Source organism: Saccoglossus kowalevskii, chromosome 22 (genome assembly GCF_978046115.1).
Source record: "Saccoglossus kowalevskii chromosome 22, keSacKowa6.1, whole genome shotgun sequence".
Lineage (NCBI taxonomy): Eukaryota > Metazoa > Hemichordata > Enteropneusta > Harrimaniidae > Saccoglossus > Saccoglossus kowalevskii.
In genome coordinates, this window is record NC_140662.1 from 9,062,558 (window position 1) to 9,134,646 (window position 72,089).

Here is a 72,089-nt window from a genome sequence, read left to right on the forward strand (position 1 = left end):
TTTAGTTTGCGCTTCAGTAAAGTATCTACTAATAAATATTAGTATTTCCTGTCTTCATTTAAGCGCAGTCCCTCTATAGATATGGGCATTGTGATTTTAGCTAGGAAAAGCGCACTGGCAGTCAACAGTTTTTAAAAGGGTGATTGCTCGAAATATGCAAATCAGCGGGCACGACTGTTTACCCATAATGCAGCACCACCGCAGTCACTGACGTCACCATCAGCTGTGGCCAATCAAACCTGCTTTTACAGCTTACATGGCCGCTGCCTGTCGTATGTGAAGACAGAAATGGATGCTTATAAATTTGGTAATAGTCGTGTTGAAATTATGTTGTAAAATGTGAAACGAGCGAACGCTACCTAGTTACAGATAACAAGAAGATTTCGAAGATGCGGTGTTCTGAAAAGCTTGTCAATCGGACAGTGTAATCTTGGTTTTTTCACCGGTTTTTTAATCGTAAACAGTGCAGTGTGTGTCTCATTCGAGCTGTCTCACACATTGCTTGGCTTTGCTCAAAATGGGCAATCATGGATCGTGTTGTCGGTGTACTTCGAAAGCTGACAGAACCAATCGAGAGAACGACTACAAAGTAGCAGACGGTGAACTTTCGCTGAAGGATGAAAATAGTGCAAATTTACAACATATAAGCGATCGAGAGCGAAATGAAGGTAAATTGATATTCCAATCTTGTCAGCCTTGTGTTGCAAATTTCCAATCTTTGGGCGAGGCCCGGTTGTCGATTCCGTTCGCAACTGTTCGTTAACACGTTGTCAGATTTTGTATTCAATTATATAGAGAAGCCAGTGTCACATCTGACTGTAGTCGACACTGTTACCACTGTTGCAAAAAACAGTCTTATCTTAAATGTTCTAACAAAAAAAAAACAGCGTCTGACACCCCCAGGAGGGTTTTCATTTCGAATGATAGCGTTGCATTTTGTACAATTAGTCCCAGTATCAACCATTGAAGTAAGCCGGTAAACAACGGGGGTCGACATTAATGAGTTGCCGGTTACGTATTGCATTATTATATTTCCATATCGTAATATATTAAAATGATTATTAAATACCAGTATATCAATTGTATCTAATATTCCCTTCAATTTGAGCCATAAATATTTGTTATATTTTGCAGCCAACAAATATTAATAAACATTTTGAAAAATAAATATATATTTATTTACTTATATTCACAACTTAAAATGTAAACAATATTGTTAACTGCCTGGACTCTTTTGTTTGGTTTAATTATGGAGCGTATAGTCTGAATGTAGGCATAATATACAGTGCCGGTCTGAGGTCACAAGCACCTTGTTTCAATAAGTCAGGATGCAGGCAATCTACCTGTAATTTCATTGCATTTATATTATGAAAAAACAAAATAAATTATCCTGAAAATTTTATTTACATTGGAATATTATTTTATTACCATTTCAAATGCATTGAATTGAAGGGATACATTTCTCTGCAGAGTAGAGGGGTATATATTGTAATTACATTAATGGGTAGTGGTCCTAGTACAGCGCATGTTCAAATTTAGTGTATTAAACGATGTAATTACACACATTGTGTACATTGATGTGGAACTCGTATCGAGCAGGACATTGTACGACTACCATCGCCCTTTAATTCAAAGTTATTAGTAAAACTTATATGGTGGCTCAAGGGCAATGTACATTTTTTTATATGTGAACAAAATGTAGGTGTATAATTATGATACCAGAATTGATGTAATATGGCTATGACTGCTGTGGTTGGGCATGACTGACTTTATTAGTATTGTGGTTTAAACTTGTATATATTTTTTCATACGTTGATACCGCCTTTGATATATTTAGTAGCACATGCGCTTACAAAATTGACAGAGGAGCGTGGATATTGTAGAAATAAGTCCTATTTTAATTATGCAGCTTACAATTTAATGTAATTTTTAGTGTGTGTGCTTCTATTGGAGATGTGCTGTACTACAAAGAAACCTAACATAAATGAACACTTAGGCAAGCCAAAATGCCCCAGTTTTTCGTGTTCTGGTAACCAGTAGTATAGTAAAACTGTACCTGTCTGATCTTGCAATCTTTATGCCAGTCTGTTTAAACAATATGTATTCGTGATTTATGTACACAAGTACAAGTTCAAAGTTTAATGAGTTTTTAGAAACCAGTTGCAATTCACTGCTGAGAAATGTGGCTATTTTGGCTGAAATTTGTCTCACAAAAGTAAAGTAGGGTAGTTTAGAATGTTGTGAGATCATGTGAGGTACATTTTTGATAATTGTTCCTGTTATATTTCTTTTGACTTCACACCTACACGTCATCCAAATGTTCAAATAGTGACTAATTTGAGTTTAACACTTGTGAAATCCTTTAAGGAAGTTACCGGTACCAGTACATTCCAGTGTAATTGGAGGGAAGGTATGTTTGAGACTTTATTCATGTACTGTAGGTAGTATGCAAATTTAGCGATGAGAAATCTTATAATTTAAAAAAAACAGATGTATTTAAATGCAAACTGCATGTAAGTATAAAATTGTTTCTTCGATAGTCCACTTCCGAGAGAACATTCAGTTCCCCCATTGAGAAAATTTCTTGAACATAAAAGTGTACCGGAACTAACAGTAGTTAGTAGAATATGCAATACTCATTACCATACATGTATAACGCATTTCTCAAATCGAGGTTCAAAAATCATGACTACTGGTGTATTGCATATTTCTCAAGGTTCAAAAATCCTGACGATATTACACATTTCTCAAGTTGAGGTTCCCACAGTTTTGTAGTGCTCAGTACACATGATGATGGACCTCAACACTTAAAGCGAAGGAGGCAGAACTTAAAGTGCTACAGTCGTCGCACAATGTAGTGTTAAATCTTGGCTTCATAGCGATGTATACAACGCATGTGAAATGCATTGTTTATTAACATGAAATTAGAACACATGCATGTTCATCCTCCTGTAGAAATCACTACAGTTTATGGCACACTGTCTAGTGTCACATAAAAAAAAAAACTCGTTATTGTTAAGTGAATGACTTGAGGGTTCTTTGTAGTTTACTTCCTGTTGTTTTCTAGTGTGCATGGAACCGTTATTCAGGATACTGTATGTGTACATCAGCTGGCTTGCATTGTCCTGTAGGGAAATATACACAAGAACATAACATGTAAACAAACGAAACCAATAAGCATGTATTATAAAAGACAGAGGTGTATCTATGGTCAAAATAAATCATACTGTAGAATACTTTATTTTTGCTTGGAATTTATTTTCGCTATTTTTGCTGAAGGGATAATTTCGTGAAAATAAAATCCAGCGAATATACTTTTTTTTCCCTATATTTCACATTCAACTCATCAAAAATCAGTGAAAATAAATTCTATACCGAACGCCCAAAAAGCCTTTTCAGCGAAAATTAATTCCAGCAAAAATAACGTATTCCACAGTATACTGTAATTCTCTGTAGGATGGTCATGGCTCACACACTTTTGGGAAAGGAATTTTCTGAAATTTTGATACATTATTCATTGAATTTTGAGTCTCAATGGTATGTATTTTGCCCCCTTTCCAATTCATAATAGTCACCAAAGTAGGATTTAATATTGTTGGAAAATCACAAAGTCATTGTTTTCATGCATCACGTTTAGGTACTCCCCTTTTTTTTTATTTGCTCTTTGTAAGAATATAATGAAGTGAACTTTTGTGTGTGATAAGTACATGTACTTCTATACCATTTCCTCCATTAATGGCATCTGTGCATTACATACTTGAACACGCGGAGTTCTTCACCCCGGGGTATTGTCGGTAACCATATTGTAGGTCAAATTATGGCACACTATGTAGTCATCCCTGTGGAAATTTTTGTTGATAAACAGGAAGTGCCAACAGGGTAGTTTTATATTTCCATCTTATACATTATAAAATACTAAGCAGAATTACCTGACAAATCTACCTTATATTTTATATTAGAATTCAATAAAATTTTTCTCGGATAATTAATTTTAGATTGATGATCAGTATGAATGGTGTTATACAGTACATTTTGAAAAATTTACATTTTTCATATCTAGTGAATAGTGCAGAAATATAATAAAACTTTCAGGGGAATTTTTACATAAATCATTTATTTTAAGAAATGAGCTTTCTTTGGATATAATACCTTGACTGTAGATGTTTTTTTTGTTATAATTTGTGACTTGTGTAGTTTGGTCGTTATCAGTCAATGCCAGAATAACTATTCTTAGCGTTCATTGCTGACGTATTTGTGGATTGATGACGTGTTGGTGAACCACAACTCACTGATCAAAATACATTTTTTTTCTGTTGAAAGATTATTTATTTTGTAGATGGCCAAGTAGCTGTTCTATTTAGATGCATGCCACATGACATTTTAACATACTCATCTTTTAACGTCCCCACAACTTTTACACGATTTGTATATTCGAAGAACAACTCCTAAAAATTGTGTATGACAAAATAATGCCAGTCGCGTCAAAAATATAAAAATGTTTGTATAATATTTGTGTGTTTTTTAGGGGGGGAGGGGGTGAATAATCACATTACAATTATCAAATGTTCTAATTGGTGTTCCACAAATCATTTCATTTATTGAACCAATCGCAATGCAACAGTCCTCTTTGGGTGAATGATATCCTGATTGGACGTAAAGCTGACTGTACCATGTGTTGTCCCTATAAGTGCGCAGTGTGTTCAGGGGCGATATGCTAGTAAATGTTACCTGAGTTCCTCAAACTTTTGCCAGTGTCCGCGAAATGAATAGGTTCAATATATTGTGCATTCTGCAATGCCACAACTTTTTGTGTGTGTGTGCCTCAAGTCATCATATGTATACAGTCGCATAACATTTATTTTTTCGCTTTCTTGAAGACTGATCTCCCCCAGCAGTCAACAAGCTGACTCAACTTAATTTGGTGGGATTTCATTTTGACTTCCAACAAAATCAGTCCTGTTAGAAGGTGCTGCAATGAATGTTTACCGTACTTACTCCATTGCGCTCTCTAGTCCTAGTAAAAACAAAATAACCCAAATTTATATTGAATTAGTAATGGGAATTGCTCCTGTTGGTCTTTTAAATAAATCAATAAATCATTTTTGTTTCCAAAAAATCAATCTTTAGTGAAGTTGTGCGACTGCTGCAGCAATACTGCCAAGCGTTATGATGCAATCGTGGACATAGCCAACCACTTATCAATAATGGGTCGTTGTAGTCATTATGGCTATGATGGATAGATCTGATCAAAGACAAAAGTCACTCGTTGTATTGGGATAAAGAATATAATAATAAAAAATAAAATGTACATGTCACTCAGGCTTTGGGGTTTTTGTATGGATTTTCAAACCTTGGTATTTTAAAGTATGTTCACCCCACACAACGAGAATTCAAAATACATTCAAAATAAATGGTAGTCTTGGGCTATTCTAGTTTATATACTGTAAATGTACTGAAAATGCGCTAAATTAAAACCCAGTGAATATGTAAAATTTAGCATAGAACACATTATCTGAATGATAAAACCGTGAATTTAAAACCCACTGAATGTGCCTGAAATGGCAAATCAGTGAAATTTAAACCAGGTGAAAATTAGTCATTTTACAGTAAACATTTTTTATGTTTAACCTTTTTACTACTAGTTGCCTCTTTTCATCACAAGTTTACAAAATAGTCCTGTTCATAGTTTGCTCTTTCCTTCAGAAGTTTGGGACAAAAATAGCCCAAAAAAACCCCCTGCAAATTGACTCAAAATTACTTGATTACTTGAAATCAATACCAGGAGGGGGGGGGGGGAAGTTATATAACATTTTATTATTTAATAATTTATTAAAATATATAAGTTTGTCCAACTCTCTGTGGTTCTGATGCTGTTTTTCCATATCTGTTGAGCTTTGCATGCAGAAGATGTAGTAACGCAATCTCTGCTTATGTGTATTCATATTTAGGGATCCAGAATGCAATACAATGTAAATGCAATTTTTTTGATTATCTGTGCTTTACATAATTTACTCTACATATGCGATAACAAACTTTTCCCGAATAGAAAAGGCAAATACCAAAACACAAAAAAAACACAAGTAAATAATAATTATGCGTGTATTAACAAAGATAAAAGATCTATATTTATGATATACTATATTTCTTATTTCCTGTAAAATATAATGTACTAGTACATGTATGTTGAGTTTACTGGGCCTCATCGTATCTGCTCCAATCTAGTTTTATTTTTGGTTTTTTATCTATAACCCTGGAATCGAAAATCCATTTTTAGCTCAGACATAAAGAATATTGACTGTTGCTTACTGAAAATTGAATTTGTTGGCAGTGTTTACCCGGTATATGAAAAAAGCTAATCTAGGTCACAGCTGAGAAGGTTGACAGACTTTGTCGAGATTATAGCTACATTTCCTGTATACTAGTAGTATATCATGAAAACACCTCCAATTTCGGGTTTCTGCTCAAAATAGTACTGTAAAATCAGTATTAGAAACTATGGTTTCTATTAAAATGATACAATGCAACAAAGAGGATGCGGCTTCTATTACAGCATCTACACATATGAGAAATGATGAATTTCTGTTCTCAATTGTTCAAAAAGAATGTCTCTTAGGGATACAGCTTCTAATAGAGACTTAACGGTACTAGTGCGTTGTGCTGTATCACAGTTTCTTGGCTGTTGGTGTTCTCCTGACACAAAGGCTAAACTTTATTTTACAATGTGCAAATAAAAATCGAGGAATTACAACAGTGACATTCGTTGTCAAAAACCATTGCCGTGCATCATAATATTTCAAAGCCACTGATTTGACGTAGCTTTTAAACCAATCATATCCTGACACAATGAAACACATTTGGTGACCAACAATAGAGCAGTCCAGTGCTTACATGTACATCATACCGGTGCATGCTGTTACATTTTTATCTGCTTAACAGATTTTATTAGGTTCAAAAACTGTGATCTATCCATTTAACCATTCCACCACTAGTTGCCTCTTTTCATCACAAATTCATAAAATAGTCCTGTTTATAGACTACACTTTCCTTCGAAAGACAAAAATAGCCAAATGTATTGAGTAAAAACTGAAAATTTACTAAAATTTTGTCTGTTGGCGCCAAAATTAGTGTTCATTTTCAGAATTATTGAAGATTATGAGGGAAAAAAAAGCAGAACAATTTGGCTAGAAATAAATGAAGAAAACCTACCATCAAAGCTGATCTATCAGTGCCCTTGCTCAATAAGCATTGCTTCGCGTTATATACCAATAGCAGAATTTTACCTTGGTAACGTCCACATCAACTTTTGCCATTATCTCGAAAACAAGACTATCTGGAAAGTTATTCGAAACACTTTCCTTTATTAATTTCAAGAGTGACACGCATATATAAAAACAAAAGAGATGCATAAGATGTTTTATGTGCTAGTTTATTGGGTATTTCTCTAACTCTGAACTAATATTGAAAAGAACAAGTGAACAAATTTTGTTTTCAACGTTTGAAGGGTACAATGGGTTTGATCACATTTTAATCTAAAAGCCACATTTAAGTGATTATTTCAAAATTGAGAAAAAGAATTCTGCAAATTTATATCGAGGAATAGCGTTTAATACAAATTATGTCACGATGATTTATGTCATGTGATAATTATTCATGAAGCTGAGGATGTAAAACTGATTTATTTGGACAAATAAATGAGTAAACAAAGTAAAAATAATGACAACTATATTTCTAACTGTTGAAATACTTTCTTAGATTCTCAACAAATCGCTAAAAAGTCACCTCGAAATAACGCATTTACGAGTTAAAAATGGCTTTATCATCTGCGCATGTTGTCCTCAATTGACCTATTTTACATGCTGTACCACATTTTATGATTATATAAGTTCTATTTACCAAACGCTTCAGCGTGGTATTAAGAGTTTGTTTTCAGGGGTGGGTAATACCAAGGTGGGAAATGGATGCACATATGGGGTTAATTCCTTGAATCGCAATATAGAGGGTTCAGGCTGAAATACAATATATAGTGTTTTCATGTTTCGTCTGATATTTCTGTGGTATTCTGCTGCTGTAAGTAATGCACGATTTGTTCCGAAATTCAGTATATTGTGTGTATTCCAGGGTTATTCGTTTTTTGCTGAAAACACCCCTATTTTTTAGTGGCAGAGTCGAATAGTCTCACTCCTACTGGGAAATCTGCATTGTTGCTTGAATGTGAGCTAATTAAACACATTTTCCAGACCGGCAAAAGAGTATGCAACAGCCAATTTTAACAGCCTGTCACATGATTTTACTCTGAATGTCAACATGAAAAGAGGCTAGTCCATTTTCCGCAGGAGCAATTGGGAGTAGAATATGTGAGGGATAGTATCAACAGAGATGTGTATAGTGAAAAGTAATATCTATCCTTCATTTGCATCTCTGAGCATTTCTGTTTTAGTATATTGGTTTGAAAATGTTGAACTTGCATGATTTGCAATGTGTTTTTTTTACTGGGACTCCCCTATTGATCGAATCCCGGGTTTGAACGAGAACGGCACACCACGTGATTCGTTTGAATACAATGCTGATGGCAAACATGTCGTGTTACTGCGGTACTCCACTGACGGGATGACTTACTAGTACTGCATGCTACAACTTCGCTTGTGATGTTGCTTGTTAGCCATGGATTACATGAATCTTGATTACCAGTCAAATGTTGCTCATTTGACGTTGGTAATTTTTATTTGGAACTGAGTAACTTCCTGGTACTTCGTACTATGATAAAAATCAGTCAACATACATCAAGTTCTCACAATCGTAGTATTCAATGTGATGTACACCTAATATGCCAAAAATGTTGCTGAACGATTTGAACTGAATAAAAATAGCAGATGAAAATTTGTTTACAAAATAAAAATACTTCGGTTGCCAATGAAAACCGGTAAAAAACAAGCAATATGTTTTCGGCTGTTATCATGGAAGAACATGAACCTGAAGCTAACGTCTGTTTATAACTAAAACCGGGCACCTTATACGAGGTTCGCAAAATAACATGGCAGTCATTAGAAGTCACTTTATTTTATTGATAGGACGTATTCAGCCGTTAAATGTATTATTTCCAACCGTTTTGCGATAGTATTTTCTAGATTGGAGGTAGCATTTACATTTTATTCAAAGTTCAAAGCTGCGTTGGGATTACGTTGACAGTGGTAACAATGTCGGCGCCGGTGATCTCTTTACCAGTGTGCAACGTAGCCAGAATAAAAGGCATGATCATTTAGACACTGCTATTACAAGACTGGTAGGAGGCAATAAATTTGGCGAAAGTATTCAAAAAACAGATTTTGGCTGTTGCCATGGTAGCGGTGGGTCAGGATTGTTTTTCCAATTAGCGATGGTACGACCTGCCTGTCAAGTATGAACAAAATCAGCCAAGCCCAAAAAAATCACAGAAGAGTTAAAAAGCCATTCCTGCTGAACAGTTACTCTAACTTCGGGTCAACTTTCTCATTAATAAAAAAAGATATCAAAAATTCAAATAGTTACTTTTTGCCCACACTCAACCCGAGTACAATGAGCTATGTCTGAAGTGTTGTATCACAGGGAGGTGGACAAACTTATGTATTTTAATAAATTATTGAATAATAAAATGTTATATAACTTTTCTTTTACCCCCCTCCCCTTCCTGGTATCTATTTCAAGTATTTTTGTCAGGTTCAAATCGTTCACCAGCATTTTTGGCATGTTAGATGTACATCACATAGAATACTAGGAAACTGGAAACTGAGTTTTATAAATCTTGAAGGGCTCTCGGAAGATCCACTCGCTGCCTGGACCCGCAGTAAAATCTCCAATTAATATGGAGCCGCAACCATCAACATCGATGTACCATAAGGTTTCTGCTGGCGGCGTTACTCAGTTCCAAATAAAGATTACCAACGCCAAATTAGCAAAATTTAACCGGTAACCAAGACTCAGTCTATCCACGACCAGCAAGCAACATCACAAACAAGGTTGTAGCGTGCAGCTCACGAGTCAGCGACGACCGATTTCAACGAAAGTCATTCCGTCAGTAGAGTACCGCAGTTGCACGGCATGTTTGCCAATGCACAGATCTGTGGAGGAACTTTTAACTTCAACATCAACCGTGTATCGTAGTCGCCCAGTTTAAGTTCTGGTTCTGTCGTGGTCCCAACTAAAGGGCGACAGTCGTCGTGTCGCGTCCTGTTCGATATGGGACTCATAGCGACGTATACAACGCGTGTAAAATACATTGTTTATTTACATGATATTCGAACACGCGCTGCGCTACAACCACCGCGCTTAAACATCCACGAGTTATTTATTCGGACAATGACTCAAATTAGACGTCTGATTATTTTATTTTCACACGTACCGCGACACGCGTTCTACACTGACTAGGTCGCAGCACTGTCTTGAAGCATAATAATGGGCAATTGGGTTCCCCGATCTAAATTTCTATTCCGGTTTGTTGCACGATCTTTTTTTAATATGAAATAATCAAATATGGGACATATGTATAATAACAGAACCCCACACCCTCCCCGTGGCTTTGCTCGTGAAAGTACGGCAGCAGGATACACTGCATCACTCGTGAAAATAACTTTCATACGCAATGAAAGCCACGGGGAGGGTATCTGTCATAATACTTCATTATCACTGAAAACATTTTTCCCCTGAAATAAATTCCAGTGAATATGCCATTTCCCTCATACTCTATTGAGACACAGCGCAGTGAAAATTGGATTCACATGTAATGCTTGAAAACATGTCAGCAAAAATAAATTAAGTGAAATTCTACGTGACTTCATAATAGTTGGAAAAGAACACATTACCCTACCACTCCATATACAATGTAAACTACACCCCAAAACATCCTTTCACCCACAGTTACTACCATGTTTCACCAGTGTATTCTATTTGACGTCAGGAGAAATTGAAATAAATTAATTATAATTTCAGCCTCTAGTTGACCACTGATTAAATAAACTACCTCGTCTTTATGTCAACTTGCAGTTATTCGTTGCCTACATCAGTGACTTCAATCCCTGGAATTTCACTCGCTGCTAATTGCACGGGAGTGCCAGTCTTTAATGAATTTCTATTGTCATGTCAATTTCTTGCGATTACTCGAAACATTAAGCTGTAACCACATACCGCCTAGGTGCTGTAATTAAATCCTGGTGTAAGCACCATATGAACTATGAACAATGCATATGAAGCCAGCTGTGGGGTATATTCAATCCTATAGATTTCTCATTGTTTGGTAACTATTTGCTGCAAATGCAACAAAAATCAATATAAAAAATATTACCCACACAGTATTCTACAGGTTATTCTATTAAGATTTCAGGAACGAGACAAACTGTATTGGACGGTCACGCTGTTGCAAACAAACATTATTCGACCATCAAAAAAAAAATTTAAATGCCGAGTCGTAGCCAGGAAATAAAAAGTACCTGTTTAAAATCTATAAAAATAAAAATTACAAGTTCCTAGTTTGTGACTACAAACTTACATTTGATTTAGACTTGCAAAATTGCACAAATTTTGTAGAAATTGTGCCTGTCAGATGATACTTTGTATCTGTGGTTGTGGTTGACAGGTAAATACATGTGGGTGGACTGCCTCGAATGGCTGGCTATATTCAGATTAGCTGTGTGCTATATTTATCAGCCAATCAAGTCATGGTCAGCCATTGATAAAAAATTAGCATATTCAGATTAGCAGTGTGCTATATTTATCAGCCAATCATGTCATGGTCAGCCACTGATCAAAAATTAGCATATTCAGATTAGCAGTGTGCTATATTTATCAGCCAATCAAGTCATGGTCAGCCATTGATCAAAAATTAGCATATTCAGATTAGCAGTGTGCTATATTTATCAGCCAATCAAGTCATGGTCAGCCATTGATCAAAAATTAGCATATTCAGATTAGCAGTGTGCTATATTTATCAACCAATCAAGTCATGGTCAGCCATTGATCAAAAATTAGCATATTCAGATTAGCAGTGTGCTATATTTATCAGCCAATCAAGTCATGGTCAGCCATTGATCAAAAATTAGCATATTCAGATTAGCAGTGTGCTATATTTATCAGCCAATCAAGTCATGGTCAGCCATTGATCAAAAATTAGCATATTCAGATTAGCAGTGTGCTATATTTATCAACCAATCAAGTCATGGTCAGCCATTGATCAAAAATTAGCATATTCAGATTAGCAGTGTGCTATATTTATCAGCCAATCAAGTCATGGTCAGCCATTGATCAAAAATTAGCATATTCAGATTAGCAGTGTGCTGTATTTATCAGCCAATCAAGTCACGGTCAGCCATTGATCAAAAATTAGAATATTCAGATTAGCAGTGTGCTATATTTATCAGCCAATCAACAATTGTGCACTGATTGAGAAGGAGAAATTTAAGCAGTACTTCTAGATACAAGTTGAAGTAGGTAACCACCAACAGCTGTCAGGTTTCCAGGCTAAAAGCACATAATATGCCAATGATATTTAAATATCTGGCATAAGATACCCTAAGTTGATTTTTGTGCAAATCCATGCATACTAATTAATTTAATTTGCATATCATTGATCAGTTCCAGCACTTTGCTCTTTACAATTGTTATTTACACTTTTAATACAATAAAAAGGTGCATCATGGGAGCAACTACATTGTAAGTGGCTACTAACGATGATATAGAAGTTCTGTATCCACAGGAAAAAATATTTTTATGTTATTTTAAAATTATTTCTTGCAGATGATGATCAGGATCCCTCCTTACATCCCACAACAAGTACAATGTTTTTAACCAGATCCCAAACTATAGGTATGTACATTTCCCTACCTTTTATGTTTGTATGTAATATTAAATTAACAGGGTGATGGACAATACACATACAATGTCCAGGGCCACACAGAAAAATGTTGCATGCTAATGAGCCAAATATTATAGTTATGAACAAGCATAGTGTATACTATGCTGACAATATTCTATCAATTTGTGGTGTCCTTCTGAATTCAATATTAATCATTATTTTCAGCTTCACTTTTGGAATGAAAAATCTATCAAAGCATTTGGTTTTTTCAAGCATGTAAAATGTATAAAATAAGTAAATAAACCATTTTTTCTCTGAAAAAGACAACAGGTAACAGTAATATGTTCATAAATGGTTGCTTTGCTGAGAACAAATATCGTTGGACTATATAACAGTTATCATAGTTGACTTTGAATAGATTAATAATCCAGTCAGGTAGTTCTTCACATATTCTGTGACAGGACTGATTTTGCAGGCTGTCTCTGATTGGCTTCTTACAGTTGGATGCGGATTTCAGTTTTATATACCACAGTAGACAGCTCTAGGTTCCTAATGTATGAGGTATTTGTATGCAAGGGATTTTTCCATGCAAAAACGCTGAATGTAGTTAAATTTTGTTAGTGTTAGATTAATGTTACCTCAACGGTTGTTTAGTTGGGTCGAAGCATACATATATACCATACTGCGTTAGCGCCCAGGGTCCTCAACTCAGAAAATCATGATTTTTCGAGCTCCCCCCCTTGGAAAAGAGTGCAAATGACAATTTTGATTTGCCATATTTGAGGAAATATGAAATTACAAAATTAGTTGCATCGTTATTGTCTTTTACAATGAAAAAACAGAAATGGTCACCAAAATATGCACATTTTATTACGATACTAATTACATACCACACAAATTTACGAGATTTATGTTGGAAAATTTATTTGGAAAACACAAACACAAATTTATGTTGGAACACACTCGTAGTCATAATCTTCCATCATTATCTCCACTGACGAATGTGTTGTACCGACGCAATTCTACGGGAATTCCCGAAGACTTTCTGGTAACGCAATACTGAAATGAATTATCGATGTCGGAGTTTGATCTGTTGGAATTGACTTCGGCGAATAAATGACGTGTTTTTTTTTCGAAAAAAATGGTAACTAACAATTTTTGATGAGTAAACTGATTATGGCATGAAATATTTACCGCATTTTACTTTCATTAACAGGTCATTGTCGAAGCATAGTTTACGCACGGTCACCGTGGTCTACGTATTCACATTCACGGCGGTCGATATCCACGCTGTATCATAAAAAAATGATTACCAGTAAACTGATTATGGCATGAAATATTTACCGCATTTTACTTTCATTAACAGGTCATTGTCGAAGCATAGTTTACGCACGGTTACCGTGGTCTACGTATTCACATTCACGGCGGTCGATATCCACGCTGTATCATAAAAAAATGATTACCAGTAAACTGATTATGGCATGAAATATTTACCGCATTTTACTTTCATTAACAGGTCATTGTCGAAGCATAGTTTACGCACGGTTACCGTGGTCTACGTATTCACATTCACGGCGGTCGATATCCACGCTGTATCATAAAAAAATGATTACCAGTAAACTGATTATGGCATGAAATATTTACCGCATTTTACTTTCATTAACAGGTCATTGTCGAAGCATAGTTTATGCACGGTTACCGTGGTCTACGTATTCGCATTCACGGCGATCCATATCCACGCTGTATCATAAAAAAATGATTACCAGTAATGATCAAAGACCAAATTTTAAATTAGTGGCATTTTGAAGTGGTGGGCCCTGAATGTGACCCCAAATATAACAATTGTGCAGAAGTGGGGGGTGGGTGCTTGACTGGGTATGGGCGCTCACGCGGTCAAGTACGGTATATATAAAAGGCATGATTGGTCATGGTGATTCATAATAGGGTTGGGTTGCCAATCAGTAACAATCTTAAGTGGCTTCACATTGACTCTGGATGTTTGGCTGTGAAAGTATGGTATTTTTTCCATGAATTGTAGGAATCTGAAAAAGACATTTCTCAACTTGTCTCTTTCTTATAGATTCAAGCCGTATTCGAGATGGCGGCCACCATATAGTAAATATCGGTAAATTAATCACATTTATTTTATTATCACTTGTACTCCAGCTGAGTGTGGATAAGTGATATAGATAACAGACTTCATCATTCTCTTTCTCTCCTTTGACTTCTAAGTATCTCTGAACCTTTTCTTAGTTTATTGCAAATATTAGATGTTGGACTTTTCAAAGTTCATGTTCGTTCTCAATGATTATTGTTATGCTGCTTAGCTTTTGCATTATTCAACTTGGTTGTCTCTTTTGTGGTAGCATTCTGAGTAACTTTCTGTGATGTGATTCTGTGCGACCTTATGGTGGGATTCTGTGCGACCTTATGGTGGGATTCTGTGCGACCTTGTGGTGGGATTCTGTGTGACCTCATGGTGGGATTCTGTCCGACCTCATGGTGGGATTCTGTGTGACTTATGGTGGGATTCTGTGTGACCTTGTGGAGGGATTCTATGTGACCTTGTGGAGGTATTCTATGTGATCTTGTGGGGGGGGGGGTTCTGTGTGACCTCATAGTGGGATTTTGTGTGACCTCATAGTGGGATTCTGTGTGACTTTATGGTGGGATTCTGTGTGACCTTGTGGGATTCTGTGTGACCTCATAGTGGGATTCTGTGTGACCTCATAGTGGGATTCTGTGTGATCTCATAGTGGGATTTTGTGTGACCTCATAGTGGGATTTTGTGTGACCTCATAGTGGGATTCTGTGTGATCTTATGGTGGGATTCTGTGTGACCTTGTGGGATTCTGTATGACCTCATAGTGGGATTCTGTGTGACCTCATAGTGGGATTCTGTGTGACCTTATGGTGGGATTCTGTGTGACCTCATAGTGAGATTCTGTGTGACCTCATATTGGGATTCTGTGTGACCTTATAGTGGGATTCTGTGTGACCTTGTGGAGGGATTCTATGTGACCTTGTGGAGGGATTCTATGTGACCTTGTGGAGGGATTCTATGTGACCTTGTGGGGGGTTCTGTGTGACCTCATAGTGGGATTCTGTGTGACCTTGTGGAGGATTCTGTGAGACCTCATGGTGGGATTCTGTGCGACCTTGTGGTGGGATTCTGTGTGACCTTATGGCGGGATTCTGTGTGATCTCATGGTGGGATTCTGTGTGACCTCATGGTGGGATTCTGTGTGACCTCATGGTGGGATTCTGTGTGACCTTGTGGAGGGATTCTGTGTGACCTTGTGGAGGGATTCTATGTGACTTTGTGGTGGGATTCTGTGTGACTCATATTGGGATTCTGTGTGACCTTGTGGAGGGATTCTGTGTGACCTTGTGGAGGGCTTCTATGTGACCTTTGTGGAGGGGTTCTGTGTGACTTTGCAATGGGATTATGTGTGACCTCATGGCGGCATTCTGTGCGACCTTATTGTGGGATTCTGTGTGACATTGTGGAGGGATTATATGTGACCTTATGGTGGGATTCTGTGTGACCTCATAGTGGGATTCTGTGTGATCTCATAGTGGGATTCTGTGTGACCTCATAGTGGGATTTTGTGTGACCTCATAGTGGGATTCTGTGTGACCTTATGGTGGGATTCTGTGTGACCTTATGGTGGGATTCTGTGTGACCTTATGGTGGGATTCTGTGTGACCTCATAGTGGGATTCTGTGTGACCTCATGGTGGGATTCTGTGTGACCTCATGGTGGGGTTCTGTGTGACCTCATAGTGGGATTCTGTGTGACCTCATAGTGGGATTCTGTGTGACCTTGTGGAGGGATTCTATGTGACCTTGTGGAGGTATTCTTAGTTTCTATGTGACCTTGTGGGGGGGGGGGTTCTGTGTGACCTCATAGTGGGATTATATGTGACCTTGTGGAGGATTCTGTGTGACCTCATGGTGGGATTCTGTGTGACCTCATGGTGGGATTCTGTGTGACCTCATGGTGGGATTCTGTGTGGCCTCATGGTGGGATTCTGTGTGACCTTGTGGAGGGATTCTGTGTGACCTTGTGGAGGGATTCTATGTGACTTTGTGGTGGGATTCTGTGTGACTCATATTGGGATTCTGTGTGACCTTGTGGAGGGATTCTGTGTGACCTTGTGGAGGGATTCTGTGTGACCTTGTGGAGGGATTCTGTGTGACTTTGCGATGGGATTATGTGTGACCTCATGGCGGCGCTCTGTGTGACCTTATTGTGGGATTCTGTGTGACCTTGTGGAGGGATTCTATGTGACCGTATGGTGGGATTCTGTGTGACCTCATAGTGGGATTCTGTGTGATCTCATAGTGGGATTCTGTGTGACCTCATAGTGGGATTTTGTGTGACCTTATGGTGGGATTCTGTGTGACCTTGTGGGATTCTGTGTGACCTCATAGTGGGATTCTGTGTGACCTCATAGTGGGATTCTGTGTGACCTCATAGTGGGATTCTGTGTGACCTTGTGGAGGGATTCTATGTGACCTTGTGGAGGTATTCTATGTGACCTTGTGGGTGGGGGGTTTCTGTGTGACCTCATAGTGGGATTCTATGTGACCTTGTGGAGGATTCTGTGTACGGCCTCATGGTGGGATTCTGTGCGTCCTTGTGGTGGGATTTTGTGTGACCTTATGGCGGGATTCTGTGTGACCTTATGGCGGGATTCTGTGTGACCTCATGGTGGGATTCAGTGTGACCTCATGGTGGGATTCTGTGTGACCTCATGGTGGGATTCTGTGTGACGTCATGGCGGGATTCTGTGTGACCTTGTGGAGGGATTCTGTGTGACCTTGTGGAGGGATTCTATGTGACTTTGTGGAGGGATTCTATTTGACCTTGTGGAGGGATTCTGTGTGACTTTGCGATGGGATTATGTGTGACTTTGCGATGGGATTATGTGTGACCTCATGGCGGTGTTTGTGTGACCTTATTGTGGGATTCTGTGTGACATTGTGGAGGGATTATATGTGACCTTATGGCGGGATTCTGTGTGACCTCATGGTGGGATTCAGTGTGACCTCATGGTGGGATTCAGTGTGACCTCATGGTGGGATTCTGTGTGACCTCATGGTGGGATTCTGTGTGACCTTGTGGAGGGATTCTGTGTGACCTTGTGGAGGGGTTCTGTGTGACCTTGTGGAGGGATTCTATGTGACTTTGTGGAGGGATTCTATGTGACTTTGTGGAGGGATTCTATGTGACCTTGTGGAGGGATTCTGTGTGACATTGTGGAGGGATTTTATGTGACCTTGTGGAGGGATTCTATGTGACCTTATGGTGGGATTCTGTGTGACCTCATAGTGGGATTCTGTGTGATCTCATAGTGGGATTCTGTGTGACCTCATAGTGGGATTCTGTGTGACCTCATAGTGGGATTCTGTGTGACCTTATGGTGGGATTCTGTGTGACCTTGTGGGATTCTGTGTGACCTCATAGTGGGATTCTGAGTGACCTCATAGTGGGATTCTGTGTGACCTCATAGTGGGATTCTGTGTGACCTCATAGTGGGATTCTGTGTGACCTCATGGTGGGATTCTGTGTGACCTTGTGGTGGGATTCAGTGTGACCTTATGGTGGGATTCAGTATGACCTCATAGTGGGAAACTTAGGTTGGATTCTGTGATTTTAATAATTTTTCAGAATCTGATCTTGTAAGTTAATGCCTTACAGTAATGCATTACTGTGAAAAACTTTATTTTAGCTGGAATAAATTTTTACTGAAAAGACTTTTAGGCTGTTTCGTATGGAATTAGTTTTCAATGATAAGTTAAATGTAAAATGTAGAAAAAAAGGTATATTCGCTGGATTTTATTCATTTTACTGCTTTGTACACATTCCTACAAGTAATATTGTGTATACTGATAAATTTATTCCTGCATTTTATTATAAAACCAAAGAATAAAAAAAATTGTTCTAAAAAACCTTTTCTATATAAACTTTATTGCTTCCCCCAAACTTGTTTAAAAACATAAAAAAATTGTGCACAATCTGATACAATTTCAATAAAACTTGATTGGATGATTCTATGATCCAAAGTAGGTTAATTCTGACAAATGTTATAAATTTTATAATGATATATTAGTTTAATTCAATAACTGTATATCAATGTAAGTCTCCTAAACATGTTTATTTTATGATAATTATTTCAATTTCATGTATTTCATTTTAACTCCTTCAACTTTATCTGCATCATTTTCTCTGTCACCAGTTTATATTTTAAATGGTCGATATTAGTAACTTCTTTAACACTAATTCGGTGACCAATGGTACAGGACAAGACTGATTTGGTAGGGATATTGAGTCACAATAGAATCTGTAAAAATCAAGTTGGGTCACCATGGAGACTGCTGGGAGGAGAAAAAAAATGAATCTTCTATGTGATTTTAGAAAGCAAGACAGACACTGAACTATTATGTTACCTGATTCCCTTCATTTTTATACATATTTTGTTTATAAAATGTGAATTATACTACAAAATTACAAATTCGCAGACTTACTATAGTAAGATGTTAAGACTATATCAATGTACGATGTTCTGTTGAATCATTGGTGCAACACTGTATTAGCATAATTAGTTTGGTTATGAAAAATCACTACGCGTCAATGGCACATTATATCCGCTTAAAGAGTTCACTGTCAGTTACACATTTGTGTTTTAAACTTTTCACCACCAGTTCCCTCTTTTCATCACAAATTCACAAAATAGTCCAGTTTATAGTCTGCCCTTTCCTTCAGAAGATTGGGACAAATATAGCCAAATATTTTGAGTAAAAACTGAAAATTGACTAAAATTTTATCTGTTGGCTCAAAAAATTAGGTTTCGTTTCCAGAAATTTGTAAGGATATGAGAAAAAAAGTACAGAGAATTTTGGGTGAGAAAGTCTGGTGGTGAAAAGGTTGAAAAACACAAATAAATTTACACCTCCTTCACATGAAAATCAGAGTGAGCATTTTCTGAAGGAGAACGCTGAATTTGCATAAAAAATTCAACAAAAAATATATAAAGGTTAAGTAGATGTACCAATGAGAACAAACAGACGCAATTATTGCGACACCGCAGATCAGAGATGACGCTTCAAAGTCGGTAATTTGAACCGTACTAACCTAATTGGCTTCATCATTATTCTGATGACATCACCATGGTAACAAATTAAAGTCAGTTGACCTGTGAAGCATGATACAAAGATGAAAATTACAAAATGCATTGTGGATATTTTTGTTTTTATCTTCCGCCTTGTTATACATCAGTCTTGATACATCAATTATTCTTTACAAACTAAAATGTGAAAAATGATTTATTTATTATTCACTTGTATGTATAAAGTTGTTCACCTTAAGAAGTTGTGTGTGATACGTGGAGAAGCTATCTAAATTATGGATGGTCATTAATAATTGTTCTTGTTGTTTAAACCAATTAAATTTTGTCTCTAACTGGCTATCAATTTTTGTATTTTGATGATTTGAGGGTATTCATGGCGACAAAATTTTGCTGACGTCTCAGTGACTTGCTGTCTTCAAAGCTAATTATTGGATATATTTTCTTCATAGAATTTGACGTATGAAGTTATTATTATACATCTGACATAGAAAACAATAGAATTTACTCGTCTGTAATCATATTATGGATGAGTTCAAACTCCTTTCTTATTTAGAGATTGTGCGTCACTTTTGCGTCACAGTCGAACATATTTCTTTGCCATCAGCACATGATAAAAATATAATCCTGTCCCTAAACGCAAACATTCGCACAGCACGAAAACGTTTACAACACAGCTGATCATTGCCACGCAGTCATACATGTAGACGTGTAATAGCCGATTCCAATTCATAACTCATTTTATGTTGAGTTAGTTTAAACAACTTTAAAGACCTCAAATAAAATTTTCACTGCTACAAAATGTTGTGTTTTCCCATACTTGCGAAATTCACGAACATTTCTCTTGAAAAATAAAATTGGATTACAGTATGTTCGCTACTCGTCTGGTATGCTACCTCACTACCCCCCCCCCCCTCTATGTATGAAAATCTCTAGTACTGTTCTGTGTTCTGTATTCATAACAATTTAGCTAGATGCACCATATACTTTCTGTAAAATACTTTATTTTAGCTGGAATTAATTTTCGCTAAAAATACTTATTGGGTGTTTTGTATGGAATTTATTTTCACTGATTTCTGACGAGTTGAATGTAAAATATAAGAAAAAAGGTATATTCCCTTGATTTTATTTTCACTGAATCATTCTTTCAGCAAAAATAGCGAAAATAAATTAATTTAGAGTATCACTGAGCCTAGTATTCACTGTACAAGATTTTATGGGTTTTTTTTTACCTGTGAGCACCAGAGTTAACTTTCACCATTCAGAAAATAAAAAACTCACATATACTTGTACATTTATTTTGTATGACTCGTCAAAACAATTATAATTTCACACTTACTGCATTTTCAATGTAGAACAAATTCCATTGTAGCCATCTATCAGTACATGAACCTATTCAGCAATATTAAAAATAAAAACTCTATTGTTGTTGCATGTCAATTTCAGAAAATTGAATCTTTTGGGGTTACTTTGCGTTGACATAAGGCTGTAAACAGTAAATTGTATCACCTAGTGCTAACATAACTATTAAGATTTCCAGCTGCGTAATTTGAACCTTTTGCATTTATATACAGATGAAATGCTTATTTTATTTTATTTTTATGAAATGGTTTAACAGAAACTAATATTGAAGAGCAAAACGCCCCTGTTAAATAACTAAAAAAAAAAACTTTTTTTTTTTTTACAGATTATTACTAAGCTTTTAGAAAATATATCAGTTTTGAATATTTTATTTTCAAACAATGGTTTAACAAAAACTGACATTGAAGAACGAAATGCCCCTGTTAAAAATAAAAAAAAAAATAATGTTTTTTTTCTGATTAATAATGGGTTATAAGAAAAATATACCTTGCAGATTGATAATAAGCTTTCAGAATATATATCAGTTTCTTAAGAATTAATTATAAGCTTTAAGAAAATATATTAGCTACCTACAGATTAAAAATAAATTTTAGAAAAATCTATCAGTGTCTTACAGATTAATAATATTTAGATATTAAGAAGAAAGTATATTAATGTCTGGCAGATTCAATAAGTTTTTAGAAAATATATAGATTTCTACAAAGTTTGTCAGTTAGAATATATGACAGCAGTTAGTGTGTAACCCATTTCTGGATTGTCCTATCACCGACCTTGCTTAAAAACAGTTGTTTTCATTGGTTAAGGATCAGTCACATGTCTAGGTGTACTCCAATTAAAATGCATTTTACAAACTGTTGTTTCCTCAAACTTTCCTGCACCTTGTTTTAAATCGGTTACTCTAATTGGCTAATCATTAGTCACATGTCTGCGTGCACTCCAATTAAAATGTATTTTACAAACTGTTGTTCCCTCAAACTTTCCTACACCGTTATGTGTATTAATTGGTTGTTTTCCATTCCAGGGCAAAGCATTACATATGTGTCTTACTCAGGTTGGCTATTATTATAATTGTTTGTGCATGCAGTTCCCCCTCATGGTTTAGTATGTGGCGTAGTATAAACTAACAACACATTTCGTTTAGTCGTTTGTAGAAAGTTAGTCAACGATCAGTGAATCAGTCCAATTTTGTAATGCATGGTCAGTTAACTTTTAAAACTAATTATGTATTGTCGCTCCGCTCCGTAGTCGTGATTCTAATTTTGTGGAAAAGTCGATGTTTTTGTCAAATTTATTTAATTGGAATATATATTAAATTACATTATCGATTGTCTTGATATCAGCAACTCTGGCTGTACTCCTTAGGTTACAGGTTAAATGTAGTTGTAATCCCTAGCTTATCATAAATTGTGACTCTGCTGAGTCCAATAACAATCTAATTGATCTGGTTGGTATGAAATCAGAGCCCAATAACTGACTGGTCATGTGACTGTTTTTGACCAATAACATTGACTGGCTCATACTTGAACGAGAATAATAGACAAAACATTATTGAATATTTACTATTCATGTTAGTTATCTGTGATGGCTAGACACATTTAGGGTGTCAGTCACAGGAAGTATTGTTCAAATTTTGTGTTACTGTAAAGTACTTTATTTTCGATTGGAATTAATTTTCGCTATTTTCATTGAAGGAATTATTCAGTGAAAATAAAATCCAGCTAATATACCTTTTTTTCCTATATTTTACATTCAACCCGTCAAAAATCAGTGAAAATAAATTCTATACAAAACACTCAAAAAGTCTTTTTAGCAAAAATTAATTCCAGCTAAAATAAAGTATTCTACAGTATTAACATCAGACATGGTGATGATGAGAAAACATTTTTAGTCCCCGTTCGGACGCAGTCCGAAAACGGGGACTTATGTTTTGCCCTGTGTGCGTCCGTGCGTCCGTGCGTCCGTGATCACCTGTATCTCGAACATGCATGGACCGATTAAGTTCAAACTTCACTCATACATCACACATTATATGGGACATATGCACATGCATTTTTTTCATGATCCGATTAACGATAGCCGAATAGCGGCCATTTTAAGGCCGAAAATGCATCAAAATCACACATTTTCACCATTCCGGACCCGGATCTCAGTTATGCATGGACGGATTTTGTTCAAATTTGGTACATACATTAAACATAATAGGACCTTGATGCACGTCATTTTTTTTTTTGGATCGGGTTCGAAATGGCCGACTGGAGGCCATTTTGTTTTAAAGAATTCAGTTCTGGATCCGTATCTGAGACATGCTTGGATTGATCGAGTTCAAACTTCACACACACAAGGTACATCATGTCACAAATATGTATGTGCATTTGTTTCATGATCTCATTAACGATAGCCAAATGGCGGCCACTTTAAGGCCGAAAATGCATTGAAATCGTACATTTTCACCATTCCGGACCCGGATCTCAGTTATGCATGGACGGATTTCATTTAAATTTGGTACATACATTAAACATAATAGGACCTTGATGCACGTCATTTTTTTTTTCGGATCAAGTTCGAAATAGCCGACTGGCGGCCATTTTGTTTTAAAGAATTCAGTTCTGGATCCGTATCTGAGACATGTCTGGATTGATCAAGTTCAAACTTTACACACACAAGGTACATCATGTCACAAATATGTATGTGCATTTGTTTCATGATCTCATTAACGATAGCCAAATGGGGGCCGCTTTAAGGCCGAAAATGCATTGAAATCGCACATTTTCACCATTCCGGACCCAGATCTCAGTTATGCATGGACGGATTTCATTCAAATTTGGTACATACATTAAACATAATAGGACCTTGATGCACGTCATTTTTTTTTTCTGATCAAGTTCGAAATAGCCGACTGGCGGCCATTTTGTTTTAAAGAATTCAGTTCTGGATCCGTATCCGAGACATGTCTAGATTGATCAAGTTCAAACTTCACACACACAAGGTACATCATGTCACAAATATGTATGTGCATTTGTTTCATGATCTCATTAACGATAGCCAAATGGGGGCCGCTTTAAGGCCGAAAATGCATTGAAATCGCACATTTTCACCATTCCGGACCCGTATCTCAGTTATGCATGGATGGATTTTGTTCAAATTTGGTACATACATTAAACATAATAGGACCTTGATGCACGTCTTTTTTTTCGGATCAAGTTCGAAATGGCCGACTGGCGGCCATTTTGTTAAAGAATTCAGTTCTGGATCCGTATCCAAGACATGTCTGGATTGATCAAGTTCAAACTTCACACACACATGGTACATCATGTCACAATTAGATATGTGCATTTGTTTCATGATCTGCTTAACAATAGCGGAATGATGGCCATTTTAAGGCCGAAAATGCATCAAAATCACGTATTTTCACAATTCCAGAACCGGATCTCAGTCATGCATGGATGGATTTTGTTCAGATTTAGCACAATGTGTTGTACATATGCAGGTGCATTTCGGTCATGATCTGCTTTGAATGTATATGTCACTCAAATATGAACGGAACGGGGACGTGTCATTGACAATGACTTGTCTGTTTTTGGCAGTCTCATTTTATTCATCAACCATAGCTACAAAGTATAGTAACAAAACTGAATAGAAATGATGAAATTGATAAAAAACACTTAGACGAATAGATTAGTAATATGATGATGATTTATCTCTTGGGAGAATAAAGCAGTTTACATCAGACTCAAAAGTGAATCAAGGTTGTCAGTTTTTCTTTCTTTCAATTTAATTATATGGTGATATATTAAGGTGTTAGTATAACTATATAAACTATTTAAACAAATATTAAGGTGTTAGTAAAACTATATAAACAAAACAGCTTGGTTATATTGTATTTGCTTTATTTGAAGTGCACATAACCAAAAAGTGCATTTATGGTTTGCCCTGTCATTAAATATGAATTGTTGAACATAAACACATCACGGTCGTTTACATATGTGCATGTACTACTAATAGAGACAATATGGTATACTGTTTTTGTTCTTTTAGTAGTGTATATGCTTACGTAAATTGGAGGTGTTTCTGTTGTAAAAATGTGATTATTGGTTTATATGCGCTTATATTGGAGACCTCCTAATAGAGTAAATACAGTATAAATACAAATCTATAAACTGAACAGTTTTATTGAGTTATGAATCAGTGAGTCTAAATGGTTCAGCGTTAGTTTGATAAACTGAATTTCATTTAAAACACAATTCTGTGCTACTAATTGAGAAAATACGCCCTACGACTTTATGAATATTAATTCCCTTCATGAAGTCGCACTATAGAGGGTGCTAATTATGTGTACCTTGTCAATATTCCAATCTATCATGGTATTGACTTGTGTGTATATAATACAGAAACACAAGCATGTAAAATGGTTAAGACCTTAAAATTGAAGTTTTCCAGAATATGGTAACATATTACATTACTATAATTTTCAAGAGACAAATGTTTAATGAGTGATTTTCTTGGAAAATATATATTCTGTCTGGATTTTTCAAAGAATGTGAGACGCTAAATGATTCTTTTGATTAAATTACCAAATTGCTTAAAACATTGCTTTTAAAAAATGTTATTACACAAAGTAAAAAAAAGTGAAAGATTTTCTATATTGATAGCATGGGGGCGCTGTCATCACATGAGGGCATGTTTTGGATGTCAGATAGACATGACACAGTTGCACTCAAGTTAAATAATATAAGGGATTGTCTTTATCAGTTACTTTATTTAATAGTTTAATTTATCTTCTTTGTATTATTCTTCAGATAAAAAGCATCGCCACCAAGCCATTAACCATGTTAGCTCTACAGGCTCACTTCAAAAGTATAGTTCCTGTTCTACAATTTTTATAGACGATAGTACTGTTAGTCAGCCGAATCTTAAGTCCACCATAAAATGGTAAGCTTCATTGGATTTTACGGGGTATTCAATGGTAAATGTTTTTGTGTTTGTTCTATTAGATACACATCCTTAATAGAAGCACACTTATTCTTTTCGCCACCAGTTCCCTCACAAAATAGTCCCATTTATAGTCTGCACTTTCCTTCAGAAGATGGGAACAAAAATAGCCACATTTTTTGAGTAAAAACTGAAAATTGAATGAAATCTTGTCTGTTGGCTTCAAAATTAGGGTTCATTTCCAGAAATATTAACAAAATACAAGAAAAAAGTGCAGACAAATTTGGGTGGGAAAGTCTGTTAGTGAAAAGGTTGAAACCAATTGTATACTATATCATTAAAATATGACTTGTTTTGATCATATGACATGTTCTAATAGTGTAAATATGGTTTGTATACTGGATTTGTTGTTTTAACTATAAGGTAATGTTCTTTTCTCTCTGCAGCGTGGCACTTGCCATTTATTTTCATATCAAAAACAGAGAATCAGAATTAAGATTATTAGACATTTTTGACGAGAGGTTACATCCGTTAACAGTAAGTCCAATTCACTATCAGAAACTTGTTTGTTCAGTGTACCAGGCAGTACAATAAGGCAACCACGTAGTGACCAAATGCTAACCAGACTTCAATAGATTTCGTAGGATTGTCGGACAAATATGATTCTGAATTCTGAATTTGTTGTGATGACCGAATACAGATAGTTACCCTGCTGAATAGTTCCGAAGAGCCTTACTGTACAGTACATTTGTTTTATGACATCGCATTAATTTACCAAGAGGTTGTTTTAAATAAATGTATCTATATACTAACTGTCTCAGGCTTGCAGTTGCAATAACTAATTTTTTTCTGGTTACAGCGTGACAGTGTTACAGATGACTATGATAGACACGATCCGGAACATAAGCATATCTATAAATTTTTAAGAACCTTATTTAATGCGGCTCAGCTTACGGCAGAATGTGCGATTGTTACTTTAGTAAGTTTATCATCCCTTCTTTCGTAGTCGATGGTATGTTATATTGTCAAAAATAATGTAAAAGGTTAATGTCTCTCGTATACAAAAATAATCGCGTGAAGTACCACATTTTACATGACCTCAAATATATTAACTGAACAAGGACATGTACAAATAAAAAAAGAGTGCAGTAGATTTGGTATAGCTTACGGTACGATAACTGGTGACGTAATTTTTAAATGCAATTGAACCTTAAGTACTTTATACTGAAACTGACTGCACGGCTATGCTGTCAGCTCGGGTATGTTGATCAAAGTTTAACCCGCGGTCACACACTAAACAGTTCATTACCATAGCAACCCTCTTTTTTCATGCTTTGAGTGTTGATTTTGTAATTATTATTATATCCGATTGTACTGTAATTATGCAAACTTGTATACAATATTGTATTACGCTGAATATTTCAACATCATCGACTTTATACTGTGTAAAAGACATTTCAACACAATGTTCTACTCTGAAAGAAAGACATTTCAACATTAAGGTAGAAGCCTACTCATAAATTAAAATATCCAGAATTTGCATTAAACTGTACTCCAAGGCAATATAAGAATATTGACTTAAAAAAATTTGGGGTCACCAGAGAAATTGATGGTTGTAATTTAGTGGAAAGTCGCCATTTTGACACTATTATAATGCTTTTACCATAGATTCCTATGGCAGAGATATTATGCAATATCTCAAAATCTAGCCTGGTGACACAAGGTGATAAAATTATATATTGTTAATGAATGAGTATTTTTTGTAGTTCCAAATTATTTAAAAAATCTGGGTTTTAAAAAGTGTAAAAAAATGCAATTTTTCTTTAACATTATGTTCCATAGAATTGTTCTAAAAATAACAATTTTCAAATTTCTCAAAAAACTCAACTGTAACACACAATAATGCTATTTCATTGTACCATGGCACATTAGCTTCATGATTGTACATAATAAACAAATTAACATTGTCATGGGTTTTATGACCAATTTTGTCAATTTAGTAGGCTTCCACCTTAAGCTATATATAAAAAAAAACACACTTTAAAATCAAACCATTTAATTTTTGCGGCTGATTTTCTTCACACGCTCTTCACGCGTTACCCAGGAAATGACTAATTTATGTGATGTTGTATTTCTACAGGTGTATTTAGAAAGACTTCTAACTTATGCAGAAATTGACATATGTCCAGCAAACTGGAAGCGAATAGTCTTGGGTGCGGTATTGCTAGCGTCTAAAGTCTGGGATGACCAGGCGGTCTGGAACGTGGACTATTGTCAGATACTAAAAGATATTACTGTAGAAGACATGTAAGTATAAAGGCGATTTACTACAACGATTTTAATACTGTAAACCGCTTTAATATCGCGAGAGACCGCTTTTTGTGAATTTCGTAATTCAGGTGGAAATTGTAAAATTTTGTCCTAGTGAAAGTCAATGACTTTTGCAAAACATTGTCTTATGCGTTAAAATCTTGAAATCATGAAAGATGATTACCTTGTTCTTGACCGAGATACTTGTCCTGTTCATAAGAAAGACCATTATTTTCTGTATGTACAATTGTGATCATTACAAACTTGATTCCTTCTATTCTGTGAGTCTGCTTTCAACTATTACATTTCATATGGTGATCAGCCTAATTTATCGTAGTGGGACTACAAATCATGTTTACCCAATGAATGTTTTCTACTTTTGAATTGAATCTGCTTGATTGTAATGACAGGGTCCACAGCGTTGGGAAAATCCTTTGAAAGTCTTCGGATTTTTTTAAGGTCTGGAGAGTCTTTAAGTTGTTTTTAAATTACAGGAAAAATAAAAAAAATCTTTGAAAAGTCTTTAAATTTCTTCATAGTTATTAATTCATTTTAGAAAGGTTTTCTCCAGGGAACTACTATATCATCAGAACTTTGATGAGCTTTGGTGATGATGTTGGCCTGAATTAAAGGCCCAATTCACTTGCCCCGGGCAAGTGTGAATTGGAGGTGTGGCTATGCTAATGAGTGTTGTTAATCACTTGCATAGCCTATGACGCACCCTGTTTCAGCGGTCCAACATCACGTGACTTTGATTGACAGTAGTAATTATTCAAGATTAGTCGCGCATCCCTTTCCCTGGTTCATGTTTTTTACTTTTATCCGCCAAAATCTCAGCTCGTACACTATTTATTGTCATAAATACTACACACAGTCACTGCTGTGATATTCATAGTCACATGCATCCACTTTGGCGCGACATAATAGACATGTAAGTTCGAGAAAACACGTTTTTACTGGAGCTTGGCTGGAGCTGTTTACTACAGCGTAACAAGCAAGGAAATAATCCCTATTGTTTAGGAGCGTATTTATAGTATACCTGGGCCTTTAAGGGTCAAAATGTCTTGGGGGGGGGGAATACAAGAAAGTTTGGGAAAAGGTCTGGAAAAGTCTTGGAAATCATTTGGCTCTAGGTGCTATGGACTCTGACACCTGGCATGTAAATACATCTTGCTGTGTAAATATGATGTGAATTTCTTTTCATTTTTCACAGGAATGAGTTAGAACGAAAGTTCTTGGAGATGTTACAGTTCAACATAAATGTGCCGTCTAGTGTATACGCCAAGTACTATTTTGATCTCAGGTCCTTAGCAGACGCTCATGATCTAACCTTTCCTAGTGAACCACTCAGCAAAGAACGGGCGCAGAAGTTAGAGGTGAGTACTTTGAAGAAGAAGGTAAACAGATGCGGCAGGGGAATAAAATTATGTTTAGCTCTGTTATGGTACAGGACGTCAAACCTGTTCACATTATGTGTGCGTGTGGATACACAGTGACTTGTTGCCCATTTGGTCAAAATTATTGAATCAAACTAGAAATTACACAGAAAATGTTGGTGCTCAAAGAATTAAAGTGAGCTTATTCAGATTTGTTTATTTTGTGACAATTATCTTTATTAGTCCCCGTTCGGACACAGTCCGAAAACAGGGACTTATGTTTTGACCTTCGTGTGTCCGTGCGTGCGTGCGTCTGTGCGTGCATCCGGACCTGTATCTTAGAAATGCCTGGACCAATCACAATCAAACTTCACACATACATCATACATGATATTATACATATGCATGACAATTTGTTTCTTGATCTGATTCAAGATGGCCGAATGGCGGCCATTTTTGTGCTAAAAATCATCAAAATAAAGCATTTCTCGGCTGTTTACAGATAGATTTTGTTCAAACTTGGTATATACATTAGACATTATAGGACCTTGATCCACATTATTTTGTTTTATGATCTGATTCAAGATGGCCGAATGGCGGCCATTTTTGTGCTAAAAATCATCAAAATCAAGCATTTCTCATCTGTTTACAGATGGATTTTGTTCAAACTTGGTATATACATTAGACATTATAGGACCTTGATGCACACCATTTTTTTTTACGATCTGATTAAAGATGGCCGAATGGCGGCCATTTTTGTGCTAAAAAATCAAGCATTTCTCGGCTGTTTACAGATGGTTTTTGTTCAAACTTGGTATATACATTAGACATTATGGGACCTTGATGCGAATAATTTTGTTTTTAAAATAAGATTAAAAATGGCCGACTGGCGGCCATTTTGTTTTAATGAATATGGTTCTCGTGCCATATCTCTGACTTGCTTTCACTGATTATGTTCAAATTTTAAATATTCATTATACATCATGTCATAGATAGACAGATATATTGGTTTGACGATCCTATTCAAAATGGCCAAATGGTGGCCATTTTTGTGCTAAAAAATCATCAAATATCAAGCATTTATGGATGGATTTCGTTCAAACTTGGTACATATATTAGACATTACAGGTTCCTGATGCACATCATTTATTTTTCAGATCGGATTTAAAATGGCTGTCTGGCGGCCATTTTGTTTTAATGAATGGGCTTCTAGACCCATATCTCCGACTTGTTTTGACTGATTATATTCAAATTTTAAATATTCATTATACATCATGTCATAGATAAACAGATATATTGGTTTGATGATCCTATTCAAAATGACCGAATGGTGGTCATTTTTGTGCTAAAAAATCATCAAATATCAAGCATTTCTGGCATTTTGGATGGATTTCGTTCAAACTTGGTAGATACATTAGACATTACAGGTTCCTGACGCACGTCATTTTATTTTTCAGATTGGATTCAAAATGGTTGACTGGCGACCATTTTGTTTAAATGATTGGGTTTCTAGAGCCATATCTCTTAAATGCTTTGACTGATTATATTCAAATTTTATATATTCGATATACATCATGTTATATATATATATACATGTATTCAAAATGACTGATTTTGAATGCTGTTCCAGAGCAATATCTCTCAATATGGACAAGTACTTGTTTGACGATCAGATACAAATGTCAATCATTTTAATGTAAAAAATCATATTCCTGACATGGTTATATTCCAGCTATATTACTTTAAACAACACTATATATCTTAAATTTGATAACTAACGGGGACTGTGCCCATGCATGGCTTGTTAAACTCATATTTTAGTGATTTTTGTTTGATGTCTTTCGAAAACTGCTATTCAGATTGCTTTGACATGTGGTGCCTTGTAGTCACATTTGTTCATTTCAGGTCTGCGTCTACAGTTCTTTATATATGCATTGTCGATAATGGTCATGAAGGCAATATGTATTGAATACCTTGTCTGTCTGGCATTGATCTTGTCGTTAACAATTTCTTCTGTCAAATGGTGTCAAATCTTTCCCAATCTTTCCCAAACTTCGTTATATTATCAATCATTTTTACCTTGCCCGTACCATCAAAGATGGAAGGGAAAGGTATAATAAGGGAAAGATTTTGTCCGGCGTTGTCGTCGTTGTCGTCGTTAATAATTGTTATTGTGTGCATGATAACTTTACTAATTCTATTCCAAACTTCATCAAACTTGGTCACCTTGTTCATCAGTATAAAGTCTTCCCTGAGTTTGAACAACAGGTGTCCTGTATGAAAATATCATGCAAAAATTGAGAAAAACTGATAAAATATTTCGACTGTTTCTACTTGGCTGATCACTGGTGATACACATCAAAGGTCACTGATCTCAGTGGAAATATGCATTGTTGTATGTGTTCAATGAAGCAAATGATTTATCTTGTAATAATATCCTTGGTAATGTATCTCAGAATCCCTTACTGGGTTTCAAAACCAACTCATGGAGAGATTGCACAGTCTGATACACATTTGCAAACCTACCAATAAATCTTTACAGAAAACAAGATGTCAGAAAATCAATATATGCACTCCTATGAACTGGGTGCCAAACTTTGATCAAGATCTGAAGCTAATAGAAAATCTGTTTAGTTCAAAGTTATCAAATCAAAAACAATACATAAAAAATACATAAAAGCAAAACATTTCATCCACATTTTAAAAAGAAAATTGTTCTAAAATATATGTATTCTGTATTTGACAAACAGTTCATTCGACAAATGAAAACTCGCAGGAATATGTTTCAGCTATTAGAACAGAATGATAGAGTTTTTATAATACTAGTTTAAAAACTCACTTCAAACAAAGATTGCAGTGTTTGAAGATGTAGCTTCTCAGGAGGCAACAGTACTGTTGACTTCTCCCTCCACTGGACACCAACTAACTATTTAAAGCAGAGCTTGCAACATGATAGCTATTCATAAAGGGTGTTTTTTTTTTTTACTTTTCATATAATACAGTAGTCACACAATGAGGCAGTTCATATTTTTGACAGACACCTGTACAAAATACTTGGACAAAAGCCAGCTAAGATTTTCTGTTATCTTGCATGTTTTATGAATCTATTCACGTCTAAATGCAGCACAGTCTAAATGAGGCATTTGTTTTTATACTAAAATATCTGAATTACTTTGAATAAAGCTGGAAATTATGTCCCTTAAAATAATTAAACAAATAAGGCACCAATGTTTTTGTAAGATATTTACATCTTTAAAGGACATTCGGTAGACTGATTCCCCACTGTTAGTTCAACCCCAAAACTTTTTTGTATTCAAAATTAATTATGAAAATGTATATTTATATTGAAACAAACTATGATAAAGGGAATTATATTATATAACAAAGGGCAAGGTCACCAGAGTTCAACTATGATATAATCTTAGTGTTTGCCACGTATATTTTTGAAGATTTTGGTAAAAATGTGTCTTTTAAAATTTACATTGACTTAACATAGGCTGTAGTTGGTATGTCAAGAATGTCACTTAATGGCTTCACATTGATACAACTTCCAAATATGTTTATAAAAGACTATGTGGTGTTATGATGTTGCTGTTTTTCAGATAGTGCACCACTGTGGCCATGAATTTGTTTCCTATACCTACAGTTTGTATAAAGCGAAATCGTCAGCTGATTGGCTGTTTGCTTCAGGAAACCAACACTGTTGTATTGTCAGCCAATCAGTTGACAATAACGCTTGATAGGTGTAGGAAATCAATTCACGGTGCAAATCAACTTTGGCATTCAGACCGAGGTTTGAATATTTTTTTTTTTTTTTCAAATTTGCAGGCAATGTCAAGAATATCAGAAGACAAGTTCAAAGACATTGTCAAGGCCACTCTCAAACGATCAGCCAGCCTAGATGGGATTGTCCCACGGCGAAGTGCCGCAATATTGTCATGACAACAACTTGAGACCACTGTCCAAGCACATCTTTGTCAAGTGAATGTTATGTTATCTTGTCTGTTGTCAGCTGTATCTCTACTCACCAAGAATCCTGGAACATTCCATTTTATTGTAGGTGGGCCTTTGAGACTTGTCCCTCGTTTTAGTGCACCTTTCTGTCATTTTTAAAAAAAAATCAGATACCAAAGAAACGTGTCTTGAGGGTATTAGCAAATCATCACTAAGATGACATTTTACAAGACATCTGTCTCCATCATGAGACTGCACTAACCCTACCTGGATGAACAAAGTTATTTGTCAATATATAATTATGGAGCTATAAAGTCATGTGACATGTATTGACCAATAGAAGGGCATGTACTATAAGTCTAGCTTGTGATTGGATAATCTTTTAATATTCAGACAGATTTGATAATTTTGTTAAAATATTTTTGCTTAAATGTTGATTTGAAACTGTAAAAAATGATGAATTTTACCAAAAAAGTAAAAAGATTTCCCAGATTGATAATATCATGGCTGAAGAGTTACATCAATGTGCACAGTACGGTAGTGAACAATTATCAGACAGATTTGATAACTTTGTTGAAATATTTTGCTTGATTCGAAAGTGTAAAAAATGATGAATTTTACCAAAAAAGAAAGAGTTTACACCATTGTGCACAGTAGTGAACAATTATGAGAGTTTAATCGTGATACAATATACACTGGAATGTATTGTGAAAATGTGACCAAAACTTTTAAATGAAAAAATTAAATTTTTTTTTAATTTCTTTTAAAAAGAAATCATGTACTTGCTTGCAAATATAGAAAATATTTGCGATGACAGTGTTTTTGTTTTTTTTGTGTGGAAAGATTGACAATGATGTTGGAGAGATTTGGTGCTGAAACTGACAATGACAAATTTACATATTTTTTCCCTCTTTAGTTGTATGTTTTAAATTAAGTGTTTTTTTTAAAAACATTATTATGTGAGTGTAGTAGCGTCAATGTAACAGGTAGGTAGGTAGGTAGAGTTTAGTTATTTCATGATCATCTTTTGTTGTAAAACTGAAATTTTTATACTGATGCTTACATATCTTTTTTTTTAGTAATGAAAGCGGCTACTTTCGGCTACTTGTGATTTTTCAAAGCATCACAGTTGCCATGGCATTATGTTTGATGTGTTTCCCGTGCAACATGAACAATGCTTGTTAAATACATTATATGTTTATTCAAAAATGTGAAAGCGCCATGTATGCGCATACTGTGGCATATCAATTGTGTTTGACAACTTTTTGTTTTGCCTTTTGCCAAGTACCTCCTCTACCGTTATACACTTGTAAGTGCAAAAGCCCATGATGCAATATTCTTGGATAAATGTTGTGTGTCTATTTCATGTTTTCGTTTGACAAGCATTTTATTTATACCGTATATTTGATCATGCTACTCGAATTCTCGTGGATGGCGGGACAGCAGCTCAGTAACATCACTTGACGCAGTTTTTGGATATCTAAGATCTTGGATATGTACTCAGTAATTACAATTTAATACGAGGCTGCATGAACAAAAATAAAATAAAACAATTACGACAATTTAAGAATTGAAAATGTTTTGCAGACGGAAAGTTCAATGTGTAATCGTGGGGATTAATGTGAAAGTCTAAGTATGTGAATGTCATGATTTATGTGAAATTTCGTGTCGTCACAACTACTGATCAATATTGTGGTTGCTTAAAGCGAGAAGGACGTCACCTGCGCACGTGCGGGAATTGAGTTCCAAGCGAAGATAACAACGCACACTAAAAACGCAAAGACTCATGGGTAGACGCTTTCTTGTAAACAGTGACACGCTATGCCCATCTGATGCATGCGCAGGTCACGACTCACTCGCTTTAAGTTACAGTAACTTGTCTTTGTATCACTTTGTCTCGTGTTGAAACCAGCACTGGATTCTATTGAAAACATGTTTATACATTAGCTCTCATCGAACTTATTTTGATGGAGAGCGGCTTGTATATTACGACAAGGATAATTGATCGCCATATGCAGATTTTGAGTGAAAACAAAAAAATAAACAATTTCCCTTACTAGTTTCTATGGAAACAAATATGAATCCACAGATTTTGTATCAATCAGTATATCTTCATGATAACAGTGTGACAGTTTTTTGTAATCGGTGATCAACTGTGAAGATTCACAAGATAATAAAAGTAAATTGCTGGATTGGTGAATTAATTGGAACATGTTCTACGACTATGCAATGCACATGGTTCATTACTTTTGGTGCCGCTCAGTCTGGAAGGGCTTAGTTGTTTTCGTTGAAATTTTGAAATTATCGACATGAATATTTGATAAAGTGATCAATGCTGTTAGTCGCTTGCATTTGTTTAAAATACTTTATTTTAGCTGGAATTAATTTTCACTGAAAGGACTTTTTGGGTATTTTGTATGGGATTTATTTCACTTATGTTTGATGAGTTGAATGTAAAATATAGGGAAAAAGGTATATTTGCTGGATTTTATTTTCACTCGATAATTCCAAGCGAAAATAAAGTATTTTACAGTACATCTAAATTGATTAATCTGAAATATTATTTTTCATGTGTCACATTTCACAAAAATGAAGAAAATAAAATCTCAAAATCCTCTTTTGGAAGCATGTTTAGCTACAAGTATGGCACCATATGTTGCCTCTAAATCACTCAGCCGGGAGGCGAATGACCTGGTGATAGATTGAACTGAAAATTGATGAAGCTTGACAGTGATAATGTTTTTTTCTTAGGTTTGATAATTGTGACTTAACAATTAAACTTGTCATGTATCCATGATTTGACAGTGTTATTTGATATAACAGCATTGATTTGACAAGTTTAATAATGATTATAATTTAACAAAGCTTGACAATGATTATAATTTAACTAAGCTTGACAATGATTATAATTCAACAAAGCTTGACAATGATTATAATTTAACAAAGCTTGACAATGATTATAATTTAACAAAGCTTGACAATGATATAATTTAACAAAACTTGACAATGATTATAATTCAACAATGCTTGACAATGATTATAATTTAACAAAGCTTGACAATGATTATAATTCAACAAAGCTTGACAATGATTATAATTTAACAAAGCTTGACAATGATTATAATTTAACAAAGCTTGACAATGATATAATTTAACAAAACTTGACAATGATTATAATTCAACAATGCTTGACAATGATTATAATTTAACAAAGCTTGACAATGATTATAATTCAACAAAGCTTGACAATGATTATAATTTAACAAAGCTTGACAATGATTATAATTTAACAAAGCTTGACAATGATATGATTTAACAAAACTTGACAATGATTATAATTTAACTAAGCTTGACAATGATTATAATTCAACAATGCTTGACAATGATTATAATTTAACAAAGCTTGACAATGATATAATTTAACAAAGCTTGACAATGATTATAATTTAACTAAGCTTGACAATGATTATAATTGAACAAAGCTTGACAATGATTATAATTGAACAAAGCTTGACAATGATTATAATTTAACAAAGCTTGACAATGATTATAATTTAACTAAGCTTGACAATGATTATAATTTAACAAAGCTTGACAATGATTATAATTTAACAAAGCTTGACAATGATTATAATTTAACAAAGCTTGACAATGATTATAATTTAACAAAGCTTGACAATGATTATAATTTAACTAAGCTTGACAATGATTATAATTTAACAAAGCTTGACATTGATTATAATTTAACAAAGCTTGACAATGATTATAATTTAACAAAGCTTGACAATGATTATAATTTAACAAAGCTTGACAATGGCGAACTTTTCCCCGAGCTGCCGTTTGAGCTGTGTGTGTATTTTAAGGTTAAGATGGAAAATACACAGTATAAACTCAAATCATGAATTGATGTGTGATGTTGAATTTGCTCAATTCAAACTAATGTGAGAAGAAATTGCCTCAACAAAATCAGTACTCTTTAGCTTTTCCAATCCGTCATTGACGTTGACTGAACAGACTCGTTCATAAAGGTGATTGTCCATCAGCATTTGTTCCATATCAAATTTGTTTTAAATGACTTCTTGAAAACCGCTAGCCAGATAATATTGATGCCTGATGTTTGTTTATGTTTTACACTTACCAGAACAATTTTAATTAAAATTCATTATAACAAAATTTCAAAGAAAACTGATATTGCCTTAGAATTTTTTAAGCTGTATCAAGAAATCTGTATATCTCTGAAGAAAGTAGCAAACTTGTACTTACTGAATTTTTAGAAATGATGTCTTATTACATCGTCGTAGAATTTCTGAATGATATTTTTGTTTAAAAGCATGTAGATTGCATCGGTTTATTTACATAGACATGCTTGACTGAAATGGACACTGAGCAAAATTGTAAATTTTTGCTATTAAAACGTTTCTTAGTATGAGAACTTTAAGAACATTTACAAGAACAAAATTTCAAGAATGTGACCGACTATGAAATATTTAGTTATACAATCTTTGGTAATATAATTAGATCAAAGTGTGTCACTGCATTGATTGGTCAATGAAATATGCATATAAGCAACTCGTTAACATAATCAGATCAGAGTGTCACTGCATTGATTGGTCAATGAAATATGCATATAAGCAACTCATTAACATGACCAGAACAGAGTGTCACTGCATTGATTGGTCAATGAAATATGCATATAAGCAACTCATTAACATAACCAGATCAGAGTGTCACTGCATTGATTGGTCAATGAAATATGCATATAAGCAACTCATTAACATAACCAGATCAGAGTGTCACTGCATTGATTGGTCAATGAAATATGCATATAAGCAACTCATTAATATAACCAGATCAGTGTCAATGCATTGATTGGTCAATGTCATATGCATATAAGCAACTCATTAACATAACCAGATCAGAGTGTCACTGCATTGATTGGTCAATGAAATGTGCATATAAGCAACTCGTTAACATAACCAGATCAGTGTGTCACTGCATTGATTGGTTAATGAAATATGCATATAAGCAACTCATTAACATAACCAGATCAGAGTGTCACTGCATTGATTGGTCAATGAAATATGCATATATGGAAATCATTAATATAATCAGATCAGAGTGTGTCCCTGCATTGATTGGTCAATAAAGTATGCATATAAGGAATTCATTAACATAATCAGATCAGTGTGTCACTGCATTGATTGGTCAATGAAGTGTGCATATAAGGAATCATTAACATAACCAGATCAGAGTGTCACTGCATTGATTGGTCAATGAAATATGCATATAAGCAACTCATTAATATAACTAGATCAGTGTCAATGCATTGATTGGTCAATGAAGTATGCATATAAGGAAATCATTAACATAACCAGATCAGAGTGTCACTGCATTGATTGGTCAATGAAGTATGCATATAAGCAACTCATTAACATAACCAGATCAGAGTGTCACTGCATTGATTGGTCAATGAAGTATGCATATAAGCAACTCATTAACATAACCAGATCAGAGTGTCACTGCATTGATTGGTCAATGAAGTATGCATATAAAGAAATCATTAACATAATCAGATCAGAGTGTCACTGCATTGATTGGTCAATGAAGTATGCATATAAGGAAATCATTAACATAACCAGATCAGAGTGTCACTGCATTGATTGGTCAATGAAGTATGCATATAAGGAAATCATTAACATAACCAGATCAGAGTGTCACTGCATTGATTGGTTAATGAAGTATGCATATAAGGAATTCAGTAACATATTCAGATCAGAGTGTCACTGCATTGATTGGTCAATGAAGTATGCATATAAGGAATTCATTAACATAATCAGATCAGAGTGTCACTGCATTGATTGGGCAATGAAGTATGCATATAAGGAATTCATTAACATAATCAGATCAGAGTGTTTTCATGTATATTTCTACATATAAAGCAATACTCTGTAACACAATCAAATTGTGTCATGGCACTGATTGGCCAATGATTTGTGCCACATGAAAAATTAATGATTATGTCAAGTAAACTGTCACTGATTGGTCAATATAAACATGCAGTTTTTTTCTCTATGATACTGTGATGAAATTAAAATAATTTAATTTTTGTAATTGAAATACTTCTCCATGTGAGCTTTCTCATGATGATCACAGTGATGCAAAAAAACATGGGTGAAGAAATTGTTGATACGCAACCTCATTGGTGTTCATCACCTTCTTGCAAATGAGTTATTTGATTATGCAAATTTATGCAGCAAATAAGTTTTGGTTTTGCGGGCAGTAATTGTGCGATATACCATTTTATATAACATTTTTTTTTTAAATGTTCGTGTGATGATAATATTTTTGTGTGCCAACTGTGTACTTTATTTGAAAAGTGGTCAGTGTTGAAACCCAATGTGGATCCAACGCTACGCATAGCAACAGTTGCATATCGGTCTAATATGTTGCTTAGTAACACATTTAAAAATGCTCTGTCGTCATGACCACCACCGTTTCTAGCATCACTTTCGGCAGAACTAATACTACTCTGCTGTTCTATTTCTTCTATTCTCTGATTGGTCTTCACTACTTCTACCCTCAATCGAAACATAAGAATTGCTCTTGGTTTTAACTGTAGTAATTTATCGTCACAAAACACTGATTGTGCCCAAGCATGGCACATACTTTCAACAATTGATTAAATTTACCATCTTGCCCACATATGTGCAACTGGCTTTTAGAAGATCTTTGAAAACTGACTACTACCAATATGTTATATGTATGTATATTAATTTTTCTGCAAGTCCCTTCTTAAAACAAATTGGAACTACTTAGTTCATCGACCTTTTAGCACTATATTCTCCCACAACTTGATTTCAATTTGTGAGAAATTTTATGTAAATAACTTTATTCCAAAATTTAGAATAAAGTGACGCCTTCTCCGGTAACGACCCTTCTCATGGATGCCCAAATGGCATTGAGTTGATTTAGAGATCAATTTCTCTTTGTCATTGTAAAACTCATTTCAAACTAAAAAAGACTAGAATAATTGTATTTCTGATTAATTTTTGTATTTATATTCACTCTTTATTAGTTATTTTTAATCATTCATTATGTAATTTTAGAATTTTGTATTACTTTACTGTGTAGATTTCCTTTTACTCTTTGGTTTCTTTGAATACTTGTCAAATAATTTGATTGGTTATTCGGTGCCCTCCTTCTTTGCGGTGTTTGGTCGATTACTACTGACAACCCTTTCTACCAATTTATAGAAATAAGAATAAAAAGTAGGTGAAATTCACCTTTAAAAGTTATTATTAGATGTTCGGTTGTATATTGATGCTTAGCGAGTTTTGATACAGATATTTGTGCAGTTAAGGAGATGTGTCATGTGGCCAGTCTAGGGAGTCTTTTTTTTCCCCCAGAATGCAACTGACCAGTGAATCCTTAATTTATCAACAGCTGGTGGTTTTAATAAAAAGACCTAGTTCATGTAGAACTCCAAATAAGGTCAAAATTAATGATTGTTATTTTAATTTATTGTACAATTTATTGCGGTATATTAAAAAAAACAAAAAAACAATGCTATCTCTTGTATTGAGTTTTTTTTCTGATCTGGTCGAAGAAGACTTTTTCTATGTGGTTTATGTGTGCATGCATGCTTGGACCATTACAAGGTGGTACATAGACAAGGTATAAAAGACTACATCTTATCACCTGATGCTCGCCCAGTGATTTGCAATTTCATTCAAAATGGCTGTCAGGTGGTCATTTTACTTGTTATATGTCCCCAATAGTTTGGTAAATACTTAGTTTAAATTTGGTACACAGGCATACAAAATGGTTTGTATTTAGGGGATTTGTTTAAGTTTTGCTAGCAGTCATTCTTTTTAAATATACTCAAATTTCAAACATATCATCAACCAATTCTCGAGTGTGTTTGGGCTGATTTATTACAAACATAAACTTCAGACATAGTGGGTTACTGATGCATTCAACATTGTTTTTGACTTGTTTCAAATGGCCCTTTTGCCTTATTTTTCAAGTGTCTTTGTCCACTATTCAGATTTGGTGCTGAATGGTATACATATGTACATGGATTTGTTTTTGGAATCATTGAAGTTTTAACTGACAGCAAGTCAAGTTTTGCCCTCCCCCTCCCCCGCAAATAAAACACAACCAAAACCATTTCACAGGCATGCCTGGTACGATTTCGTTCAAACTACTGGGAGTAGAATTAACGCCCAACCAGTCACATATTATAGAAACAGCAGTGTTTGGAAAGCAACTTTTTTATTTCAGAATCAAATTTAAATTGCACAGTATGTTCATTTGATTATAATACTGTCGAATGCTTTATTTTCGCTGGAATTAACTTTCGCTGAATAGGCTTTTTAGGCATTCTTTATGGAATTTATTTTCACTGATTTTTGATGAGTTGAATGTGAAATATAGAAAAAAAAAGTATATTCACTGGATTTTACTTTCACGGAATCATCCCTTCAGCGAAAATAGCGAAAATAAATTCCAAGCGAAAATAAAGTATTCTACAGTGATTAAAAACAATCGTGATGATTCAACTTTTTAGTCTTTGAAATTTCAGATCAGTGATATTTTGACAATTGTCACTTAGTGAGACAGAAAATACAAGATCCATTTCTGGTCAATACACATTGGGATGAAAGGTTCATTTCACACTTGGAATAATGCAGGTTTATTTTGTAACCTTTTTACCACAAATTCGTCAAAAATTCGTCCCATTTGTAGTCTGCACTTTCCTTCAGAAGATTGGGACAAAAATCGACAAAATGTTTTCGGAAAAACCAAAAATTGACTCAAATTTTTACTGTTGGCTTCAAAATTATGGTTCATTTCCAAAAATATTGAGGAATATGAGAAAAAAGTGGAGACAAATTTGGGCAAGAAAGTCTGGTGGTGAAAAGGTTAGGAGTTAACAGGGATAATATTTTAGGAAAGTAATATTTGGATGTAGTCTGCACAAGTGTATCAGTGTTATTAAAAATGCTGACATTAGGTAGGACAAGATCATAAATGAAAAACTTAAAGAAAACAATCTACACAGAAATAGAAATAAAGTTTGCTTGAAAAGAAATATATACCTTAACCCCGCCATTATTATAATTAGTAGTTCTGAAACTAAAACAATTTTCTAGTGTTTCTATAGTTAAAGGAAAAGTCAAGGCTAACAACATAATACTCCCAGATGAAAGAGCTCGGCAAATGTAAGGACATGTAATTTACAATTTATTTATATCACGTTTCATTCTCTAGATATTCAACTTTTCATCAGTATTATGTAGTCCACCATCTTGGTTTTTCAGCAAAGGATTGTGGGTAAAGTATGACATCATATCCACTGTTGAAAGCATTTTCTTAATTTTCACAACAGCGGTTATGATGTCACACTTTATCCACAATCCTTTGCTGGAAAATCAAGTTGGCGGACTACTTAATAATGGTGAAAAGTCGAATATGTAGAGAAAGAAAAGTGATATACAAAAACTGTAAATTGCATTCTCCTACATTTGTGGAGCTCTTTCCTTGGGGAGCATTATGTTGTTTGGCTTGACTTCCCCTTTAACAGCTATTTAGCTGTCAATCACATCTTAATGAAACCCCTAAAAGTGATGAATATTTAGCAATTACCAGCAACACACTCTAGTTATATTATCTGATAACATATTCAAAATGATAAATATTCTACTGTATTTAGATCTCAAGTTCAACTGTCCTTAGATGTATTTCTTTAGAAATATTCACAAAAATTCAGAAAAAAAACCAGATAAATACATCAGCTGCTGTCTAGGTTTTTATTGCTAGTTTAATCACTATAGTTTCCATAGCAACCTAACTGTTGGAAATAACAAAATATTAGAAATTCTTACTGTTGATTTATAATTCAGTGTAAATGTGGCAAAAACGAAGAGCCATTTTTGAATCATCTTGCAATATCGAAACCTTACCTGCAATATCAAAATTTGTCAGGAAAGATTTAGTATAAGTTGATTTTGTGCTTTATGCTACTCAGTAATCAATTTAATATAGCGCCCTCTCAGTTTAGAATTGCACCCTCTATGTGAAATGAGTGTACATGTTTTGAAAAAAAAATTGATGGGAAAAATATTACATTTGTGCATCTCAATTGTAATATTGTTAGGTATTCAGTTTTGCATATAAGTTTTTATTACAGTTATGAAAAATATGGTTTTCATTCTATCACTATTTATAGATACATAAACAAAACAGCGACAATAGAGAAGAGACAATGGTAGTGAAGTTGTTTTGGGCAAAACAAAATTGTTTCCAGTCCATTTTTTTTTTCTTGCCACGATATTTATTACAATATTTTGGCAAAAAACAAAATATGGTGTCATGCCACAACTTTTTTGTTGGCCTGAAGATCAGAGCTAAAATTGAAATGTAAATATTTATATCCTGAAAAAAAAAAGATACTAAAATTTTCCATAGTGACGCAAGAGAAACGTAGTTTATAATTAAGACACTTGTACATATTTTCTGTCTTTATTTGCTAAAACTCTTTTCAGGAGCATAGCTATAGATCATTCTGTGGAAACGTCAAAAACCTAACAATACCTAGAAATGTGCATTCCTTGTTCCACCTGTATCACAACTTTCTGAAAATGCCTACATTGCTATAGTTACATGTACAGTAAGTTATAAAGAATGCGCTAATTAAAATTAAAATATATGCGTGTTATAATATTTTACATGTTGTGGATAACTGCTGAGTTAAGGGGTCTTCTCAATCACCACTTGACAGTGTAAACATGTTGTACATCTTGTAAATTACTGCTGAGTTAAGGGGTTGTCTCAACTTGCTTGACAATGTAAACATAATGTACATCTTGTGAATTACTTGTAAGTTAAGGAGTCTTTTCAATCATTGCTTGACAATGTAAACATATGGAACATCTTGCGAATTATTTCTGAGTTAAAAGGTCTTCTAAGTCACAGATATGGAATCTTGTTAGTCGTGTTTGTCGTGGAGGTTATAGTAAGCATCAAACCATAGTTCACCTGAGTGCCTGAGAGAACTGTGAAAAAAAAAATCCAGACATTGCATTGTTTATATCCGTAAATCATACTCATGTAAAACTGGTTAATGGCTAAGCTCCCAAAAAAGTCAGTTGCTAGAACAACAAAATTGGTTTCTAGGGCAGTTAAATTTAATTATATAACAGTATATTTATTGCAATTAAATTAAATCTTCACTGGGTTTCAATTTCCCTATTTTCCATGACAACCCTTAACTTGAATCTATGTTTACAAATACAATAAATTGTTTTGTTTATTGTAAAATACTGGAATTAATTTTCGCTGAAGAGTTTTGGGGTGTTTTGTATTTATTTTCACTGATTTTTAGTTGAATGTAAAATATAGGAAAAAGATATATTTGCTAGATTCCTTCAGCGAAAAATAGCGAAAATTAAGTCCAAGCAAAAATGAAGTATTTTATAGAATGCTGATTCTACAACAACCATGAGTCAAAGATGAAACAGCAATTAATTTCATATTTGTGAAAAGCCATTCCCATCAAATTCATCATAGAGTAGGGAGTATAGTCATGGTTTGTCAAGTCAAATTTTGTTTTAATATTTGCTACAATGCAAGGCTTCAATAGTTCTGAAAATAACTCTCATTCACCTCAAAATTTCAAACCTTGACACCTGGCCAAGCTATAAGTTCAGAAATATCGGACACTAACAAGTGTCTGAATTACTAATCTGCATATGCACTACCAATATGCAAATGAAAAAGAAATGTGACGATTACAAAATCTACAGTCTCAGATAGTCGCCGATCCACAGCAGCGTGTCAGAGTAAGGTGGAACAAAATGAGGTGGTTGTGAAGCAAATTGAAATGTACATTGTTTTGCATAAAAATAGATAAGCCATAACTGCCAGAACCTCAATTTATATGTGAAAATTACATTTTGAATTTTGTGCAATTTGGTTATAATATTGTGTGAGGGGAATTGAAGTTCGGCTATTGCTTGTGTATGGATGTACATTTCATGCATTCATCACATTTTGCTATAGCAGATTCCGTGAAGATGTTGAGTGGGCAGCTGACACCCGATTATATATGTATACTCTAACAACGCTGTGGATCCGACGTGGCTAAATCTCAGACAAAAGTCCAAGTGTGAATTCACAGAAATAAACACATGGTCAGAACAATGGATCACATGGTCAAGAGTGGTATGAGGAGACGAAGCTCATTGGGTTTCATGTCAAATACGCCCTCAATGTTTAATTAGGAAATTCATTTGTTTTTATCAAAGAGTTATCTGGTAACATTTCTTACCTTAGAATGTCCTTGAAAGCCCTTGACAAGGAAACTTCTTGGTAATCTATACCATGTTTTAGGCACAGCTCTTTCACATATGGCTTTATCTTATATAAATTATGACGTGGCATTGTAGGAAACAAACTGCAAACAAATAAATCATTGTTATTTATGCCAACTCCTTAACATACTGATTCTCAATCAAGTTCTGAGTTCTTGTGAACAATACACATACATACTGTGGAATACTTTATTTTCGCTGGAATTAATTTTCGCTGAAAAGGCTTTTTGGGCGTTTTGTATGGAACTTATTTTCACTGATTTTTGATGAATTTAATGTGAAATAGAGGAAAAAAAGTATATTCGCTGGATTTTATTTTCACGGAATCATCCATTCAGCGAAAATAGCGAAAATAAATTCCAAGCGAAAATAAAGTATTCTACAGTACAAGAAGTTCTTTTGAATTACTTTCCAATTGTTCAAACATACCCCTTAACTCGTTGAATTTTTTTGCAAACCCCCTAACTTACTGATGTTCAATCTGAAAGTTCAGATGTCCTGTGAACCAATCATTAAAAGGTGATTTCTGAAGATTTCTTGTTGCATGCATTTGTAGAGGAACCCATGGTCTTTCCAGGTCTTGGTCAATTGTCATTGGAATGTGGTTGGACTGGGCCACCCATGTAAACCATGAACTTTCAATCACCCTGTCAAAAAAAAATATATTCACCTGTTGAATTATTCATACAAAAAAATGAAAAATATTATTGTGAGATTTTTGCATTTTCAAATAATTATGGAAATGCACACTGCTACAAATTCTAAAAAAAAATTATGTAAATGTATTTAAAGGGGCACTTCCAGTTGAGCCTAATCTCACAACAAATTTACTTTCTGGATTAAAATTACAATGGATAACAAAGGATAGATTAACATTGTAAACAACATAAACAATAGTGTCCCATGATTCTTTGGTGCAATCCCTGGGCTTGGAAGGTTCCCCTTTACATTTAAAGTTAATACTGTGCCACTCACTGAAATATGAGGCTTTTGTTTTCATTGAAGTTACGTTTGTTTAAGGGATAAAACCCTTCAAAACTCTCATAATGAAATGAGTGGAAAATTAGGTCAGAATGTCTACTTTTAACATACTGTAAAATACATTATTTTCACTTGAAATTAATTTTCGCTATTTTTGCTGGAGGAATGATTCAGTGAAAATAAAATCCCGCGAATATACATTTTTTCCTGTATTTTACATTCAACTTGTCAAAAATCAGTGAAAATAAATTCCATACAAAACACCCAAAATGTCTTTACAGCGAAAATTAATTTCAGCTAAATTAAAGTATTTTACAGTATCATATTTTTAGCTAATAACTATTTTTAAACTTTTCTTGTTTTTTTGGCCCGAAATGGTTACAATGTGTGTGATATACCTTGTGTGTTCACTATACTGTGGCTCTTTAATTAAAATAAATTAAAAAAGAAATAAAAAAAAACTTACCGAGTGAGTTCATAGAAAAGCAGCGTTCCTAGGATTCCAATAATTGGAACAAAAATGTAACAAAGGCTGATGTAATACAGCGAGAAAAGAAAAATCTCCTGCAATATACAAAACAATATTTTATTTGTTTGTTTATTTGTTTAATTTATTTATTTATTTATTGATTGATTGATTGATTGATTGATTGATTGATTGATTGATTGATTGATTGAATTTGAACTAAATTTCTTAATTGCTTTGGACCATAACGACAGTTTCAGATATATTTTTTATTTTTGTTAAAAAAATTTGTTTTTATCAATATTTGATGCAGACTGTATAAAATAATTTTGTAGATGTCAAAAGCTAACAATGGTGCTCAAAGGGTTGAAACTGAAAATTTTTTTACTATAAGTTTTTCTTTCTCTTTGTATCAACAGCTTTCTCCCTCATCGAAGAACATCAAGATCTAAATTCCATGCTACACTGCCCTCTGTTGGCTATAAGTTGATACTTTTGTTTTTAATAAGTGTCAACTCTTAGAAATTTCAAATTTACAGGCAACACATCATGAGAAAGCTGAAATAAATAATGTACACTTCAGAAAAATTTAGCCGTTTATTTATGTATGAAGTTCCATTTTGAATATTTGCATATTAAAACCAGTAAATAAAGTATCACATACATACAGTATGACCTAATAAAGGACAGATCGAAAATGCATAACACAGATGTTGCATACTGAAAAACTATTTTTCAATGTATACACTACTAGAAAATCCATCTGCAACTATGGATTACGGTAATAATTGCTCATTTTAGCAAACTTATGTGTTTATTTTCAGTCTTATTATTCAGTTGCTCAAAAAAATTTATTGAAATAAAACAAATTTAGAAAATATAAGCAAATGAAAAACATCACCACAAGTAAAATAATAAAACTCTCATTCAACAATAATTAGCATACCAGGCGACACAATAATATATTAATATTTGGCGTTATTTCAGCAATTGTTTTGGACCATGGAAATTGATTTCTATTATTATTTCACGATACGATACTTAATTTACGTTGATTTCACCAGACATCACTAGGTAGCATTAATTATTGCCAATTATTATTAATTATTATCAGATTAATTACAAAACTCTGGTGATATTCTTTTGTTTCTGCTGATGTTAATTTGAGAGAAACTATCTTGAAATTATACATAATAATTTAAATCGATGTGAGCTACACCATATATCACCATTCAATGCAGTTCCACACTTTTGTATAGACACTGAATTGAGTCTTTCATTACTTACCACTTTCATAGTATTCTTTCTCTGCCAGAAATAACGGGCTATAGTTAGTTGGAAGTACACTGGAAACAGCAGTGGAGGTCCAACTGAAAAATAAACAAAATCACAATGAAATCACACTGTAGGGGGCGCACTTTAACTAATTTCAAATATACAGTATGCTGTAAACCATTTAATTTTCACTACTAACCTTCTTGAAGACAAAATTATTTGACACTCATTATAGGACCCATTTGAAATGTGGAAATTTAAAAAAATACACTACAAGCTCTTGATAACTTGCTGAGCGAAAGGGTCAAATGGGTGACTTAAACTCGTTTCTATAGAAATGAGGATTTTGCAATTTCCTCATAGCATATAAACCCATCTTTGGTTGACAAAATACATACAATTCCCGAATTACTGTCAGACGCAATGTAATTCTATTTGCGCATGCGTAACCTACAAAGCAACCGGCGAGGGTAGGACAAAAATATAAATCAAAAGAGCACCTGTAGACATGCAACCCAGGAGGAGTCAGCAGCATATTTTAAAAAAATTTCAGCGATAGCAGAGTGAGTGTGGGTGGGTACAAAAAAGGGCAGCTAGAAGAACTATTTAAGACAGCGTAGAAACATGGATTTCCAGTTGAAAAAGATGAAAATGGTCTGAAATAGAGATGGTACGTGTGTATTTCACGGAGTAAAATATGACTGTAACATGATTGTTTTTCAACTTCCAAAATACCCACAAAAAATATGAAAATATTACATTATAGCCAAAGATAATTTGCATACTCGTTATTCTTGCTTAGGCAGAATAGTATGCAAATTTTCTGAGGCTGCTACAAGTATAATTTAGTTATACTGATTATACTGATACTGATATTTAAAAAAGCAAATCGCAAAAAATAATTTAGCAAATTTTCAAAAATTCTTCACCAAAAAGTGTTGTAAGCTGCAATCTTCCTTAAATGTGAGTGTTGTTTATTTTTTTCCCACAGCTACAGTAGGAAAACAATACACAAGTATTAAAATCAAATATAAATGTTGTCATTGTTACTCATATACATATAACTGTTGATATGAGACAATGGAAGACACTTTACGAGTTAACACACACTCGCCCGATTTCCATTATCTCAACGTTATCTATAAGCGATCAGGTGAGCCCAAATTACAATGGCAGAATGCAAATATAGAAATTAGTTTCCATGGTAATGGAGAATTTTTCCATGATATCAAACACGACGGTACTATCAATGCCAAAACTGATAAAATTTATGGCTATACTGTACTTTGAATGCAATCATGAGGTCACGAAGGTTGTTGACACTTGATACAACAATCTCAGTGAAAAGGTCGTTGCTACAAAATTTTCCAGAAGAGCATTCGTCTTTTGCAGAATTATACAGTATTTAGTTAAAGGGCAAGTGATGTCACTGTGCATGTTCAATATGGGTTTCATACGAAGAATACTAATGTAAAATAATTTTTGTTTGTTCACGCGATATTCGAATGCACGTTGCATGGCAAACATCACCCTTTTATCATATCAACACCAGAGAGAGAGAGAGATGAACGACTCATTTGGGAGGTGTAAATTACTTTTAATTTTAAAGCGAGAGGGTCGTCACTTGCGTACACTCAGGAATTGAGTCCCAAACGACGATAACAACACATGCTAAAAACGCAAAGGCTCATGGGTATGGCCATCTGACGCATGCACAGGTGACGACTCCCTCGCTTTAAGTGAGGGTGTATGCAACAGATAGACATAGTGTCATTGTTTACAAACATCTTCCCATGAGCCTTTGCATATTTTGCGTTGTTATCACCGCTTGGTGACAAGCTTTCCACTTTAAATAGAGAAATGAATTTGCACAAAATATTGTTAATGCACTGTAAAAAACTCATGTCCAATGATCTACGTAACCGTGGTATTGGAAGTGTAAACATTATGAAAAAAAAAAACACAGTTGTGGCTCTTATTCTTAACACAATCTCAGTGACCATTTGCATCTATGGTCTATTCAGATGCTGTGAAACTAATACAAGTATTATTACTGTAAAATACTTTATTTTAGCTGGAATTAATTTTCACTGAAAATACATTTTGGGTGTTTTGTATTGAGTTTATTTTCACTGATTTTTGATGACTTGAAAATATAGAAAAAACGTTATATTCACTAGATTTTATTTGAACTGAATCATGCCTTCAGTGAAAATAGTGAAAATAAATTTCAAATAAAATTAAAATATTTGACAGTAAATCAGTTTGAAAAGTGTTGCTTCTGATTGTTTGTAAAAGCTGGTCACTGGTATATGCAGCAAAGCTGTAAGACACCTACTGTTTTGAATAGTTATTGAATTGTACTTACTTAGAGGAAAATACTTGTGTTGCCAGTTGTATGGTAGGATATAGGACTTTTTCTCTGCTACCTTCAACGGCATCTTATCACCGACTACAAAAAGCATTTCAATTCTAACATCAGGATCTTTATCCATCTAAAAACGAAGTTGATCACAAAATTTTTTTATTTTAAGATTCAGGAAAAAAATTATGGTTAAGTTATTTTCCAAAATTGATGTGCACAAGTGATATTTTATTTCAATTTAAAAACTGTCATTATATTAAGATTTCTTCATAAAAGCTCTGATATGCATATTTTCAACTGATGTGCTGGATCACCAGTAAATTTTTTTTTTTTGCACAACTGGATTAAATGTAAACTAATTTCATTTCTTTTTTAATATATAAGTGTAGTTCTATAAAATACTATATAAATATTAAAATATGTGTTGTCATGGTTACTACTATACATAACTTTTTTTAGTCTTATCTTTGTTTTTCCTATTTTCCATGTCACATCAAAGTTAGCCAATTCCATGTCAAAAAGTGGTTTTGTTGCTATGGTAACAATTTTCTCAATAGTGACTTACCACATTGGGTTTTGCATGGTGTTGATTGTGCATGTGATTCCACCAAAGTCCAGAACCTCCCTGAAATGACAAAGAATACAAACTCAATGACTGAAATATTATAGTGTTATTGACGATCGTGAGTCATATTATAGGCTTTGTGAGAAGATAAAATATACTTTATTATACAGGCAGATGTGTTGGCATTCAAAATCCCACGATCTTGGACACCATATCTGATCTGGCAAATGAGGACAAATGAATAATCAAATTTGACCAATGACAAAATTGTGAAATTCTCACTCAAAATCAGATTTTGTCTGAATGTTGGTTCGCAATTGTTGAAAATAATGGATGCACTTTCCAATACAGATTTCAAGGTATGTGTTTTTAAGATCATGGTAAGGGTTTCACTGCAACAAAATTATTATAAAATATAAAAGCAGTTGATATTATATTTAAAAATACATGAATTATAAAAAATACACAAAAAATATTTGCACGCAGACATGACATGTAGACGTGAGTGCCGCCTTCGCCGACCGAACGGCTTCAGACCTCACTAACGCCTGACAGAATAGTATATGTCTCGTTGGCAAGATCAATACTGCGAATTCGCAAAGTTCACGCCTTCTTGCAATTAGTTTCAGTGAATATTCATTTTGGTGGCCATGGTAACAAAGCCGTGTTTGCATTGTCGGCAAAAATCAGACTGTTTTCACATGATGATAAACATTGGGCAGTAATAAACTCTGCCGTGAATGGTTACACTTTAATAGCTGTCACTATCTGACGTTCCTGCAATTTGATTGGTACCAACAACAAATCGTCGGGGGAAGTGAAAAACTACATCGTTCTGTCAGGCATGTGTTGGGTTTGAAGCACTGCAGAGGGCGCAACTCACACAAACTTGTCAGGCTAGCAGACAACCAGCGTGAACTGATAGGTCACCTAAACTGACCAATCAGCCGATGACATACAGATCAACAATTCCAGAAAATATTGGAAGAATCAGTTTATAAGACTTACCTTGAATGCTCCTGTAAAAATGCGTTGTACCCAGCGATTCAAATTCGTATTATCGAATACCGAAATGTGACCGAAGTCATGCTGTAACCAACCACCTTGAGCCTAAAATTTAAAGAACAGAGGTAATTTTATTTCACACTTTATATAAAGTTGGTTTGAAGGACAGTGGTTGTCATGCAACACAAGTTCTAATTTCATGTAAACAAACAATATATTTAACATGTGTTGTATACGATGCTATGAGTCCCATATCGAACAGGGCATGACGTGACAACCACCGCCCTTTAAAGCTTTGAGCTTCGAAGTCATCTTTCACAAAATAAACCCGCAACTTTATTGGTGTTTTTTTAATTCAGTATTTGCTATATTAGTAGTGTATGTGCGCTTATATAAATAAAAAAAAATAAAAAAATCATAAAAAAATCTAAATCAAAGCACAATTTTTAAGATAATTTAAAAATAAAAACATTGTTCTGGTCAAAATGTTTTTCAAAAATGAAGAAATATTTTTGTTGTTGCTAAAATGCTGACAGGCGCAAAAATGTTGCAGATTTAAATAATTCATCAACAAAAGATAAAATAAGTGAATTTTGTTTAGGCTTAATCATTTGCAGTTTAAATTATATGAGTGAAGGCGCTATAAACACATACCTGCGCTGTTCCCCAGAGAAGAGTCGTTACAATAAACGTATACCAGTGAACTCCATTGTAAATGAAATTAAGATACGCTATGGTCTGGAGTGCCATGATCATCGCAAACTGCATGAAGAAGAAAAAGTAACTGGGCTTGAATAAATTCTGTAAAAGAAAAAAAAAAATTAGTCAAGCTAAAAAGAAGGCATTGAAAATTTATTAAAAAACAAATTTGGGAGCTTCCATTATTTTTGATAGGGGAGTGGGTTCAATAAAAGGGAGTCAACAGCTAGGGCAGATTAATAGATACTTGACATGCAGGTAATATTATTTTTGTCTTAGTATATCATACTTTCAGTTGTCTCGTTTGTAAAGAAACATGCAATAATCACAAATATTATCTTTCAAATATCCAAGTAAATTTTAGATTTGACATCGTAAATCTTGAAAAATTTTCGTAAAGATTTGGCTGATTGTTAATGTCCACGAGACATGCCTGCACAACAAACTCCCTTCAATGGAATGATTTCGGTTTTTTGTGCAGGCTTATGTTTTTAATTCATGAATAATTATAATTCAGTGAAAATATGTGAGAGAAAGTTTTTGTAAATGTTGCAAGTTGGAAAAAAAACACTTTTGTCACATTTCATTGGGAAGGAATGACAGTGAGCTCTAGTTATTTTCACAAAATTTCATGCCCTGGAAGTCTTGAACTTCAAAATTGATAGCGACAAAAATTAAACAGTTTAATGACTATCACAACATACTAGGAACCCAAAATAGTTAAAATCCTCAAAGTTGTTTATCGACCGAAACGCTACAAATAATGATGCAAGTCAATTGTTACCATTTTCACTGCACGCTGTTTAAGTTCTTTAAAATCTTTGTCGATATCTGCAATATTCATCTGATCCGGCGCCACTCGACCAATAAGAATTGGCTTCATATATTTCCGAACTTTCTGCAAGTCTTGTGGCTTATGAAATGCTCCAAAGACGTTCTAAATTGGGAAGAAAAAAAAACATAGATAAATTAACAAAGCTTATGAAATGCTCCAAAGACGTTCTAAATTGGGAAGAAAAAAAAACATAGAAAAATTAACAAAGCCTTGCCAATATAAAAATAATATGCAAAAGTAATGGAAAGTTCGTGGTCAATATACTATTACATAAAAATAATATATGGTTGCATAATAAATATAGTACTTCCTGGTTTTCTTAAGATCACCATACATCAGTGAAACAACTTATGATGAATTTTCACAACTGTATTTGCATAATGTATAGATGACATTAAGCCATATTTAAGTTCCAAATTCCATACGTGGTACACTTCCCTTTTAAACAAAATCCCCCAAAAATATAATGATATGAGTTACACTAGCACGTTGACAAGAGACCTTAATACAGTACAGATGCTTTAGCATGTGTTCAAATTTCATGTAAATAAACAATGTATTTTACACATGTTGTATACGCTGCTATGAGTCCCATATCGAACAGGACATGGCGTAATGACTGTAATGCCTAAACTTGTTTTCAATTCAAAATGAACAAGTTTTAGAGAGTGGTAGTCATCACGCCATGCATGCGTGAGATATATGGGTCACATATAAACGAAGATGGCGACTTTGGCTGTTGTGCAGATCAAACTGAGACGTTACCAAGCTTTAATTAGATATTTTTAGGTGATTAGAGGACATCAAAATGAGTCAACAGCTGTGCAAGTCGCACCCAGATCAAACTTCATACTTGCATTAGAAGAGTGCATTGGATTGTGGGAAAATCAATGTTTATCAACACAAATGTCGCACATGCGCGGCATGATGACTACACTATCTACTAGTGAATTTTAATTGGCTCAAAAAAAATGTGTTGCTGATGTATCTCTTGTTATACTATGCTTGTGCTAAGACAAAACTGTAACAGTCATTGCATTCCAGAGAAACTGACATGAACACCATATGGACGTATGGACAACAATAGATATCCGTATGGACGGATTGTGTTCAATCACATGGTACATACAATGAATATAATGTGATCTTGATGCACTCCATTATATTTTTCTAATTGAGTTCAAAATGGTCAACTGGTGGCCATTTTATTTCAAAAAAGGAATTCCCTGATCCATATACATATATTCAACATACCTGGACCAATGAAATTCAAACCACACACATACATCAGACAGCATATTGGACAAGACACATGCATTTTTGTCACCCAAGAAAATCCAAAATGGTTGATTGGTGGTCATCTTGTTTGGTGATGCTTCTACAACTCATACATGCCTGAACCAATCAAGTTCAAACTTAACACATACATCACACAATAGGTCATACAATGTATATATATCTAACAGACAGGGACTATGTCATTGAAAATGACTTGTTCAACAATATTTAACTCTGTAACTTTACTGTGCAAAGTATCTATTGTTATGAGTTAAAAAACGCCTTAGCAACAATTCTGCCTGCATAGAAACGAACTTTGATCTTACATGTGCAAAAAAAATGATCACTGCATTTTTGCACACCTGATTCCACACGTACCAGTATAATCACCGTGTCAAAGGAGTGATGTAATATTTTTTTATCATTCAAGTACATGATATGGAACAATGTAAAGTCAATTAAAAAAACAAAAACAACAGACATATACAGAAAAATTAAACTCATAATATAAATCATATTTTCATCACTTTTCAGCAGTAATATTTTTAGTTAAAATTAACCAAGAAGTTACAGAAAAATTAAAAAAAAAAATTTGTCAAAAAAATTGTACCAAAATTTTAGCAGAAACAATTATGGCATTCAGATATTTGTTAATTAGTCATTAATGAGATGAAATGTGTGAAAAATTATTCCAAATAGAAATAAAACTAAAGAATTGAGCTAACTGTTACAGTGCTTAAAATTGTCTAATAACACTGGGGTACTAACCATTAAATAACCATTAATTTTCTGCACTTTTTTCTCATATTCTTCAATATTTTTGGAAATGAAACCTAATTTTGGGAGCTAACAGACAAAATTTGAGTCAATTCTCAGTTTTTACCCAAAATTTGCTACTTTGTCCCAATCTTCTGAAAAGAATGCAGACTATAAACTGGACTATTTTGTGAATTTGTGATGAAAAGAGGGAACTGGTGGTGAAAAGGTTAAAGAGACGCGATAAGCCTTAAAGATTTATGTTTGTACAAAGTTGTTTTAACTATATCTCCTAAGCAAACATTTCTTACATGTGCTTTGGGTTCAAAATTGGAAAAATTTGCGTTTTGATTTATTTTGTTCTGATTTATTCAAGTGTAGTGGTATGCACTTATAACAATGTATCAATATGCTATTAAAGTCATGTAAAGACATCAAGTTTTCATTACCTGTCAAGGGGGTCAAAGTTCAATGAACTTCCATTGACTATACAGTAAATTACACGTACAACTACGTACTTTGAATCATATATATATATATATCGATTAATAAAAAAAATGACAACCTGGACCAATCCAGATAATATTTGTGCACAAAGTATATTGAATATTTTGTTTTTGGAAATTAACAAATGTTGGATTTTCCCCTAAAAAATTAAACATGAAATATTTTTCACATGTCATAAAAAATATTTTCAAGATTATTTTGTTTTAACAAAAATTTGTTCACTTTGTATGAACTACTGTAATCAAGCCCAATTCTGGATTGGATTATTATTTCTAAGATGGTGATTCGAAAAGTTAGGTGCAGTACATGTTGCAACTTTCTGAATTTTTTAATTGATTTAAATTTGTTCTCAAAAGTTCTATAAAACTTAATGATTAGCATATTCTTCATGTGAATAAACATACAGTGAGTTGCCATCCATCCAAACCCATGCCTGATTGGTCAACTATGTCAACAGGTGGTTCTGTTCAAATATCCAATCCATGCATCATTGGTCAATTTTCCAATGTCACATGTGACGAGTCAATGCAAAGCTACTCACAAGATTGTTCCTGATTGGCTACCCATACCTGACACCTAACATTCTGACCAATCACAGAGCAGCTTGTTTGTTGGCAGTTTTTTTTAGCGAATCAAATTCTGCCTTGTATATATGCTTGACTCAAATGCATGTGTTGTCAATATAGTTTCAATTATGCCAATTTTAGTTTTGTAATTGCATCGTAAGGGAAGTGATATCGCAAACGGACGTAATTCACTACAGGTCTCTTTTCAAATTTTTTAAACACTCATAAGTTTATTTTGTGAAAGACAGACAAAAGTTACAATTTGCATTCAAATGATTGTATGGTGGGTTTGTGTGTATTGAAAGCAGGTGGGTGTGGCAGGCATTTTATGTACAAGCCATTTCATAGAGTGGATGGCATAAATTACATACTGTTTAGGGATGGACCAATCCCGAATCATCCCTGGGGGGGGGGGGTAGCAGAGTTTGTTCATACTAGACTGAGAGTTTTATAAAGATATACTGTTACCATAACTTTCCAGTAATCTACCTTTTTGATTCACAATCATTCAAAGAGCATCGACCTGCCAAATTGATGCTAGAAAAACCACTCTCCAAGCTACATAAACACAGTCGCTATGTGTACAAAGCAGAGGCTTTGACATGTGTGAACAACAAATCCATTCTCGTGGCTGATGCGATGGAGTCGCATTTGCTGTGATTATAAAACCTCATTAATAGTTTACCTGTTCACTCATAGTAACAAGTCTTCACTAAATAAAATTATGATAATTCTTTAACAACAAGTAATTGCATTACATAGTCTCTGTGAGGTATCAAGTTTAAAAAATATATAAAGTTTGAACATAAACAGTCATGGAATGTCAAACTTATGGCCTCAGAATAAACAATTATTTAAAACAAAATGGCCACCAGTCGGCCATTACGAATTTGATCAGAAAAACAAAATGATGTCTATCAAGGTCCCATAATTTTCAGTATGTACTAGGTTTGAAATTTTTTTTTTACACACACATCCAAGATTTGGTTCTGAAATGGCAGAAATGCTTGATTTCGATGAATTTTTAACATTAAAATGGTTGTTATTTACTTATCTTGAATTGAATCATTCAACAAATACATGCACATCTGCATACATGATACTGTAGAATACTTTATTTTTGCTTGGATTTTATTTTCGCTATTTTCGTTGAAGGGATGATGCCGTGAAAATAAAATCTAGCGAATATACTTTTTTTTCCCCTATATTTCACATAATACTCATCCAAAATCAGTGAAAATAAATTCCATACAAAACGCCCAAAAAGCCTTTTCAGCGAAAATTAATTCTAGCGAAAATAAAGTATTCCACAGTAGATAAAATTTAATTTGAACAAATATTTAGTTCAGGTTAATCATATATCTGTATGTATAGATAGACATCTACTATGAAAATAATATTTGAAGTTATTTTGATTTAGTTCTCAAAGTTATCCATATTGTCCATTTCAACCCAAAATATATTTCAATTTCATATTTTCAGAGATGCATGATAGGATTTGATTATCATATGCTTTTTACATGAATAGTAGGTTATTTAGGCGACAGTCGTGCCGCGATCTGTTCGATATGGGACTCATAGCGACGTATACAACGTGTGTAAAATACATTGTTTACATAAAATTCGCGGCGACCACCACGCTTTAACTAAATCACAAATCAAAGCATTGATTTACACAATATATATATATAATGATAAAAAATAAATAAAATAAAATAAAAAATAGGAAAACTTTAGCCCTAGATATTCTCCATTCTCTCTGGAATCTCAATGCTGCAAAATTTTAATTTTTTCCCACAACTTATAAAATTCAAGAAAATATATCCTCTTGCAAAATTAAATCTGTTTATAGACCCTACAGTAAACATTTAACCATTATAGCATTTAATAAAATTTTTGGAAGTGCAAGAGATATCTTCAAAATCATGTAAATATTTTTTTTGTACTCAAATAAAAACCTGAAGAAACAAAAACATAAAAATGTTGTTTTGATGGTGCACCAAACGGTATCCCTTTAATGAATATATCTGTTAAAAAAAGTCAAAATAAAGTATTATGTGTTAGCGCTTGTGATGTACATGTCAGAGCATGAACATATTTCATTTGACTATCTGTATAGATGTGTCAAATACCGGATTACTGCTCTCATAGTTCTTTAGAAAAGTTTTGGGAAGCACACATATGCAAATTTCGACCTTGAACTCTACAAATGTTTTCTTTTGTTTGTTTTTTAATTAGGACAGGTGAATGACTATAGTTGTGTTCACGTTACACGAAGTACGGGCTAAGATTTAAGCTGATTTAGGCTTATCTAGCATATTTGCATTTCGGCTAGACCCAATTGCGTCCACGCACAGGGAGGGCCAGCCGTTAGCACGGGCTAAGGGGTGCCATTAGTCGGTGACCTTTGGTAAGCCGCTATTTATGAACGAAAAATGGATGACACGCGCAAGGTTCTATTTCTGCTGCTGGCATGTTTCGTTCTAATTTTGAAGCGGCGTGCACAGGAACGCGAGAGAAGACGGACCCAACTTATTTGGATGCACATAAACAGAATACAACGGGCGTAACAGAATACAGAGTTTTATTAATGCATGTCGTAGACAGCGAACCAAATTTATTTTGTCTACGATTGGAGCTGCTGTACGCTCTACTACAGTGACTCGATTAGTGTGGAAGCGAGCGCGGAGTAATGACTGGTGGAATAGTGTCATTATCTGAACATGGGACAATTTTCACACCCAAAGGTCGCCGCAGAGGGCGCTTAGCCCTGGGCTAAGCGTTCGCGCATACTTCGTTAGCCGGTGCTAAGGTCTAGACTGCGTCTTAAATTCGGATCAGATTTAACCCGTACTTAGCATTCCTTAGCCTGTGCTAAGCGTTCACGCACGTTTTCTTAGCACGGGCTAAGGAATTTGACCTCTTAGCCCGTGCTAAGGAGCTGTGCGTGAACGCAACATATAATTTCATCCCCTCGTTTGAATTGAATTTAAATATTTACAGCTAACAACATTCTTGGATTATCTCAAATGAATGTAATCAATACACTAAATTAAAAATACTCATAACTGTCTATTTCATAAAATACTGTAAAAACTTTATTTTAGCTGGAATTAATTTTCACTGGAAAGACTTTTTGGGTGGTTTGTATGGAATTTATTTTCACTGATTTTTGACGAGTTGAATGTAAAATATAGAAAAAAAGGTATATTCACTGGATTTTATTTTCGCTGAATCATTCTTACAGTGAAAATAGTGAAAATTAATTCCCAGCGAAAATATTTTACAGTAACACGAAAAAAGAAAGAGGAAACTACATTTTTTGTTAATAGTAACATTCTGTCATTGGTTTCTACATTAAAGGAAATCTTACTATGCTGCCCCCCCCCATTTCTAATTGGTCCGACCCTTTACGCTTCTACGTGAAATAGAACACTGCACGTAGCTAAGGAAACTACCAACCATTGTGTAAATTGGGCCAGTCTATTAAAAGAGTGAACTACTATGAACTTATAAAAGATAGCGCTCGTAGTAAGGACAGGTCAAGAAACTTTTGGTATTCTGATTAAACTTTACAGTAGTTTTAAATATACATAGTTTTATATTCAAACCAGCATATGGGGTTGAACAAAACTTTTAGTTAATAGTCACAGTCAATCGGCATGTTTATCATATACGACATAACTGTTAATATATCGACGCGGTGAGAACCGGCATGGAGCTCCATGGTACCGGTAACTATGGTTGTTTCAGGCGTCTGTGATCTGCGATGGAAGCGTGGACCGATTCGACATAATCTACAATTATTAACACATGATATATATATATATTAGGAAATATAAATTTAAGAATATAGATTTACCGATGCATCTTGTCCAGCATAGTGACTGATAACTTTACTGCCGCCTGGATGTATCCTACTCCAGCGAGAAACGTCAAAAACTTCCCCTTCGATAACGATCCATTGGTCATCGCGACTGTGGTGTTTGCGAATTTCGTCCCACGTGTAAGTCTTCTGAATATTGGCGTTCCCGGCTTTGTCGCCTCCTTTTCCCATGTTGATCGGAATGATAGGAGCACAATTCGGGAAGTGTCTACCGGCTTGTCTGTTTGCAGCGATGGAAACCCTCAGAATGACAATCCCGGATGACAATGAGCGGGTGTGTCACGGGGAACTCTGTCTGAACGTGTTTCGGGGTTATGGTCCAGCTGTGCACGTTAATATATATGCCTTCGGTGAACTACAATTGACTTCTTTTTTAGCCGAGTTTTGTAATCCGTGACAGTTACCACGAGTGGATCATCAGACCGGTATCGAGCGACGTTAACTTCACCGTACATACGTCCCGTTCCCGGACTTTGCCCAAGTTGCACTCCATTCAATACGTGTGCCCCTGATCATGAATATCCATGCATCATAAATTTCACTCCCTGGGAGGTTACTAAATATTCAGGTTCCCGCCTATGAATAAGTACTCTGAGTCGTACCACTATCTGGGCCAATCAATGAGCTTATTCTTAGATGGTAATGATAGGCAAATACATATATAAACCATGTTCACGCGATCTTTCAAGACAAATATTGGGCGGGAACTCATTCATGGGGGCACGAACCCCGAAATATGGCTAGAAACAAAACTGCCTGTACTAATTATGATATTTTTTAGCCGCATAACTGCTTGTCAGTTTTTAGTTTTCTGTGACGATTCTATTTTCTCCAAAAAATAAATGTGCGCTTTATAAAATGCGATGGTCGTTGCGCCGCGTCGTGTGATGTGGGTTCCATACTACGTTTACAGCGCACGTAAAATAGTGTGTACGTCGACCACTGCCCTTCACTGACAACACGGGATATTTGCAATGAAATACAGGTACATATCGGAGAGTGGTTAAGCGACTGGGCATATAAAGTCGAAACGCGGTTGAAAGTGTTTTCTCGGTCAACACGCCAATCACCGTGAAGAATGCGGCGTGTAACAAACAAGCTCAGAGTTTAATGCATGTTTCTTCTGTAACATATCCAGTCGATATACCGGACATTTTATTTTAGAAATGCGGAACAAATTTGTAGGAAATCCAACAACTGACTCAATGACTTATATAATATACCCTCAATTGGACTTCAATATAGACTCAAGCTGAGGTGGAAAAACTAACTAAGTATATAAATTACTAGTACTGAGAAAAATAAACTTAGAGATGTTGTGTTTTCTCTCACGTTCGCGCAGAGAAAAAATGGGATTGGGTATTGTAAGATTAAAACAACGGGTTGATTACTTTGTTTCAAAATATTGTCGAGTAATAAAAATAAAGTAGGTACTCAGTTGTTCTGATCTTCTGACAACATCCAGAGAAATCTCGGTGGTTTTCACTGCAAAAAAAGGTTATAAGTACAGACATATTTTCATTTGATTGAAATAGTTGATTATTACTTACTCACGCACATATTACTGTGTGCATCTGACACCACGCACCCATTGTCTGGTTACAGTTCTAATGGATTTACAAATAAAGTAGAGTCATATATTATTAACGGCGTTGACCATTATATAAAACTAACTATACGGATCATTGTTGTCATTCACTTAAAAGTTTTAAGGTATATTATTTTGTACGTTGATCATGCTAAACATTGTATTAGCTTTGCTCTATTCAATGTGTGTGTTTTTTGTTATCATAATTTCAAATTTTCTCTGCGTAGATTTTTTTGCATAGAACTATATCCAGTTTACTCAACCCTAATATAAAAAACAGGCATTTGCGATAAAGTTATGCCATTACTAATGATCTACTAATGTATGTACTAATCTACACAAGTATGATTATTAATAAGAGAAACATAATAAACGTGCCGGCTCTTCCAGTTCAGAGGGAAATACATTGTATTCATCCAACGCGTTTGTGTGTATAAATCGCTGGGCGGAAGGTATAACAGTTTCTCCAAGGTTATCTTCAGACTACTGCTATGTTGAATGGTCTCGTATTTTTTTTATTGCAGTAGTACATGTCGAATCCCTGCCATAACCCATATCTTTTGTGTGTGTGTTCAATAGTGCTACAGATTCACTTTGGATTCAAACCCAAACCAGAGGGTCGGCAAGGGGTATTTTCGTAAGCTGTAATCAGTTCTTTTTATTTTCGTAATAATGTAATTTAAATAAGTGACAAACGTAATTTCGTAGACATGGGCAAGGTGTAAAATGTAACCAGTTATTTTATTCGTCCGTAATTTGTACAAAGATCTTAGTGTTCAGGCGTATAACGCAGTTCCCACATTAAATGTCGTAATTCTTACACAATTTCCAATTTTGATTCTTAAACACAAATTATTAAATATTAAAGTGTAAAATCCTCTTTTTTTTACTGTAAATGGAACTTTCGTTTTAATTCCCGTAAAAACGTAAAATGCCTTTTTATTTCCAGTAACCTGTACCAGCTATCCCCTTTGCCCCCTTCAAACCATTTACCATCCGTCCGTGTCTGTATCCGTGTATAAGGAATCTCCGCTCGTTGTCATGCGTGTAAACTTGTTGCCAGGTTAGAGAATGTTTCATTTTAGACATATGATACTTTGCTGGTTCCGTAAAGAAAAGAGAATTTGACATCCGAGTGTGATTCGACTTTCCCCGTTTGTTTCAAATTGTTGCTCACTTGCCGGGCTCACTTGATGTGAAAAGAACTCCGGAAAATGATTGGACATGCATCGCGTTTTACTATGATCTGTTTTGAATAAGAACATGTATATTTCCCCTCTCGCCCACAGTCAGGGTCGGGTGCAGGATGTGGGAATCAGTGGCGTCTTCACACTGATATGCATAAGTGATGAGAAATGCACTATCATACGCCAAGCCCTCGCCATTGCCTTCAAACACCGTGAAACCAGCTGATTTTTCATAATTGTGGGTGTCCTTTTTTGAAGGCAAATTCATTTTACTAACCATGATATCAAAACAATTCATTCGTACCGGTTTAACAATAAACTAACAGCTCGTCCCAAAGTTTTCCACAATTACGTAAATTCTCACATTAGTCGTTGTATTGATGTTTGAAATATCAGTACACATGATCTATAATTGTCAAATAATAAAATATACGTATTATATATCATCGTCTCAACCGCCCCCACGAACAAATATTTGTAGGACAAATGATGCAATCGGTCGGAATGGAATTTATAACTTAAAAAACGGTTATAGTATTTCGTGGTTCAATGTGTAACCAGTAAATGCGTTTAGAGACTAAAATTTCTCTAGTTTTAACCGGGGAACTTTTTTCTGAGAGCATATCGTTTTGGGATGTAACATTAATGATAATGTGCTTCACAAAAATAAAATTTCCTTTCTATCGAATATCAGCAAAATGTCATGTTTGTATTTGTGTTTGGTTGTGAAGTCGTTCGTCATTTTGAATATAGTGAATCTGTTAAAAATGTTGTTATGGACGGACGATCATTGATACAAATGATATCGACGCAACCTTTCACGTACCCGTTTATCATCCGGGATAGTTGAAGATCACCCCACCTCCCACCATGCGCTGATTTCAACCAAAACGCATGTTTGTGAATGGTCCTGGAAATACGCACTGACGACAACCAGGACCAATATGGGTTCAAGTTTCCCACAGATATTAGCTATACGCATATGTGTCACCCGAATGGGTATCCTTTTTCACCACAATCTGCGTTCTGAAATCGAACCACATAAAGTGCGTATGTAATTACTAAAAAACAGTGCTCTGCAACTTGATAGGTCAAAAATGATAAGGCCGCACACTCCTAACGATAACTTGACATGTAGGCGTGAATCGGCCCTCGCCAGCCGAACGGCATCAGGACAACACAACTCACGCGACCTCGTCAGGCTACCCTACCGATTGTGCTTCGAAAGACGCAAGAGAAAGGCGTTTACCAAAAACGCCCTCACTAAACTGTTCTCTTCTACGTTTGTTTTTACATCCACATATAAATACTGTGGTAATGAAAATAAAATTCATTGAAGGGGGTTTACTAACGGCAGAAATAAGAAAATCACTACAAATTATTGATATCTGGCTAAGTGAAAGGCTCCATTTATATGACTTGTTGTCTTCAGTGATAAATACAAAATTCTAGCAAATAAATAATAAATTTAAACAAAATAAAATATAAAAAATAATGATTAAAAAAAAAAATCTAAACTAGAATTGCAAGTAAAACAATTACAAACTGATTTCTCTATTTCGTTAGTCCTACTCTGGTGGCCATTTTAAATTAAAAATTGGTTAAAATATAGTTCTACCAGTAGAATTCATCATTTAAAACAAGTGTGAGTACCATGTTTTTTTCAAAATGTTCTCCAAAATAATTTAGCAAAATTTCACAAGATTCCAATATCAGAAGTGTTAGGCATGATCACAGGCACTTGAACAGATTAATATGACTGTGAATGAATATATATAATATAATATAATATATAGAGACTCTATATTAAGTAAATAAATTACTTTCATTTACATTCATATAAACCAATTCAGGTGCCTGTGGCCATGACCTTCATTAAAGATACAATATGGACGAGAACATGCAATTTTTTAATATTGATACTACAAATTGATGAATACATTGGATTACGAGTTATAACGTAATAGAACTGCTGTTCTAAAACAAAAAAATTCATGCAATTGTTTCCACTACTTTCAATCCAAGCAAATATGATATCAATATTAAGATGGCATTTTAATAAGTTAGTAGCATACGTACTTAAATTGATGAGGTAGGTATGTTAATGGCCAAACAAAGCCATATTTAAATTGATCCAATATATAAAATAAATCCAATTTTTAGTTCACGTGTTCCAATGGACCAAATGAGGTACATTTTATCCTAATATATTGATGATTAGCATACTGTAATAAAATCATTCATATAATGGAGATGACGACAAAATGAAGTCAATTCTTTAATAATAATAATCCCAAATTAGCGCTATAATGCTAATTTCATAGGATGAACACAGATATACACATTACAAATTTTCAAAACTTAATAAGCTAATACAGATGGGGGAAAAACTACTTTGCATATGTACTATTATTTATATCAACATGTAATATGTAAATATCAAACACAGATATGAACATTGTAGACTAGTTTGCGCATAAATTTCACCAAAGACTACCAGTTTGCAATATACATAAATTTCCATGCTGACAAGCTGGCAATGTAAAAGTTACATCTATTTAATCCAAGATGGCGACCCAATCCAAGATGGCATCTAAATCCAAGATGGCAGTCCAATGGATCTCATCACAGGCATGTATAAATTCCTAGATGCACATTAAGTTGCCAGGAGAAATTTGCTATAAAATGTTTATTATTTTTTTGCTCATTATTTTTAAGTAAGTTTTATGTTATAAGAAAAATAAAAATGGTTAAATATAAATGACAGCTTAAAATTACCAATTTCCAGTTGCTGGGAAGTTTCACCTAATTTACATAACGGCATTGAATAGACACCGAGTTAAGGGGTTTTGTTTGTCATTGAAGGACAGTTACATAGTCGGTATGTTTGTGAAAAAAATAAAGACTCTCCAGTTGGTATGAAGGGATGGCTAGATCTCATGGGTCTTCATTTGGAGAAGTGATAGGCAAGTGGAGGGATCACTCTCCTTAATAAATGAGGTCTGAATTTGATAAATTGATATAAATGAAAAACACAGATATTAGACTGTCGCGTGCATATCAATGACGAGAATTTGTGAACTCATGGTTAGAAACAACATTCAAGTAAGTATTGCAGTTGCACATCCAGGTTTTTTTCATGGTTTATGGTATTCATATTTTTAGATTATTCTATATTTCAAATACATGCATGCAAATACAGGCAAAAGTGGTCTTCCTGGTGTTATTTTCATCTGTCGACACATTTTTCAACTTTGACATGAGTCTATTGGGCTTTAACACACTAAGGAAAGTGCTGGGGGGGGGGGGGTTATACACAAATGGCTAATTTACATAACTCTGCGATAATGTTGTTAATCCAAATTTAAGAATGAGGACACAAATATTTATCTGAAATTAACATGATTTCGAGGAGATTATCACAACTAACATTTCATCTTTTCAGTCAAGGCTGTGGCAATGTACAATCTTAAAAAAATTAAAGAAAAGCTTAGAAAGAACTCCCATGTGCTGAGGGTATTGGAGGAATGCAATACAAATAAGGGATACTGTATTACACATAATATACACAGTACACATACAAAAATTGCATTTATTGCATGCAAAATGTGCCTTATTTTGACCACAGCCTGTGCTGCATCATTCAATGCCTTCATCATAGCATGTCCTTATCTGCAGCAATGCTTAATATATTAGTTATGCATATTAATTAGGTCACATGACCATATATGGGCATCTGATTTGTTGCCATCTCTAGTCCGATGCCTTCAATATTGTGGGAAAAATGCATAACCCTGAATGCAACAGTGCCTGAGATATTAGTTATGCATGTGAATAAGGTCACATGACCCAATTTATACAAAGTAGGTAATTAATATGCAAGGATTTCACAACACTGAAGTAATCAGATCTGTTGACTACCAAAAGCACCAAGTTTTGAATGATGAGTGGTATTATAGATATCCATGAAACACCTATAAATTTACTATTTTGTTTATGCAAATTATTAAAATTAGGTAATTATTATGCAAATTGAATAAATTAATATGCATGAATTTCAACTAAAAACTAAAACTGCTATCCAGTAAAAAATGCATGAACACGCTGAAGAACGGTGGGTGAATCAATGGAATTTGGTGAGAATCGAGTGACACTGACATTAAATGTTAAAGGTCGACTTTGTTGTTGACTGCCATACCTTCCTTGAAGTTGTTCTCTCAGACGATAATTTTTTTTTAATGTTTTTTGATGATGTATGTGACATATTTGAGAAATTTCGTTAATCTTAGCAAATAAAATACAAACCTAAATATCGAATGGCAAATGATATTAATTGCCTAAAAATCCACAAAATTAAAATGTTTAGGGCTGTCTGCGAGAATTATATCATCATATTCAGTACTCCAGAAATATCAAAGAACCTAAAAATGTATATTAAAGTCCAATATTAAAAATAGAATAAAATAAAATAAAATAAATAAAAAAGATACATCTTTGACAAAAACATCAAAGAGTCTAAAGAAGTATTTTAGTGTCCAGTTTTAAAAATAAAATATAAATAAAAAAAGATATTCTTTTAATTAAAATACTTTCTGGAAATTGCTAAAATCAGAGTGGATTCAAGGCACACGATGACAAACCCAAAAACAAATCTGTTTTGGTGTAAAGGACATTGACAGAGAGATATATTATCCCAAGAAAAATAGAAATTGGTTCAATTCAACAGTTAGTAGCACAGTTTTACTGAAATCGAAGTACTATTCATAGCTTGAAACAACTTATTCACTTCAAAAGCATTGATCTCCTGTCAATGCATCTAAAAGATAAACATCATGGACTTAACGCTGTGTGAATAAAAACGATGACAATAGATTTGATAAAAAGCATATCTGGCAGAATGCGATTAAAAATGTACACTTCCCCACAGTCGACAATCAAAAAGACCATATGCTGAAGAGCAAATAAAAATACTGATGAAATTGGCGAAAATCAAGTCTGGCAGCTGTGTGAATGAGATGCAAACTCGTACTTATCTCCACAATCATGTCCGCATATATTACACTGAAACGGTTTATCATATCCGTGAAACCCCCTGTGGATTGTGAAGAGTACGTTATCGGGAAACAAGATATCGCAATGCTGACAACGAAATACTTTCTTTTCATTCAGCATTGATACAATATCCTGCGTAGTCAACGAGGTTTGTGTGGCGGTGGAAAACTTCTGTGTTGAGGTCGCTGACACTTCAGAGGATGTGGGTGTTGCAGAGCGTGCTGTGTGGCGGTTGTGACGGTGTAACGATATCGGAAAGGGATCTCGTTGAATTCTGTCTTGCGAAGAAGATTCATCATTTGGATTTGCGGGTGACTCAGTTTCCATCAAAACGTCATCAGCAGCGTTAACATCATTCGTTGAAGTGCTAGCAATTGGACTTAATACATCAACTGTTCCACTGGCAGAAATAGTTGGCCGAGATGGCGTAGAGGTCGTTGACGGATTCACAAAACAGTCAAAGTCAGAGAAATAGTTAGACATAGGTGCAGGAGCGGTGGTTGTAGAGTTACTCAGGTTTTCCGAGCTAACCGCACATGTACTTGAAACAGCCAACAAAGGCGGAAGCATATTCCCTATTGAAGTGCTGTAGGTAACACTTGTACCTGCATTGGAATAGAGATGGCTATTCCCACTGACTGTGCTTTCAGTTTGAGATGAATTGGGGTCAACCACTGCAATATCAGCGTGGAAATCTCTCAAATGACGAATGAAGACGTCTTCTAGCACGCACTGAAACTGACACAAATTACAATGAATTTTTTCAATACACGTGTTGTGTTTCTGTTTCATGTGCACATTTAGAGTATTTGACTGAGTAGCCGCATATGGGCAAAGCTTACACTTGTACGGTTTCTTTCCGAGATGGCGACGCTCATGAATAAGCCGATTAGTTGGATAAGCCGTGCTGTAATCACAATAACGGCATTTGAACTTTTTTTCTTTCGCGTGTGTTCGCATATGGCCATACAGACTCCTGAGATTTTGTCCTTTGAAGCTGCATTTGTTACAAGAAAAGTCGTCTTTTCCATAATTCCCTGAATTGTTTTCACCTTGATTGGCGGAAGCACTGTCTAAAGAAACCGACTGCGCAGTGTACAGATTAGTTATTTCGGTACTCGTATACTGCGAATCACTATGCCTACCGCTTCCACTCGCTTCACCTTCAATCTTAATATCCATAGCATCATTATTTATGCTTATCTCAGGGACACCATTATCAATGACTACAGTATATGGCTCTCTCGTTGCTGACTGATTTGACCCAATGCCACTCACAGTTTCTGTCAGTCCATTCGGAAGCTCACTTAAACTATCACCAGCGTGTTTAACAACATGTTTAGTGTACCTTGGTTCACTGTCGCAGCAAAACTCGCAATGCGGGCACTTATAAATACACTGCTCGCGATGGTGCGCTAACACATGCTTGTGAAGCGTGGTCGACTGTACAGTGGCATAATCACAGTACTTGCATTCATATGGCTTTTTGTTGAGATGCATACGTCGCTCATGAACCATTCGATTTCCAGCATACTTTGAGATATAGTTGCAATATCGACATTTGTAGATTTTGTCACCTTTGTGGTTCTCCAGATGACTCTCATAGAAAGACATATTATTTGTCGTATAGGGACATCTAGTACAGCATAAAACCTCCATGATATTCCAATTGCACGCAGTCAACAGAATATCTTAACTGTAAAAAAAAAAAAGTCATTGTTTGTTATACAAAAACACCCAAATATTAACTAATCATTCTCTATATTTTACTGAGCATGTAACCATAGCAATGTAGACATCTCCAGAAAGCTGGAATAAAGAAATATGAGAATGGGTAGATATGGCTGAATATAATGAAACATAATGTTTGAATGGTCATCTTCAAATTACAACTTTGGACTAGCCCTGTTCATCGATAGTTCTGAATCACGGTTAATTTTGCAGGCAATGTTTCTCAGTGGTGGACCACCTTACATCCACCTATTGTATTCTATGTTGTCTAGACAATAGATTCATATGTGAGATTTGCCAAGACAACCCTTTATTACACCTGTGGGCAACTTTCACAACTACTGGGGGTAATCTGTATCAACGAGTAACTGGAGTGTAATGAAAACTGCCTTGACTTGAACACAGTGAGTGAACAAAACCATTCTCAAATGCGATATATAGAGAATAGATTCAATTTAAACCAAATTTTGTGCAAAGCTATTGCTTGAAATATTAAAATGATAAATTTAACAAATAAATAAAATGATTCTGATTTCAAATAAAAACCATTGGGTTTATAATAACGTATATTATATATAACGTATAAGATTTGCTATTGAAACAGGTAGACACACTCAACCCAAAACTCCAATTGATAATAGAACTTGCATAAACTGTCCTCAAAATGAAACTGAAGATAAATTACATTTCTTCATGGATTGTCATCTCTACAACAATTATCGAGACGAAATGAAGGAAAATATTGAACTCTCTAAAAAAATAGAAAATAAACAAAAAACATTTATATATCTGATGAGCATAAATAACCAAAATATAATTAAACAAGTTGGGAAGTATATTTACAGATCTTTTGAAATCAGAAACGAAAATTCTTTATAAACTCATTACAAGGCACTTTCATTTACTTTTATCTTATCATTAACTAACTCGACTTCCTTTTATTACTTTATTGCTGTAGACTGATAGAAAGATTGTATTTGTAAGGATGCAATAAAGATTATTATTATTGTATCACAGTGCCTCTATTGAATGATGTGCTCTTTCGTCAATGGTCTATCATTAGCTATATGGACCGAGATAAGAACAGCG

General features: G+C 34.5%; 3 protein-coding genes across 4 annotated transcripts in view; 1 reads left to right on the forward strand and 2 right to left on the reverse strand.

Moving 5' to 3' along the window:
• Positions 1-213: 213 nt before the first annotated feature.
• LOC100377680 (cyclin-Y-like protein 1-B) lies at positions 214-35,461 on the forward strand. 2 transcript variants are annotated; one of them, XM_078010995.1, is made up of 9 exons: positions 214-668; positions 12,763-12,831; positions 14,901-14,945; positions 26,112-26,244; positions 26,691-26,781; positions 27,104-27,223; positions 28,385-28,551; positions 29,768-29,930; positions 33,759-35,461. In XM_078010995.1, the coding sequence occupies exons 1-9, from the start codon at positions 518-520 to the stop codon at positions 33,870-33,872; spliced, it is 1,053 nt and encodes a 350-aa protein (XP_077867121.1). In that variant the 5' UTR covers positions 214-517; the 3' UTR covers positions 33,873-35,461. The 2 variants fall into 2 exon arrangements, with proteins under 2 accessions (XP_077867121.1, XP_006819101.1); XM_006819038.2 differs by lacking the exon at positions 14,901-14,945.
• Positions 35,462-42,141: 6,680 nt separating this feature from the next.
• On the reverse strand, positions 42,142-61,924 carry LOC100377526 (acyl-CoA 6-desaturase-like). Its single transcript, XM_002736820.4, has 11 exons — positions 61,419-61,924; positions 54,399-54,551; positions 53,570-53,716; positions 52,919-53,020; positions 51,911-51,970; positions 51,349-51,475; positions 48,993-49,075; positions 47,706-47,803; positions 46,729-46,905; positions 46,216-46,341; positions 42,142-44,941 (listed from the first exon to the last, which is right to left on the reverse strand). The coding sequence occupies exons 1-11, from the start codon at positions 61,611-61,613 to the stop codon at positions 44,875-44,877; spliced, it is 1,335 nt and encodes a 444-aa protein (XP_002736866.2). The 5' UTR covers positions 61,614-61,924; the 3' UTR covers positions 42,142-44,874.
• Positions 61,925-66,482: 4,558 nt separating this feature from the next.
• The window catches only part of LOC102809095 (uncharacterized), a 6,131-nt gene continuing 524 nt past the window's right edge, over positions 66,483-72,089 (reverse strand). Inside the window, exon 2 of the mRNA XM_006819042.3 lies at positions 66,483-70,965. Within this exon, the coding sequence (XP_006819105.1) occupies positions 69,207-70,928 (1,722 nt within the window). The 5' untranslated portion in view covers positions 70,929-70,965 and the 3' untranslated portion in view covers positions 66,483-69,206. The remainder of the gene's footprint in view (positions 70,966-72,089) is intronic.

Coding starts and splice junctions, on each gene's coding strand:
- LOC100377680 (XM_078010995.1), top strand. CDS start 518: ATGGGCAATCATGGATCGTGTTGTCGGTGTACTTCGAAAGCTGACAGA. Junction 12,832..14,900: donor AACCAGATCCCAAACTATAG/GTATGTACATTT, acceptor TCTTTCTTATAG/ATTCAAGCCGTATTCGAGAT. Junction 26,245..26,690: donor CTTAAGTCCACCATAAAATG/GTAAGCTTCATT, acceptor TTCTCTCTGCAG/CGTGGCACTTGCCATTTATT.
- LOC100377526 (XM_002736820.4), bottom strand. CDS start 61,613: ATGGGAAAAGGAGGCGACAAAGCCGGGAACGCCAATATTCAGAAGACT. Junction 51,476..51,910: donor ACCATGCAAAACCCAATGTG/GTAAGTCACTAT, acceptor CTTCGTTTTTAG/ATGGATAAAGATCCTGATGT. Junction 44,942..46,215: donor GCTTTCAAGGACATTCTAAG/GTAAGAAATGTT, acceptor TTTTTTTCACAG/TTCTCTCAGGCACTCAGGTG.